Below are 72,089 nucleotides of genomic sequence, written 5' to 3' on the forward strand. Positions count from 1 at the left end.
GACACAATACTCCAGGTGTGGCCTTACCATAGATTTGTACAACGGCATTATAATATTAGGTGTTTTGTTTTCAATACGTTTTCTAATGATCCCAAGCATAGAATTTACTGCTGCCGCACATTGGGTCGACACTTTCATTGACTTGTCCACCACCACCCCAAGATCTCTCTCCTGATCTGTCACAGACAGTTCAGAACCCATTAGCCTATATGTGAAGTTTTGATTTTTTGCCCCAATGTGCATGACTTTACACTTACTTACATTGAAATGCATCTGCCATATTGCTGCCCATTCTGCCAGTTTGGAGAGATCCTTCTGGAGCTCCTCACAATCACTTCTGGTCTTCACCACTCCGAAAAGTTTGGTGTCGTCTGCAAACTTAGCCACCACACCGCTGAACCCTGTCTCCAGGTCATTTATGAAGAGGTTGAAGAGCACCGGTCCCAGGACAGATCCTTGGGGCACACCGCTTTTCATTTCTCTCCATTGTGAAAATTGCCCATTGACACCCACTCTCTGTTTCAAGGTCTTCAACCAGGTCTCAATCCAGGAGAGGACCTGCCCTCTAATTCCCTGATTGTAGAGTTTTTTCAGCAGCCTTTGGTGAGGGACCGTGTCAAACGCCTTCTGAAAGTCCAGATATATAATGTCCATGGGTTGTCCCGCATCCACATGCCTGTTGACCTTTTCAAAGAATTCTAAAAGGTTTGTGAAGCAAGACTTACCCTTACAGAAGACATGCTGATTCTCCCTCAGCAAGGCCTGTTCATCTATGTGTTTTGAGATTCTATCTTTGATGAGGTATTCCACCATCTTACCCAGTATAGATGTTAGGCTGACCGGCCTATAGTTTCCTGGGTCCCCCCTCTTTCCCTTTTTAACGATCGGCATGACATTTGCTATCCTCCAATCTTCTGGCAATGTGGCTGTTTTGAGGGACAAGTTGCATATTTTAGTCAAGAGATCAGCAACTTCATTCTTCAATTCCTTAATAACTCTAGGGTGGATGCCATCAGGGGCCGGTGACTTATTGATCTTTAATTTCTCAATGAGGTCTGAAACATCTTCTCTTTTAACCTCTATCTGACTTAACTCCTTGGTTAGGAGGGGCCGTTCAGGCAGCGATATCTGCCCGAGGTCTTCTGCCGTGAAGACAGATGCAAAGAACTCATTTAATTTTTCTGCCATCTCTAAGTCTCCTTTTATTTCCCCTTTCCCTCCCTTACCATCCAGAGGGCCAACCACTTCTCTGGCGGGTTTCCTGCTTCTAACATATTTGAAGAAAATTTTATTATTCCCCTTAATGCAGCTGGCCATGTGTTCCTTATAGTCCGTCTGGGCCTCCTGTATCACCTTCTTACATTTCTTTGCCACAGTTTATGTTCCTTTTTATTCTCCTCATTAGGGCAAGACTTCCATTTATGGAAGGAAGCTTCCTTGACCTTTATGGCCTCTCTAACTTGGCTGGTTAGCCATGTGGGCACCCTCCTGGACTTAGTCGAGCCCTTCTTCCTTTGTGGGATACAGTTCCGCTGAGCCTCTATTACTGTTGATTTGAGCAACCTCCATGCTTTCTGTATAGACTGGACTCTTTTTACCTTCCCTTTCAACCTCCTTCTAAGCAGCCTCCTCATTTGAGGGAAGTCCGCTCGTCGGAAGTCAAGGGTTTTTGAGAGAGATTTGCCCGGCATTCTTCCCCCAATGTGCATGTCGAAACGGATCGCAGCATGATCACTGTTTCCCCAATGGCTCAGTAACATTGACATCACTAACCAGGTCCTGAGTACTGCACAATATTAAATCCAGAGTCACCTGTCCTCTGGTGGGCTCCATGACTAGCTGCTCTAAGGCACAGTCATTTAGCATGTCAAGGAATTTGGTCTCCTTTTCAAGGAATTTCTGTTCTCCTGACCAGAACACAAATTGACCCAGTCAATATGAGGATAATTGAAGTCCCCCATGATTACAACCCTGTCCCTCCTTGTCACCTCCCTGATCTGTTTCCTCATTTCAAGGTCCCCTTCCAGTTTTTGGTCTGCAGGACGATAGTACGCCCCCAGTATTACATCACTCCTCAGGCCTGGTAATTTAACCCATAGAGATTCTATGGAGTCGGACCCACCTTCAATCTCTACTTTGCTGGATTCTATCCCTTCCTTAACATAAATGGCCACCCCACCTCCAACACACCCCTCCCTGTCCCTCCTGTAGAGTTTATAGCCTGGGATTGCGGTATTCCACTGATTCTCCGCATTCCACCAGGTTTCCGTTATGCCCACTATGTCAATATTTTCCCTTGTCACCAGACATTTCAGTTCTCCCATCTTTGCTTGGAGACTTCAGGAATTTGCATAAAAGCATTTGTACATGGAATGCCCCAGGATGGACTGCTTATTCGCTCCTTTGTCTCCACATCCTCTCATTGTGCCAAACCGTCTATCACATCCCATCATGCTACTATTCCCAATTTCTTCTCCTACTCTGCCTTTGTCTTGTTGTTCTCTAATCTCCCCATCCTCGTCCCATAGGGATGAGGAGTCCCGAACCCGATGCCCCTCGGCTCCTGTCAGCCTTCCCCCAGGGATCAGTTTAAAAGCTGCTCTGCCACCTTTTGAATGTTATGCGCCAGCAGTCTGGTTCCATTCTGGTTCATGGAAGCCCGTCCCTCTTGTACAGGCCCCGCTTGTCCCAAAACATTCCCCAGTGTCTAAGGAATCTAACCCCCCCCCCACACACCACTGTCTCATCCACGCATTGAGACCCCTGATCTCCGCCTGCCTAGCTGGCCCTGCACATGGAACAGGTAGCACTTAAGAGAACGCTTTTTTGTGTCCAAGTCATCCAAGTCCAGACTACCCCTCCCAGGTGCCACCTTCCTGCAAAGGTAGAATGACTAATCTCAGATCCCACAGTTTCTGCTTTGTTTATTTTCCAGGGCACAGGCCAGCTGTATTACTGGTACATGGTTTCGTGGCTGAGGGTAGGTCCTGGATTGCAAATCTTCCCAACAACAGTCTGGCATTCTTCCTAGCAGATGCTGGCTATGATGTCTGGATTCTTAATTGCAGGGGGACCACCTGGTCTAGAAGACACAAGTATCTGTCTGTTGATCAGGAAGAATTCTGGAATTTCAGGTAAGCTTAGAAAACAGTTCACATATTAGGAAGATGGGAAACAAATCTTGGTGAAAGGGCATCTTTGCCTTCTACCCCTTTGCAGTTTTATTCCATTAGTACAGTAAATGCTGACTCAAATTCTTGCACTGAGCTTATGGTAAACATAGAGACTCATTTTGTACAGTGAACTTTAAGTCAAAAACTTTTCAGAGTTCCCTATAAATAAATATAAATGATTCAAGAAGATCATCTTTGCTGTTTACAAAAACAAACAAAATGGCGAGTGCGTTAACACCATTGCTTGCTTTCCTGTTGTGAATTCTGAGTCATTGTTGTTATTATCAGTACTTAGAGAGAAACCCATTCCTGCATTGTAGCCAGAATTAACAATTCAAAATCCTGGTTGAAAAATCAAATCAAACAATATGACTTTAAATTCATATGAGTTTAAATTCATATGACTTTAAATTCTTTAAATTTCTTGCTTTGGATTTTTAATTTTCATAAGAACATAAGAACAGCCCCACTGGATCAGGCCATAGGCCCATCTAGTCCAGCTTCCTGTATCTCACAGTGGCCCACCAAATGCCCCAGGGAGCACACCAGATAACAACAGACATGCATCCTGGTGCCCTCCCTTGCATCTGGCATTCTGACATAGCCCATTTCTAAAATCAGGAGTTGGCACATACACATCATGGCTTGTAACCTGTAATGGATTTTTCCTCCTGAAACTTGTCCAATTCCCTTTTAAAGGCATGCAGGTCAGTTTGGGCTGAGCAAGCACAGGCCTCCCTGCACTGGCTTCGAGTGTCGCAAACATTCTGTAAGGCTTGGTCAGGCTGCATCCTGACCCTGAGCCAAGTAAATGTGCCCTGGATGGCACGGGAGGTGAATGGAGGCAGGGAAGGGACATTTTGAGGCAGGTGGAGAGCAGATAGGGGGTGGATTGGGCCCAGAAGGGGGGGGATCGGCAGCTGTGACCTCCAGTCACATCCTAAACTGCATAGGATGCAGACATGAGGTTTGGCTGTGCTAGTATAGTTTAGCATTGAGCTACCCGTAAATGCACTAAAGCAGTGTGTCCCAAACTTTTTAGCACTGAAATCCACTCTTGGAAATGACATTTTAATTTGGGGGTATTAAGTTGACCTTGTACCACAGGTTAGGATTCCAGCTAACAATTTTCTTCTGCAAACTGGGCAAGGATGCATGCAAAGTTTTTTTCTTTTCTAAAAATTTTTTGCAACCCACCAAAAATAGACTTGTGACCCACTGGCGGGTCCCAGCTCACATTTTGGGAAGCACTGCAGTAAAGATAGAGTGCTTGTTTCAGTTCTCCTTCCACAGGACAATAAATCTGCCACCTTGCCCTGTAAGTGAAAACATTATCAAGCCCTGTTCCAAGTATTCTTATACCAGTGCTACTCAAAGTGGTGGTCCACAAGCCATTAACTACCAGTTTGTTGCAAATGTCCAAGAAAGAAAGACACAATAGTAATAATAAGTCACAGATATAAGGTGAAAAAGGTGTCAGTCTCTTGCACATAAAGAAAAAAAATTGCTGGTCCCCCACATCAGATAGTTTGAGAAGTGCTGCCCTATACTATGGTATTTGTGTGTTGTTGGGAAACATCTTAACTCTATTTTTTAATGTTTGTATTGTAGTTTTCATGAATTGGGGATATATGATGTTCCAGCAACAATAAACTTTATCCTGCAGAAAATTAAGCAGAATACGTTATACCTCGTGGCCCACTCCCAGGGTGCTGCAGCAGGTAAGTTGAGAGTAATAGAATGAAATATGCTTCCCTCTTAATTCCTTTCTGAATTCTCAGTGTCCTGGCCATAGGGCAGAATAGATCTTTAAAAAAAAAATCAGGTTCATAGAACCAGTACTATTCAGGGGAGGCACAGCGCAATGTTTTGCAGGTGCCTCAACACATTTTGTAAACAGCCCCTCCCCCTCAGGTGGTAAGAGCAAAGCCTGCATAGACTACTGCATAGACCAAGTCACAAGTGAACCAAGAAAGGAAGATGCAGGGCTCGGTTACACCCAGGAAACCTTGATCAAGTGTGATCCATCTCCTCCCTTTGCTCTGGAGCAGGGGAGGAAAGCCCACTGTGAAATCACTGGCCCATCTCACCCCAGCACTGTCTGTTCTAGTGGCTGTCTGCTGGTATTCTTTTTGCATCTTTTTAGATTGTGAGCCCTTTTGGGACAGGGAGCCAATTAGTTATTTGATTTTTCTCTGTAAACCGCTTTGTGAACTTTTAGTTGAAAAGCGGTATATAAATACTGTTAATAATCATCATCATCATCATCATCATCATCACTGGGAGAACTTCTCCCCATGATGAGCATTTAACACTGGAAGCAAGAGCCAGGGCTTCAAGGGGAGCATAACAGGATGGGCAGAACATGCTTTCCCCCACATGTTCTTTCTATACACTTTGATAAATTCTGACCTTCACACATTGATCTTTCTTAATAGGTCTGCATTAAGAAGAAAAGAAAGATAAGCAGTCATTTTAGGGAAGACACATGAAGTCCCTGTTCACAGGAAAGCCCTGTGAGCTTTTATTTATCTTAGTTTCTATTTAACTTTAGCTATCATGTGCAATGTGACCTGGCCTAGACTTTTATCCCCTTCAAGATGTGGGAAATCTTCTAACTCTTCTTGCTTTTTGATTCATGGCCACCTGATAATCTTAGGCTGCAATTCTGTACAAAAATATTATTTTCTAGGAGTGAGTCCAATTGAAAACAATTCAATTTACATTTGAGTAGACCTGCCTAGGATTGCAGTCAGACTGCTGATTCATATGTTATCCATTATGTGGTATCAGTGTATCATGGACATAAGAGACAGTTCACTGGTAATGATTTGGTCAGAGATTTTTTTTAAACTAAGATATTAAACCACGGGATTCCAAAGTATGGCCCATGGGCCACCAGTGACCCTCTGGCCCCCAGAGACCCCCCAGCCACAGCAACCCACTGGCCTGCAGGAGACCTTGCAGGTGAAAAACTCTTGCCTGTCTGACCTCTTCTTCAGGGTAGTCCGAGAACCCTCTGCCTTGTCATCACTTCTTTTGCTCATCAGCGAGAACACAAACACTGCCACATGCCTCTCCTCCTTCCCTCACCAGGCCCACCACACGTCCACAGGAAGCTTGCCTCAGGCAAGATCTGAGGCTACCCTTTCAGAACCTGCATGTGTTCATTTTAAACCTGTGTTTAAACCTGTGTTTATTTTAAAAGCTCACCTTGCTGATTGGCTTACAAATTGCACATCAAAGATTCAGAGGTGGGAGGGGGATTAGAAATGGGATCTTGCCCAGTCCTCCTGGCTGCTATAGCTCCTTGTGGAGCTGAAAATAGTCTTCCTCCCCCCACCTCCAGCACAGTGAGTGCTGCCTTCTGATGCTCTCTCTCCCTCTCTCTTTGCTTTGCAGGTCAATAGGGTGCTTGTTTTACAAATGTCTCTAAAAAATCACCTTTGATTCCTGCAGTTTAGCACTGTAATAAGGCTCCTCAATGCCCCCTCCCTGACTGCCAAGGGAGGAAACTGTTCCCACATTTAACTCTTTCTTAAGACAACAGCTCATTTCACTGCCTCAAACTGCCCATGGTGTTGGGTTGCCAGTCTCAGAAACATTTGGCCCCTCAGAATTGAGTTGGGCAGTTTTCATTTAACTCTCCTTGTACCTGTTCACCAGTTTATTCATTCTCAGGGATCAGGCCCTCTGGGGTTTTATGCTGCAGGACAAGCAGAAACCTCTGGTGACACATGTTGGGAAAGAAGGTGCAGTGGTAAAAAACAAATTGCCGTTGCTCCTTGTCTGTGAAGTCACTGTTAAGTGCATAAATCCTATGCTGACCAAAGAATCAGTAGGTCTTGGGAACTGCAGAGATTCAATTCTTATTATTAGTAAAAAGTTTTATATAGCACTGTTGAACAACAACATTTACAGAGAGTCCTATGCAGAAAAAATAAATAAAAAGGTGGTTCCCTGTTGGTCAGAGCTCAGTCTTATGTCGAGGCATATGAGCAGTCTTCCCATTAAAACACACACACACACACACACACACACACACACACACACACACACAAAAACTGAATACACAGGAAGAAGAGACCCGGAAAGATGGATCAGACTGCACAATCAACAGGACAGTAATCTCATTATGGGGATTTATTTTCAGGTGTCCAAAACCTGGATACAGTACAGGTGAGAGGTGTTAACACATGCAAACCAATGCAAGTGCTCCCCTCCTATGTGAAGTCCTACAGGTTGTCCAATTGAGGTTTCTGAATTTTGTTCTCTTTTACAGGCCTCGTTGCCTTTTCAGTCATGCCGCAGCTGGCTCAAAAGGTCAAACTCTTCATCAGCTTTGCTCCTGCCTACACATTGGTGGATACTAGAGGCTTTTTCGGATTTCTGCTGTCACTTCCTGAAGCAGTTAGAAGAGTCAGTATTTCTCATGTAAACTTCATTGTACAAACTCATCATTCCAATATTTCTTTTCTGACATTAGTAGTGAATAATTGCTGCTGTCATCCAATCTTTTTTTCACATCATTTCACCAGTACAGTCCTGCATGCACAGTTATGCACCTGCTGATGTCCTTGGACACACAGCAGTGGCATGACTAGGGTTTGCATCACCTGGTGCAGGTGGCCAGCATGTCACCCCCCATTATGGACCTCCTCCCAGAAAATGGGTGGGGCAATGCCCCAGACAGTAGGTGTGGTGATGCACCGTTGTCCCACACCGGCTGATTTTTTTGGCTATAACTTTTGATAGAAGCAAGATATTTCAACAGCGTTTGTTTCATTGATTTCTTCATGAATCACACATTGAATGATATATAACAAAATGGTATTATTAAAAAATAATTGGCCAGTGTGGGTGTCACACCCCCATGCACGTTACCCGGTACTACCCGCACCCTCTTCACCACCTAATGACTCTACTGACACACAGGGCAGTTCAGAGGCTTTGTAAGGTAGATCAGGCCCTGCCAATCACTTATACCAGCTTTATGTTATGAGAGGCCTTAAATGAGACACTTTCAGTCAAGCAAGAAAGGTGTCTCAGGGACACCTTGGCTTCACCTTTCCTAACAAGCAGGCTTTAATCTAAGGCGAAAAAGTCCTTGGAAAGAACCTTAACATTTCCTTGTGATTCAGGGCTACTGGTTAGATTGGTTTCTAAAGATTCTGCATGTTTAATTCCCAGGTTATATTCGGGAAGAAAGAATTCTGTTTACTCAGTAACCGCATTAAATACATTGACACCAAACTGTGCAGCTATCCAGGGATAGACCGAATTTGTCTCCAAGTCATCTTCACAATAACAGGAGTTAATGAGAACAACTTAAATGTGGTAGGTGGGCTCTATGTTCTTATTGATGCATGTTGCTTAACAACCAGAAACATTGTTGTTACCAGTGGTGCTTTTTAAAGATGAGTAAGAATTGCACAAAGGGGAAAAATAACTTATGTGCAGGGATCCTGCAGGTGGCAAGACTAAGGAGAGCAGTGCGACTTGAAGCCACTCTGCACAGCTCAGAAACAGGGGTTGGGATCCAGCATAAGAGTGAGGTCCCAGCCCTGACTCCTGCTCCCTACCCGCCACTGGCGTACCTAGAGGGGGGCAAATGGGGCAACTGCCCTGAGCGCCGACCCCCCAGGGTGGCTGCCACAAGCCTCCCCTGCCGCTGCCTGCCCGCCTGCCCACCCGCTTTTTTCTTTAAAGGGAAAGAAGCTGGCAGCTCTGCCGGTTTCTGTCCCTTTAAGAAAAGCCTCCTCTCGACAGAGGAGGGGCACCCAAGAGCGCTCCTGAAGAGGCAGCAAGAAGCTGCATCTCCGGCAGTGACTCAGCGCCGAACTGGGCCACCCCCCCACCTGTCACGCTGATGCTCTGGCCCTGGTGCCCGCCCTCTCACTGCCTCCAGAGAGGCCTCCGGAGGCGAGAGGGCGACCTAGAGAATCAGCGCTGATGCTCTGGCCCAGGTGCCCCGTCCTCTCGCTTCCTCAGAGAGGCCTCAGGAAGCGAGAGGGTGGCCTAGAGCACCTCTGCCCTCTCGCTTCCTTGGAGAGGTCTCTGCAGGTGAGAGGACAGCCTGTGGGCTTCCCAGGCCCTGATGGAGGTTTCCACTCTGCTTGTAAGCTGCGCGGAGGTCTCCTTTGGAGCGGTCTGGGGCTGCTGGAAGCAGCATCCCAGACAGGTGGGCTTCCAGCAGCTCCAAATCACTCCAACGAAGAACTTACAAGTGGCGCGAAGGCTCCGTTGGGGCCTCAGCTGCCTCCTTCATTCCCCCTTTTTTCCAAAGGGGGAACGGAGGATGTAGCTGCACGGAAGTAATTGCAGTGACGATGACGTCACTGCAATTCCTTCCAGGTCATGGGTGGGGGGGGCGGAAAAGGGGTGGGGGAGCAAGGGGTGTGGGGGGCAGAAAACTGGGGGTTGCCACGGGCATCAGGACCCAGGTACGCCACTACTACCCACCCACCCCCTGAACTGCCTTCCGCCCATCCTCCCCCCACCCCAGAATACCTCCCTTCCGCCTCCTCCCTGCCACCCCAGTGCCTTGTGTTGGCTGAGTTCAGCTGACACAAAGCTTGCCCTGCAAGCCACCATGGATACTGGACGCAGCCTCTATGTGCCAGAGCACCTCTCTGCGCTGGTGTGGTTTGCTCTAGAGGTGGCACAAAAGTGCTTTACAGCATGTTTGCAACCCTCCTAGGCTGGTACAAGGGACTTGCACTAGTCTAAGCCCTAGTTACATCAGTTTGCTGTTAACACCTAGTTTGCCAGCTAACACTTAGTTTGCTGTTAGGCAGCAGCCTTAATCCAAAGAGCAAAATAAGTGAGGAAATAACTTATGCAGGGTGGATATTCTTTACATCTCCTTTTGCATTTTTCCCCTCAGAGTCGAGCAGATGTATATGCTGGAATATTTCCTGATTTTTCTTCTGTGAAGACACAAACACATTGGGCCCAGGTAGGATTTCTGAACGTATTCTCAATAGTTACAGTACAAAAGTCAATACAGTTCAATGACCTCCTGCAGATGCAAAATCTGTGGATGGTCACATCAATGAAAAAAAGGGAAAAATAGTGTTCCTTACCTGTGGCTAATGACCCCATGTGCAGATCTCTGCAAAACACGCCTGCTACAGCATCATGTGGCAGTTTCTGGCAGTCCCAGAAGCCACTTGTAGGTTTTGCCGAGGTCTGCAGTCCCCTTCCTTGGCCCGGCCACATTCCAGAATGCATCACAGAATCATTTCCAAAACTGTGCTTCACAACACACAGTTTGAGAAGTGCTTCTGCAATGCATTTGGCAGTGTGCCAGGGCCGAGGGAGGGGAGTCATGGGCTCAGCACAACCCAGAAGGGCTTCCATCCCTGCAGCCATCTGCAGATGGTCAAATCTGTGAATGCCAAGATAAGGAGGGCCCACTGACTGAATGTTCCATTTGCTGTATTTGTGTCAGTATTTGGCTGACAAGATTTGTTTGAATCTGTTCAACTCAAACACTCAAATATCAAGTGTCATCTTAAGTAGTTTTTGAATGCTTTTGTAAGAGCTCCATTATTCCAACCATAAGGATAACAAATGTTTTAGTACAAAACCTTCATTTTACAAATTCCTGAATTTTGAATGGCCACCAGCTAGTTCCTATATATGCAAATTCTTCCTGCAACTCATGTACCATTATTGAGCTCTTCTTCCAGACTCCAATTTTTCACAGAGCTCGCACTCATTTTATACGAGGGATTCTGGTTATTCAGTTTTACAGATATGTAAGTTGGATGTGACCAGCCATACTTTAAAGTTATTATTTTGACATTTCAGCTGATTTTAAACAGAATTTCCTGTTCCTCTTTCTAGATATTCAGATCAAATCAATTTAAGTATTTTGACTATGGATCCAAGAACAAAGATTTTTATAACATGGTAAGGAAAAAGAGGCAATATTTTGGAAGCGAGTACTGTAATTTAAGGTGGTCTTTAAGAGGTTTCAGGGCTCAATCCTATCCAACTTTTCAGCACCGATGCAGCCACAATGCAGCCCCAAGGTAAGGGAACAAACGTTCCCATGCCTTGATGAGGCCTGTGTGACTGCTTCCTCACCACAGGATGCAGTGTGTGCCCCATTGGCATGGCTGCACTGGAACTGGAAAATTGGATAGGATTGGACCCTCAGTCAAATATGGGTGGCGATGGATGCTGGCCACGTTGGGCACTGACCTTTGCTGCCCCACTGATAATCTCTACTGCACACTTCTGTGCCGCTCCCATGATGGCTTCCATCCATCCCAATTCTTTTCAAACAGGGGATCTTAGAATGAATAACAAACCAATGCATGGGAGAAAAATCCCCATTCATTAACAAAGAAACTAAAAGAGGACACAAAAGTGTTCACTCAAAAGGACACAGTGTTCACTCAAAAGGACACAGTGTTTTTGTGTTCACTCAAAAGGACACAGTTTTCTTATAAAAGAATACATATAGAATTATTGCATACAAAGAAATCCTGTCTTAAGGTGGTAGTTGCCAGTAATGCAGTATGGAGCATCTGAAGAAATAAGGAAAAAAGGCCACTTTAAGGGGAAGATTTTTAGGAGCCTCTGCTCTTCCACCCCAACTGCTAGAGAAAGGGAGAGAGGAAAAGGGGAAAGAGTGGAAAGTACAGGCATGCCCCCTTATACGTGGAGGTTCTGTTCTGGAACCCCCCATGGATAGCTGAAACCACAGACATGGGCAAACGTCCATTCCCACAGTCAGGGGGCCAATCCCCTGGACACGAGGCTTCTGAGCCCTGCAGAGGTGGAGAACATTCACTCCCTGGCCTCTGCTGGGCTCAGACTGAGTCCTTTAGGTAAAATAACATAACTTCCGGTTCCATGGAGAAACTGCAAGTGGCATTTTAAATACCTTATAAAGCATTAAGAGGCCCAGGTGTACATACACTGTGGGGGCCTGGACCCAATCCTCAGATAATTGAATCTGCAGATGTATGTAGGATCTGTGGATTTGGGGGCTCTGTAACTGGTTTCTGCAGGAACTTAGCCTGCGGTTCAGAAAGGCAGTATCCTGGTGTCCAGTCTGAGTGTGTGAGTTCTGGTTGAAATAGTTCATCATTGCAGGCTGGCATCCACATAGGCTGGCACATAAAGTGGGTCAAAATACACTATTCAAGAATACTATTCAAGCTTTTAAACAGACGCTGGGGGAAAGCCGATAGGAGCTGGGGGGCATCTGGTTCAGGACTCCTCATTCCTATAGAATGAGGACAGGGTGATTAGAGAACAACAAGGTAGTGATAAAATAGGAAGTGGAAGCATAAGGGGATGTGATAGCCTGTCCAGCAGAATGAGAGCCTGCAGGGGTAAAGTAGCAGATAAGCAGCCCATCTTGGGGGATTCCATATACAAGTGCATTTATGTAAATGTCTGAAGTCTCCAGGCAAGGGAGAACTGGAATGTTCGGTAGCTAGGGAAAATATTGATAGAGTGGGCATAACAAAAACTTGGTAGAACAAGGAGAATCAGTGGGATACCCCAGTCTCAGGCTATAAACTTCCTGATAGACCTCTGGAATAGAAAGGACATGTATGTTGGGTATTTAATGAATACCTTTTCACAGCCAGATATTACAAATCCAGGCGTATTGTTGTGTTTGCAACGTAAGAGCTGATATGGAATTGATCATTGAAACCTGTTTTCATATTTCTGATGTGTTTTTGTCAACAGACCACACCTCCATTTTATAAAATAGAAAACATGAAGGTGCCAACAGCTGTGTGGTATGGAGGAAAAGACATTCTTGCACAGAAAAAGGATACTGAACTGTTGCTCCCTCGCATCCCTCATTTAGTTTTTCAAAAATATGTTCCCTATTGGGAACATTTAGAATGTGTCTGGGGTCTTGATGCTCCAGAGCTAATATATCCTGATATGCTTTTTCTGATGCAGCAGTATAAATAAGATCTCATGTCATATTGAGATATGTGGCATATATTGTATAAAAAAAATCTGATAGATGTTGTATCTTTAGAGCTTGTTTTTCTGAATTCTTTCTTATACCATTTACATTGTTACTATTGTTACTACTTTTAGCTCACAAACTAATCTTCCTTTAGCTGGTTGCACTGGCACTATTGGTGGGGATATTTATTTGATTTCTATACCGCTTTTCTAAAAATCCAATTGTTTGTACCACAAACATAAACACATAGGAATAGAACATCAGAATTAAATATTAAAATAGAAACCATAAAAAACCATTAAAACAATTTTCAAAATAATAATAAAAGAGTAGATTAAAATGTCAATTAGTGTACAGCAGCATAAAAGGGGATCTCTAAGGAGTGCCTCCCTCCCCAAAGGCTAGGCACAACAAATGGATCTTCAAACCCTGCCGGAAAACATATACCAAAGAGGTTACCCTCAGATCTTTTGGTAGCTGGTTCCAGAGGTGTGGTGCCACAACTGAGAAGACCCTATACCTCACCGCAATCTGCCTGGCTTCAGATAGAGGAGGTATCCTAAGAAGGGCCCTCTGTGGTGACCACAGAGGGCATACAGGAATATGGGGGAAGGCAAACCTGAGGTATCCCGGTCCTATGCCACACAGGGCTTTAACAGTCATCACCAAAATCTTGAATTGGGCTTAGAAAGGAATGGGCAGCCAGTGTAGCTACTGAAGCAAAAGCCCAGCAGATTCCTCACGCTGAGCCCCAGTGACTAAATGAGATTCCTCGTTCTGCACTAACTGCAACTTCCAAAGTGTTTTTAGGGATAACACCACATAGAGTGTATTAGGGTACTCTAACCAAGATGTCACTAGGGCATGGACCACTGTCACCAGTTCTGACTGATACAGGTACAGCTAGTACCAGCAACTGTTACCCTGCAGATGCCCGATCTTGTCTGATCTCGGAAGCTAAGCCGGGTAAGGCCTGGTTAGTACTTGGATGGGAGACCGCCTGGGAATACCAGGTGCTGTAGGCTTATACCATAGTCTTTCGAGACTGAAGGTTACCAACCATATGCACCAGCCGAAGCTGGGCAAAAGCCCCCCTGACCACATATGCCACCTAAGCATCCAGGGACAGCTGCATGTCCCTGGAACAGCTGCTTAGCTGCCTTCCAAGTCAGGAGGACTTCCAGGGTTGAGAACTTGAGTCAGTGACTTGAACTCGAGTTGTGAAAATGTGTGATTTGGGGTGACTTGTTGACGCATGAGTCACGTGTGTGGAAGACTGAAAATGACTCAAGTCTGGGCAGTCTGGTATTTTTATTGGCTGAAGGAGAGCAGAGGAGGAGCCCAATTGATTTATTGGTGTCACCCAACTCCAAATAACTTCTCCCAGTGGCTTCATGTAGATGTTAAACAACATGGGGGGCAAGAATGATCCCTGAGGAACCCTGCAAGTCAGTGGCCAGGGAGCCGAACAGGTGTCCCCCAGTCTCACCATTTGGGTCCAATATGTCAGGAAGGAGTGGAACCACTGCAAAACAGTGCCTCCAAGCCCCAACCCTATCAGCCAGTCCAGCAGGACACCATGATCAATCATGTCGAAGGTTGCTGAGAGGACTGACAGGGAGGCATTTCTCCTGCCTAGTCCCCAGCGCAGGTCATTAACCAAAGCGACCGAGGCCATCTCCGTCCTGTGGCCTGGCCTGAAACAAGACTATTAGAGGTCCAGATAATCCACCTCCTCCAGATTTCCCTGGGGCTGTCATGCCAGCACCCTTAAGTACACTTAACTAAGCTTAACTATGATTAACTACACCACCCATGCTTAACTATGAGGTAGTTTAGCACTGCAAAAGGACCTCACCCTTCTGAGAGACACATAATCTAGGCATTGCATGGGTGGGCTTTGGGTCTACCTAGTAGCTTGCTTTTGTTATTCTTCAAATGATACTAAGGATGTGATCTTAAGGGTGCTCCAGGTGTTTCCCATGGATTTCAAATGTGTATTTTCAGTCTGAGTGATGCATGGATACTGACATAGCCTATGTTGCATCCCATAAACTGGTTGGGGACCAGGTTAACCAGGAGAGATAAGTAAAAGAAACAGCTCTTCTTCTGCTCCCTGATTTCTTATGAGCCTACTCAGATTTGGTCAGCTATTTCACTGGCATATCTGAACTGCTGCAGGGATATGTCAGGCCCAGGATGGGGGCTCCAGAACTCACAGGTGCCACTGCTACTTAGAGCCACCTCATCTAGCACCTGCCTGATCCTCACCCAAATCTGCCCTGATCCACCTCCTCCAACCTACTTTCATCATGAGCCAGTCTGAGGCCCTGCCAATGATGATGAGGAGCTTACTTGCTGTCGCATCTTTGGCAATGATATACTAGAGAGAGATATCATAGAGATCTCGCAGATGCCACTGCAACCAAGATTCACCCCCTCCTACACATTCCCCAGACTGATCTTTTCACAAAACGGCCACAATCCACCTCTGCTCCCAAACTACCTTCATTCACAAGCCAGTCTGAGGCCTCCCAATGGATCATTTTTCCACAAACCATGACAGCAGCTTGAGTTTCTGGCTGGCAGATCATAAGCTTCACCTGAGACATCAAAAGAGTACGAATGGACCGTTAAGCATTCATCTAATCTTGCCATTAAAATCACTTGGACGCATCAGAGTCCAAGTGTTGGTGCATCAGAGCAATTTATATAAAGAAAGAAAATTGGGTTATTTATGGTATGGGAAAATTAAAGCAAATGCAGAATTCAAGAATCACAAAAGACAAGCACTTTGGAAAATATGGAATAAATATAAAATCAGATTCTATACAAAAATATTGCTATGGATTTCTCCGCACAAGGCTTTGAATTGGTTATTTTATAGAAATTTATTGAACTTTCTACAAGGAGAATGTAAAATAAAGACAAGAGGTATTAGAGGATGGCTATATTGTCAATGGTGTTATATTCACAGTTACTGAAGAGATTTAAAGAGACAAAAGAGCAGAAGATTTTGATCAAAGTGAATCGTTATTGGAGATACGTTTGTAGAAAGAAGAAGGCCATGACATTGCTAAAATGTAAAAAATGTTGTTGAAATATGAGACAGAAGATGAACAGGTTAAAGAATGTATGATTCAATGGGCCAAAAATGTGGGGCAATATATATAATGGAACAATGGAAAAAATGATGGTCTAAAAGAATGAAATTTACGTTGAATATGAATTTTAAAAGATACTTGTACAAAGTGATGTACAGGTGGTATATGACGCCATCGAGATTAGTGTTCTTTGCTGCCTCTTCTTCTGGTTGTATCCCCTTAATAAATATTGCATTTCTGCCTATTTCTGAGACGACACTCCTAAATGCTCATTTGGAGTGTGCCATGAGACAACAGCCCAAGATCCTTTCATACATGCACGGTTGGATATGTATATTTGTGCACTTCTATACAGGTCCAGCCTATTTATACACGGATTTTTTATACACGGATTTGACTCAACATGAATGGCCCCTGCAAATGAGAAAGAATGTGCTGATCCCTGGAGAAGGGGAAAAATGCATCCCTTTAAAATCAGTTTTAAAAACTGAACAGTCCTTTAACAACAGCCTCCTTTTGAGAGAGAGAGAGAGAGAGAGAGAGAGAGAGAGAGAGAGCAGCAGGCTAACAATCCATCAATCCTTCTCTCTCCTTCATGAAAGAAAGGTGATCATTTTGCATTGGTGAAGGGACCTGCTGAGTGAAGTGCTGATGGATTGTCTTCTTAATGACTCTCATCTTAGAGTCAAAAGGTCAGCAAGGCTATTTTTCAATCACTGGAGCAAAGAAACTTTGTTTTTGAAATTGATTTGCTATGGTGCATTTTTTTTATCCACGTGAGTGCTTCGAAGGGAACCCATGCAAATAATTAGTCTCAACCTGTATATCACTGAGTAAGTGGGGTAACAGATTAAGGGCCCAACGCTATCCGCCACCAACCCAGACTTTGCGGCTCCACTGACAAAGCAGATGCTGCAGGCTATGGGGGTGTGTGTGTGACAAGACAGCTCAGGAAATGTAAGTACATTTTTGAGGTGTAATGTGAGAGTATACATGCGTGATGAAGAGGTGTCAACGTATGCCATACCCCAAGTGCCTCTCAGACAATATAAATGCCCCTAATGCCACAAAATGTTACAACAAAGACAGAACTGGTGAGGAGTAACTGGGTGGGGAATAGAAATATTTTTTTTTAAATGTATGGCAAGATATTTCATTAACACTTGTCGTCTTATCTTCTCAGATATATGAAATATTTACCTTCCACATTGCAGCTCAATCCCCTCCCCATTTTGGCCTCTCCTTTGGTTAAGTAGTGCTGTCATCCACAGCAGACCTGAATCCAGTGGAGCACACTGAGATCCTGTGTATCATTTCCCCCTTGACCTGTGTTGTTGGAGGTTAAGAGCCCAATCCTGAGCTTCACACGCCAGCTTCCCACTGGTGCACGTTGTCGCAAACGTGCCATAAGGCACGTTTGCGAGGCTTACTGCTGGGCCAGCTCCCATGCTAGCCCAGTACTGGCTGATGCTGGGCTAGTGTTGGGTGGGTGCCCATCCTTCGCTGCTTGGCGGTCACACAGGCTGCCGAGCCAAGGTACAGTGGGCAGAGAGGGGTTGAGAAGGAGGCATAATGGGGGACGGGAGGCAGGCAGGGAGGAGTCATGACGGGGAGACGGGAGGCAGGGAGAGGGTGGGTGGGAGGTGTGCCGGGGGGAGGGAGGGAGGCAGGGAGCTCTGCTCCACCAGATCCTGCGCTTTTGTGTGGGGCTCAGCACCCTACAAGAACACCTTTTCCTTACTGCCAACCTTTTGGTCAGTGGTAACTTGAATAGCCCCATTGTGGGGCTACTTCCCTTACCCAAGAGAAGGGGACAATAGTCCCCTTCTCCCGAGGTGCCGCCCACGGTAGCCCGAACCGCGCAGGATCCAGTGGCAGCTGTTTTTGGTGCCGCCGAAGCTGCACGCCCCAGGCAACTCAAGATTGGGCTGTAAGAGGCCTACAGGGAGTCCAGTAAAAAAAAAAAAAAACCACCACAGGGATCACACAGTTGATCCCTGGCCTGCATTATGCTTACAGGACAGGACTACACATTTCTCAAGACATGCTTCCACTCTTGGCAATTGCTGTTGATATTTCTAGCTTCACCGACAGTCAATAGCTGGTTTGCGGTAAGAAAGAACTAATATAAGAAAATACATGGAGGCTCTGTATACACGGATCCCATATCCATGGATTCAGTTAAGCCATGTGTACACCTGTGGGCCGGACAAAAATGGATTAACTGTGGATACAGGTAGGCCCTCCTGCACTCCCCACGCCCTCTGGAAGTGAGGGGAGCTGTGCTTCCCCAGCCCTCATAAAGCCTCATAAAGGCAAAAAACATCACTTCCAGTTTTGCTGAAAAACCCGAAGTGATGTTTTTCATACATAATAGTCATTCTGAGGCCCGCAGAAGCCATGGATGGATAAATGTAGCCTCTGCAGGGCTCAGAAGATTCTCTGGAGATGAGGGGAATGCAGCTTCCCTGGCATCCAGAGGGTGGAGGTGTCTCCCGTATCCCAGGATGCAGGTATCCACAGCCAATTCTGGAATGGAACCTCCGCAGATATGGGGGCATGCCTGTAATCTAACTGAAAAGTATTATGTTGAACTGAAGAAATAAATCTGTAGCCCTTATCCTGTCAGCATACTGTATGCCAGAGATCAACTAAACCTAATTCTGAACATGTTCTGTATGGAGATACAGTTTGATCTAAATTAGAATCCAATTTTCCAATAGAATCCAATATCATTAAAATTTTCACCAATCAACGAACAGGCACACAACACCTTTACCAGTTAACCAGTTAACCAATTTTTAAAATCAGAATTGTGTTCTAGCAATGGTGATAAGAGGTGGGTTCCCCCCCCCAAAAAAAAACTGTTCCCACCAATTCTTCTTAATTTTTTTTCTGTGTGAAGTGAAGAGATGAAAGTAGTTTTCAGCATTTTTGCAGCATGTCAGGATCATCCACTTTTATGTATCAGGAGGGCAACAATCACTGTTTTAGGAAAATGGAGGCACTGGAACTGTTTTCAGGGTCTTCCACCCCCAATGTAATTAAAAATGAAACTTGGGCACACTATTTATAGTAAGGGATGAGACTTTGGAATGCACTTGGTTTGCAGCTTGTCAGATCAGATAAATACCATTCATTCAGCCATATTCAGTTATATTTCTTCACATTTCATAATTTCTTCACATAAACTCACAGTGCAATCCTATCCTGCGCTGCAACAGGCAGGCCAGCACAAGACAGAGGCCCAAAGTGGCTCAGCCAGAGGCAAGGGGAAACTCTTCCCCTTAACCCTGGGTAAGCCACTGCAGCCCCAATGGGTCTCCTCAGACTTGCACCACCTCTGGAGGTGGCATAAGTACAAGGAGAGCAGAGCGGCTTGCAGCCACTCTGCGCTGCTTGGGGAACAGGATTGGGATCCAGCATAACAGCCAGGTCTCAGCCCCGCCTCCTGCTCCCCACCCGCCCGCCCAGGGACCACCCTCCACCTGCCCTCCCCCCGCCCCGGAATGCCTCTGACTCACCTCCTCCTTGTCTACCCCAGACCCTTTCATTGGCTAAGCTCAGCCAATGCAACCCCCCTGCCAGAGTTGGTGCAGAGGCTGAATTCAGCCTCCATGGGCCAGCGTGAGTCCCTACACCAGCCCAGCCAACTTTTCAGGAGGCACAAATATGCCTTACGGCACATTTGTGATCCTTCTGGGCCGGCGCAAGGGACTTGCAGCAGCCCAAGGCCCACTCAGGATTGCACCCTGTGTCTCAGAGTTTCAGGGGTTGCCTTTTCTGTAGCCTCAGTGAGAAGTTATTTATCTCCTTGAGTGTGATGTAAAGACCATTGCTAAATCCCTGAGCTATTGAGAGTCTGCAAATCACCTACTGTTGTTGTTAATGCATCCAGATCAGTGCAAAAGAAATAGGTGTGTGTGTCCCCCAACAGGACACTCCTTAATCCGGGAGCCCCACACTGGGGCTTTCCTCTGCAAGAACCTGTGATAGTTAATCTGGGCACTCAGTAAAACCTGGCTTTATTTATTTTAGAGATGTTCCTGGGTGAAGTCAAGTCAGTTTCTGACTACGATTTAGGGAAGAATATGTCAGAACCCTGAACAGGATTGCAAAAAACAAGCAAACAAACAAACAAAAACCTGTTCCCACTAGTGTTGTGCATTTGCTGCTGTTTCAGGTATATGGAAAAACCTCAAATTTTTTCTGCAGCCATTTACCTCATTTGAGAACTTCTTTGAAAAGTTTCATTAGCAGTGTTGCACAAACGCATCTGCAGTTGGAAGTGGGTTTTAATCAAGACAGTGATGAAATGTGTGTCCCTTGAACTCAATTAGTTACATCTGTAAGATAGGCATCTCTTACCCAATTCATACACAAGGAACTCTTATTGGCTGCCATTAAATGCATTGCTTACAAGATTATCTCAGCTTTATAACTTTCAACTAATCAAGAACTTTTTAATATTTCAATGTTTCTCAAACTGTGGGTCAGGACCCACTAGGTGGGTTGCGAGCCAATTTCAGGTGGGTCCCATTCATTTCAATATTTTATTTTTAATATATTAGACTTGATGCTACCATGGGATGTGACGGCATTTGGGGAAATGTCACAGATCTGTACTAACAGGCTACAATGAAGATGCTTTTAACAATGACAGTAAATGGAACTTACTCCTGGGTAAGTGTGGGTAGGATTGCAGCCTAGGATTGTTAAAAATTGTCCTGCTTGATGATGTCACTTCCAGTCATGACATCACTTCTGGTGAGTCCTGACAGATTCTCATGCTAAAAAGTGAGTCCCAGTGCTAAAAAACCACTGTAATATTTGCTAGGATCTTAAAGACCCATTACATTCCATAAAATCAAACATTTTACACAAAAAATAGACTAATGTGTTGTCTTTCCCATTCCCATATTAAAAATAAACTGTTGGAAATCATATGGAGAACTTTACTCCTATCTGTATTACAAGCCAAAAGAAATTTTAAATATATCTAAATAGTGTAGACTACTATACCAATAAAGAAAAGAAACTGAGAAAAAAGAAAAAAAAATCTGCTCACCCCACTGTGAAAATATGTATAACCTAATCTAGGGGCCAATCCTATCCAATTTCCCAGCCCTGGCGCAACTACAATGCAGCCCCATGGTAAGGGAACAAATGTTCCCATACTTTAAGGAGGACTCTGTGACTGTTGCCCACGACAAGATGCAATGCATGCCCCATTAGCACAGTTGCAGCGGCACTGGAAAACTGGATAGGATTGGGCCCCCAGTTAATACATTAGGAAAAAGTGGGGGGGAATTCAACATTTAAAAAAAAAGAGAGAAAGCCTTCTCATGTTCCAGGTAAAGTGGTCACATACTTCCTCAGAAGTCGTCTTGTAGAAGTCATAAAAGAGAAAGAAAAACTGCTCACTGTGGCAATTGAAAAGAAAAATAGTTAATCTAACAATAAAAATAACAATAATACAGGTATTTATATACCACTTTTCTTGGTCGTCAGATTTCTCCTCAGACTTTATTCAAGGTGGTTTACAAAGGCAGGCTGTTCTAAATCCCTGTAGGGATTTTTACAATTGAAGAAAGGTTCTATCTTTCAAGAACCACAACATTTCAGATGGATCTTTCTGATCTGGTATCACATTCTGGCCTCCAGTTCCTCCCATGCAAGCTGACAAGCAGCTCCTTCATCTCTCACATGGAGGGCAGCCAAGATGCTTCTTTGCTCACACCAAAGAGCAGGTGGAATAACTCGGCTCATCAGCTGCTTCAAGGTCTCACCATTCACTGTGCCGGTGGCCTCAAACTGGCGACCTGCGGATGTTATCTTCAGGCAAACGGAGGCCCTACCCTCTAGACCAGACCTCCTGCCCTCTAGACCAGACCTCCTGCCCTCCTTAATCTACATTTAAAGTTCCACGTTTAGATTCCAAGTGAATTGGCTGTAAGCCCAGAACAGTAAAAAAAAAAAAAAAAAGGTTAGCCTCAAACAGAAACAAAATGCTCATTATCTCTTCTATAAACTGTTGCAAGATAGTATACAGAAAATGCTTATTCAAAGACTTCCATTCATGTTCTAATGTCATAAGAACATAACATAAGAACATAAGAACAGCCCCACTGGATCAGGCCATAGGCCCATCTAGTCCAGCTTCCTGTATCTCACAGCGGCCCACCAAATGCCCCAGGGAGCACACCAGATAACAAGAGACCTCATCCTGGTGCTCTCCCCTACATCTCCCCTACGTCATTCTCATTACTGATACATAATTAACCAGTCACCATAATTAACACCGTTTAAAAAGTCAAAGACATTTCTTCCATTGTTGCTGGGCTATGGGACTTTTTAATTACTCCTTGCACATGGATGCAAACAATGGCAGGAACACTTACATAAATTCAAGCTTTTTGAGAGTTGACCTGCTTTCGTAAACTGGAAAGGTTGCATTGCAATTTCTTTGCAGTAATTTGAAAAAATAATGATGCGAGACTTATCAGGCCCTCCATACAACTCCTGCTTCTGTCTTGCCAGCTGTAAAAGATGATTTCTAATACTTGCGCTTTAAAAACGTGTGGTCAAAATCTAAATGAAGAAGCTCCAAGTTGAATGTGCATTGAGAAGATTTATGAGAAACAGAATATGCTTGATAACTGAAAATCAGATGGGATTTGTAAGTTGTCATGTTAAATTCTACCATGAAATCAAGCAACTTTCCCTGCTTTATATGCATTATCTCAACTTCTGGTAGGAATCCACAGGTCACAAGAATGAGCTGCATGTTCCATCTGAGAGACTGTAGTGGATAAAACATTTTGAGAGACCATCATAGTATCCTCCTGATTGTTTACTCCAGGGGTGTCAAACATAATGCCCGGGGGCCAGATGCGGCCCACAGAAGCTTTTTATCCGGTCCTCAGGCTCTCAGATGCTAAGCCATGCTGAGGTGTTATTGCTGAAAGGGCAGCCCACTTTGAGAGAGCTTAGAATTGAGCTCTCCCATATCTTGAATATGATCAAGATATGTATATTTTCTCTTCTGTCATTTGCAGCTAATGAGTTTAAGCGAGAAAAAGTGCTTATTTTTGGTCATGAACTGTTTAATGACATCACTTCCTGCCTAATGACATCGCTTTCGGCCCTCAGCAGGCATTATGAATGCTATTCGGCCCTCTGTATGAAATGAGTTTGACACCCCTGGTTTACTCAGTCCTGTAAACCTGCTATCTTATCATCCATCTCTGAAACATTAGATGTCAGAATGTTAACAGTTTCATAACTATTGAATTAATCCTTCAAAAGGCTTCCCGTTTGCAAAAACTTTCAACAGTTGCTCAGACTGCTGCCAAAATTGTAGGGATTGTGATCTGAAAGCTGTTAACAAAGCAAGGAGTTTATCCAAATCTCGAGAGGGAAAATTAAACAGCAGTAGGAGAAGGGGGAGCAGGCTTGTCCTTTTTAGTTGCTTAAAAACAAGCCAAAGACAAATCAACATGAAAGAGCAAGCTAATTAGAGTCAAAAACAAAACAAAGCCAGTATGCCCATTAATCAGATGAAAGAAAGTCTAAATCTGAGCATATGACAGGAAAAGGCAAAGACAGCACTGAAACAGCTTCAACTATGCTTGGAGTGACCAACCTTACAACTCCAGATCTCCTGGACCTTTAACAATAGTGTGGAGCAGGGAATTACAGCAAGTGTAATTTATCATCTCACAAGACAAGCTGCACCTGCTGAAATTCCCTCTTCTACACAATTGTTTAAGGTCCAGGAGCCCTAAAGTTGAAAGGTTGGGCACCCCTGCACTATGCCATTCTCGTAACAAGAACCTACAGTAGTTTTAAATTTTATTTTAAAACATCTATTTCTTGCCTTATCTCCAAAGACTCAAGGAAGATTACAAAAGTCCTGGACAGCTAATTTTATCTGAATTCATCCAACAACATCAGAGCCTGACACTAACTTGGCCCCACTTTGCCTCATCATTGTATCAACAAACACTTCAGGCAGGGTGACTAGATACAATGGAGGAGAGAGTGCCTGTACCTTTAACCACTATATAGAAGAGGGAATTTTGGCAGGTGCAGCTTTTAAAACCCTTCCATGTTGAACTGCACCTGCCAAAATTCCCTCTTCTATTCAGTGGTTAAAGGTACAGGCACTCTGCCCTCCATTGCAACTGGTTACCCTGACCTCTGGCCCATGTAATGACCTCAGTTTCAGAAGAAGCAGCAACATGCTAATCGTAATAACTAGTTATCTTTTAGATATATATCCTGCCTCCCATATTCCTCTCCCATCAGGAAGGTGTCAAGATAGCTGTAGTATTACTGGTTCATAACTAAGAGGTCTAATGTTCTTTGATTATGATTTGATAATTTAAAAAGTCTAATCTCATTTTTGCATATTTATATGCTGTAAACTAAATGCACTTTATGCGTTAAAGATTATTCTACTGAAGACTTTTCGCAGCATCAGAGATCCAAACTCTACTGGAGAAGAGAGGCAAGGTAAGAAAGAAGACTTTTCTGTGATTCATCTCTTAATTTAAATAGGTGATATTTTGTTTTCTTTTGGAATACTTTTTTAACAGCTTGTATTTTATGTAGTCCCATTTACAAGGAGCTTACTAGTATATAATAAAGTATATTTCAGTAAGAGACACAGCACAATCCTATTCCCTTAGAAGTGAGTTCCATTGATTTCAATGAGACCTGCCCCCAGGGAAACATCTAAGATTGCAGTCTAAGACATGGTTACTTTCATGGATTAAACAAAGTTTCACAATTAAGTGCTCACTTTCTTTTGAAGTTGGTAGGATTAAGTCAGTATTTAGCAAAGTGAAATGAAAACTTTGTTTAATTGTCTTTAGACTGCACTTATGAGAACAAATTTGCCAGACAGCATGTTAACAGGTTTTCATTTGGTGGCTTTTTCCACCAGTACAGCAATATTTATTCAAGGGGTCATCCCTACTTTTTTTGCTTAAATGATCTTGAATGCCAAAAGAAGAAGGTGAATGGGGACACTATTCAAGTTATCAGGGATGTGTGAGAAAACCTGAGCTTGCTTCATCTTCTAGATCTAGAATATCTCTTTTAACATAATTAACCAACAATTCAGAACTGCAGGGACAAGTCTGAAAACCTTTATTGGCATTAAAATAAACAGTCAGCGACACAAAACATTAAAACAAAGCCAGCGAATGACTGTATACCAAGAAAAAAACACAACAGGAAAATAAGAAAACAGGCAGAGAATGAAAAAACTATATAAATCAGGAGAGGAATTTTAACTTAGAAACAGCGGAAAGATAATCTGCTACAACATTAGTGATAGCCACAGAACTTAATAGGACAAATAGAGGATCAGCAGAAGGACCAGAAAAAGAAGATAAGATAGGGATCAGGAGGGTATCTCGAAGGGAATAGTGAGCTGGACAGCGAAACAGTATATGAACCACTGTGTCTGGTTCTAGAGAGCAAAAAGGGCATAGTCTGTAATCATATGGGATCTTGGAGAATCTGCCAGAGTGAGAAGTGATTCTCCCTCTTGCTGAGGGAGAATCAGCATGGCTTCTGTAAGGGTAAGACTTACCTCACAAACCTTATAGAATTCTTTGAAAAGGTCAACAGGCATGTGGATGTGGGAGAACCCGTAGACATTATATATCTGGACTTTCAGAAGGCGTTCGACATGGTCCCGCACCAAAGGCTACTGAAAAAACTCCACAGTCAGGGAATTAGAGGACAGGTCCTCTCATGGATTGAGAACTGTTTGGAGGCCAGGAAGCAGAGAGTCAATGGGCAATTTTCACAATGGAGAGAGGTGAAAAGCGGTGTGCCCCAAGGATCTGTCCTGGGACCGGTGCTTTTCAACCTCTTCATAAATGACCTGGAGACAGGGGTGAGCAGTGAGGTTGCAAAGTTTGCAGACGACACCAAATTTTTCCGAGTGGTGAAGACCAGAAGTGATTGTGAGGAGCTCCAGAAGGATCTCTCCAGACTGGCAAAATGGGCAACAAAATGGCAGATGCGCTTCAATGTCAGTAAGTGTAAGGTCATGCACATTGGGGCAAAAAAATCAAAACTTTAGATAGGCTGATGGGTTCTGAGCTGTCTGAGACAGATCAGGAGAGAGATCTTGGGGTGGTGGTGGACAGGTCAATGAAAGTGTCGACCCAATGTGCAGCGGCAGTGAAGAAGGCCAATTCTATGCTTGGGATCATTAGGAAAGGTATTGAGAACAAAATGGCTAATATTATAATGCAGTTGTACAAATCTATGGTAAGGCCACACCTGGAGTTTTGTGTCCAGTTCTGGTCGCCGCATCTCAAAAAAGATAGTGGAAATGGAAAAAGTGCAAAAGAGAGCGACTAAGATGATTACGGGGCTGGGGCACCTTCCTTATGAGGAAAGGTTATGGTGTTTGGGCCTCTTCAGCCTAGAAAAGAGACGCCTGAGGGGGGACATGATTGAGACATACAAAATTATGCAGGGGATGGACAGAGTGGATAGGGAGATGCTCTTTACACTCTCACATAACACCAGAACCAGGGGACATCCACTCAAATTGAGTGTTGGGAGAGTTAGAACAGACAAAAGAAAATATTTCTTTACTCAGTGTGTGGTTGGTCTGTGGAACTCCTTGCCGCAGGATGTGGTGACGGCATCTGGCCTGGACGCCTTTAAAAGGGGATTGGACAAGTTTCTGGAGGAAAAATCCATTATGGGTTACAAGCCATGGTGTGCATCTGCAACCTCCTGATTTTAGAAATGGGCTATGTCAGAAGAGCAGATGCAAGGGAAGGCACCAGGATGCAGGTTTCTTGTTATCTGGTATGTTCCCTGGGGCATTTGGTGGGCCGCTGTGAGATACAGGAAGCTGGACTAGATGGGCCTATGGCCTGATCCAGTGGGGCTGTTCTTATGTTCTTAGTCGACGGCTGAAGGAAAAATGTTAAATCTCGCTAACATAAACGCTCTCCTCTTTATGGGATCAGTCAACATACTAAAATAATTAAGAAAACGACCACGTGAAGGGAGAAGATCAAAGAACTGAGGGGAACAGGTAGGGTTAAGATTAGAAAAAAGTTGAATAGATTTGAGTTCCCAAAGTTTGGCTTTAATAATTGAATGGGCCCTATGGAGATTGATGTCGGCGAGGTGTTCGGGGGACAAACCCAGTGATGAAAGCTTGAGATCAATAAGATGGAACCACTTAGAAAGATATGAATCCTTTAGTAGGTCTTCCAAAAGGGACTCAGTGGATGTTTAAGTGTAATCGAAGCCAAAATTTAAAAGTAAGGGACCACGCAATAGTGGAAGGGAGGTGGATCCCTAACTCAAGCACAAGGGTGGATAATCTGATTAGACTGTAACTAGGCAGCACAAGATCAGGATCCCATTGTCCTCTAGGCACCAACTTTCAGGTCCTTCCTGAAAATGGGAAGGACCATTGTCAATGACATTTGCTATGTTAGGAATGTACCAATCAATAAAATGTGATTACATAGACACAAGACACATGACCCTGCGAATATGAAGTATTTCCTGTTTGACCATAGCTTGTTGATCAAACCAGAAGCAGGTCGAAGAGCTGCTGAAAGCATGCTCCCAGATGTGCACAGCCACAAAAGGAAAGAACTCCAAAAAGGTGAGGTCAGTCATCAAACCCTGAGACAATCAATCAATGGGCCAGCATGCTGAACATCAGTGCCCTCTAAAGTAGATTCCAGAACCAATGCCCCCAGCTGCCTCAGAGTGGACAGGCTTCAAGGAGACTTTTGGCCTTTCAAAACACAACCCATTAAAATTTTGTAAGAAGGACAGCCAAGTCCTCCTTCCTAATTTGGAAAACTCAAATATGATGGTATGATAGGGCTTTGAAACACCAGTCATAGCATCACATGTAGTACAGGAAAGCATGCCCAGGCACAAGGAAACTGCAGGCCAAATTCACGTGTCCTGCCAACTCCTGTAGTTTCAAAAGACTAATCCTGTGTGCTGACAGGCAGTATTGAACATGTGCCATCACATATCAGGGTGATGAGGCAGAGGCGCCGACAGCACCCGCTGCATCTTGCAGGGGAGTTTCAGCATCTGACGGCCTTTTTTGGTACCGAGGGAAATTTTGTTCTCTTACCCTGGGATAAACACCTGCCAGGCTGGTGGGTCTATTAAAACCTGTGCCAGCTGTATTACGAGTTCAAGTATGCATGGACTTGTGAAAGCAGATCAAAGGGAGTTTGAATTTGACAGATGCCACTGCCACAAAACCTTCCCCCTTTCTAGTTCCTGATCTTCCCTCCTCCTCAGTCCATTCCTCCCACATCCACCCACTCCCCCTTTCCTGCACAATCCTACCTGGGGTAGTAGACGTCCTCAGTCCACTGATGCATGGAGTTGGTGGCTTACCATTTCCAGCAACAGCCAGCCTGCTTGCTCCAGCGTGTCATGCTTTGTGACTGCCAGAATGCTTGTTTAGGTGATGCTAGGTGCCATTAGGATTGGGCCATGAATTTCTCAAATGTAGCTTGCTTGCAGGTGGGCAAGCTATCAAAAAGATCTGTGTCTCTCCCAGACAGCACCTCCTGGTTGATCTTGTGCCTCACCACCTCTTCCATACCTTGTAGAGAGCACAAGTTGGAGGATGTAGCATGAACCTTAGGAAAAAGATTAGGGATCCTGAATTTCTAAAGCAACTCTAATCACAAATACTTGGCAGTCTCTTTATAGGGATACATAGGCAGAATTCTAAACAATACAGTGAGTTTAATTGCAGCTGTCTCAATGGAGCTCCCCCCTGGCCACTTGGCCCTGGTCTCTGACTTTCAAAGTATGCTTGGGTGTCACTGAGCATACACCCTACTGCAGGAATGGATGTACTGGCATGGCTGAGTCATGGCTTGAGTCAACAAACTCAAAAGGGTTGAGCTGTCTGGATGCAGTTGCCCCATTGGTCAGATGATCCAAGGGATTGTACAATCAAATGGCCACTATCAGATCAATCTGATCAATCCCAGGTAGGGCTGTGCAGGCAGCAAGATCTGCATCCACACAGCTTTTGCTGTGGCTGCAGCCAGTTGAGGGTGGGGTCCTAAGCATCAGTAACTCTCACTCCATCAGTCAGCCCTGCTGTGGTCAGGGTCCTTCCATCTTGGAACAGAGTGATCAAAGCTCAGGCCTCACAGACCAGAGAGAAACTAAGACAAAGGATGTGCCAAACAGGTGACTCTTATACTGGCTTGAGCTCAGCAGCTAATCAGAAATCAGAACAAGTTGAACTTTCTAGAGACAGACATGCACTCAAGCTACTCACTCATGGTGGATCTCACTCAAGGATCACTCACTGCATCAAGATAGAACATGCTGCATTGTTCAGTCCTGAATCCTGTCTCCCTCAAATTCAGACCTTTCTTTGATTCTCAAAACAGATATTTTCATAGGCAAAACACTATATCCTTTTGAAATTACTGACATGATCTTTTACAGGTTTACAATGTGGCTGTTTATGGTGGTAGCATGCTTGATCCAACAGTCTGCAAATACAGAGGAGTCGATAAGAAAAAGACACCTGAATCCTCAAGGATTTATGAATATTGTAAGTTACTTCTTCAGATGCATTTTGAAATAGTAAATTGTGCTATCATGGTGGAATCTCATGATTTTCATTCAATTTTACAAATGTTTCTCAGGAGTATCTTCAACCCTGCTTAACCCAGGTTATTCCTGGCATGTTATTCAGAAAGTGTTTGACTCAAGTCTTCCTTCCTTCTACATTCTAGAATCTACTTACAGAGCTTGAACATGTGTGTAGAACCATAGAAGGGCACTTATCAATCAATCAATCAACAGTATTTATATACTGCTTTTCAACTAAAGTTCACAAAGCGGTTTACAGAGAAAAATCAAATAACTAAATGGCTCCCTGTCCCAAAAGGGCTCACAATCTAAAAGATGCAAATGAATACCAGCAGACAGCCACTAGAACAGACACTGCTGGGGTGAGGTGGGCCTGTTACTCTCCCCCTGCTAAAAAAGGAGCACCCACTTGAAAAAGTGCCTTTTACCCAATTGGTAGGGGAACTTAGCTGGCTAGGTCATACATTTTGTTTCTCATGACCATCTATTCCTGTGCAGTGGTTCACCATAATGATGAACTAGGCAGTACACCTTTCACTACAATTGGCCATTTTTCCTTTGGTTGTTTATTGTGATCTGGACAAGACCAGCATCTCCTAACAGGGCAATGGCCATTCTCAGCAATCAGATGGTGATTGTAGTTCAACAAGTGAACATAGCCTCCTTCAGGTGGCTGTAAATGTAAAGTGAGCCTTCGACTTGGCTTTTTCTTTGGAAATAACTTCAGTTCATTCCAACCCAACCCAGATACTTGATCTGAAGCTTAGGGGAGCATTGGAATTGAGGTAAAGATCTTGAGATTTCAAACTAGGCTCATGGCTAATGGGGGGGACGGACGGGGACCAGACAACTCAGGAGATGTTAGTAAAAGAAATATGTTTACTTACCTCTTCATAGACTACCTGGTCTCTAATGGGCCTCCTTGGACATATGCTAACTCTTTTGCTGGTTAAACGCTGATTCCTGGAGGCAGGTCCAAACTGGGAAGAAGGTTAGGATCTCAGTTTGTGCAGATACTGCCAAGATTGTCCTCATCCCACACTCGACCACTCTCCAGCCGGCTCCATACCTTGTTCTGCCAATGATCTTCCATTGATTTTTGCCCACCTCCAGTTTTCCAGCAGTGATGGGGGACAGAAGAGGTCCAGCAGGTCACTTTAACCCACCAGCAGCCACCAATTATTTGTCCTGGTGGCATGGCTTTCTCATGTTAAGCCCAGGACTTATGTTGATTTTACCCCTGCTAATTGGTTAAGAGGCACTTTTTCAAGTGGGTGCTCCTTTTTTTAGCAGGGGGAGAGTAACTGGCCCACCTCACCCCAGCACTGTCTGCTGGTATTCATTTGCATTTTTTTAGATTGTGAGCCCTTGGGACAGGGAGCCATTTAGTTATTTGACTTTTCTCTGTAAACCGCTTTGTGAACTTTTAGTTGAAAAGCGGTATATAAATACTGTTAATAATAATAGTTAATAATCAAGAACAGTGGTTCCCAAAGTGCCCCTTAGGAAGAGGGAACCATGTAAGTATTTATTGGGGTGGGGGATTGCAGCAACATGATTGCCAGGATCATGCTGCTGCTAGGGGTGGAGGTTCTTTTTTACTTACCTGCAGCCAGCACTGGAGTCCTTGGAGGTCTGGGAGGGTCTGGGGAGTACTCCACAGGGCTCACCATGGCCCTGTAATTGGGGGGAAAAGAAAAAAGGCACTTTTGGTTTTGTGATTAATCCAGAAGTGCCCATTTTTTTTTCTTTTTTCCCCAATTACAGAGGCTTGGGGAACCCTGCAGAGGGCTCCCCAGACCTCCCCTCCAAGATCTTCCAGGAATCCAGAGCTGGCTGAAAGTAAATACAAAAATGAACAAACAAACAACCTTCCTATCCCAGGGAGCAGCACCATCCTGGGGATTGGTGCCTCCCCCCCCCTCCCTTAAAGGGAAAAGCAACCCACCAGCTTGGGAACCACTGATCAAGAGAACTGTCAGCGTCAGGCCCTGTTTAGACTGCAAGACATTTTATTTATGTTAACTGTGCCCCCCAAAAATCCTATTTTTGTAGAGTAGTGTTTCTCAACCAGTGGTACAGGTACCTCTGGTGGTACTTGTAACATCTGCTGTCCAGCAATAAGACCAGTGATCCAATGCAACAAACAGTGGTAGAAGGCTTGGCTTGGCACGTAGACCTACAAAGCATGCATTTCCAGTGCTCAGAAAAGCCCTCCCACCAGCCTGAGCCTCTTACTAGTGTTTGTCACACCATATCTGGCCTCCCAACTCAGAAGTAACTGGTGATGATGTCATCATGAGTTACTTTCTGTGGTCCTTCCAATAGGTTGACCATGCGAAGTGGTATGGAAGGGGACAAAGGTTGAGAAACGCTGTTGTAGAGCATTTATGCTCCATTCAGATACCAACTGCAGCTTAGCAGGGAGAACGCATGAGGAAACTTAATAGTGCTAGACAGTTCTGATAGATCACATATTATTTCATGTCACTTATTTCTTAATGAGAACTTTGGGCTAGTCAAGTTACTTAGCAGTACTCCAAGGTACTTTTAGAGTTACCATCATTTTTTTCCTTGCAGAGTGAAATTATTGACTATTGGGGATACCCCAGTGAAGAGTATCAAATCCTGACAGCTGATGGTTATTATCTACAGGCAAACAGAATTCCTTTTGGAGTGCACAGTCCTGGAAAGACAGGTATTTTGTAATGAAATGCAACTGCTTTGTACAACTATTTCAGGGTACTATTCATATGTTCAGCATACAGTTATTTCCCAGTGAGGCAAGAACCAACTGCAAGAGTCACTTCTCTTCAGTCTGCAGGCATTTTGTCTGTGTGTGTGTGTGTGCGCGCGCGCGTGTGTTTGTTTCAGTTTTGTTCAGTTTTGTCTGAATGAGAGGATGGGGAGGGGAGTGACTGGTTGAAGTATCTTCATACAAGAGAATTGTGAAAAAAAAAATGCAATCTTATGAACCACTGCCAGTTCTCCTTCTCCCCCTGTGGTTCTGTTAATGGGGCAGCTAGGCATATAATTCATATTCATGCAAATGAAAAACCCAATCAGAATCATCAGAGTAACTGCAGGACAGTTGCTTCCCTCTGTAGGATTTCACACCAGTGCAGCTTGTGAATGACTACCAGGATCACATGAGCATCTCTGAATCTTAGCAGTGTTTGTACTAGCAATTATGTTTGTTTTTCATGGAGTTGTCAATGTTATGAAGTAGACCAAAGTTAGATGATGTTTGTATTGTCTGTTCATCTGCTGGGCCTCCTAGTTCCCCAGGGGCTCCACTGGGTACAGTGGCACCAAAATGGCTACTGCTGCATCCAGCGACACCATGAGCCCTGCAAGGGCTTCTCAAGTCTGCACCTGCTATTTTGCAAGACTCCACCAGTCCAACCCCCTCCCTCCCCCGCTCCTCTCCCCACCTTTCTCTCCTCACACTCCATTCCACCAAATCTCCACCTCCTCCCCACCCCAATGCAGCGCAGGATGCAGCACATTGTATTGGCAGGGGGGATTTAATTAGAATTGTGCTGCCCAATATGTCCAGGTCCAGACTACCCCTCCCTGGTGCCATCTTCTTGCAAAGGCAGAGCGACTAACCTCAGATTCCACAGTTTTCTCTGTGTTTCTTTTCCAGGGCACAGGCCAGCTGTATTACTGGTACATGGTTTCGCGGCTGAGGGTAGGTCCTGGATTGCAAATCTCCCCAACAACAGTCTGGCATTCTTCCTAGCAGATGCTGGCTATGATGTCTGGATTCTTAATTGCAGGGGGACCACATGGTCTAGAAGACACAAGTATCTGTCCGTTGATCAGGAAGAATTCTGGAATTTCAGGTAAGTTCAGAAAGCAATTCACAGTTTAGGAAGATGGGAAACAATTCTTGGTGAAAGGGCATCTTTGCCTTCTATTTTATTTCATTAGTTCAGTAACTGCTGACTCAAATCCTTACACTGAGGTTATGGTAAACATAGAGACTCATTTGGTGTTTACAAAAAACAAACAAAATGGTGAATGTGTTAACACAATAATTGATTGCCTTCCTGTTGTGAATTCTGAGTCATTGTTGTTATTATCAGTACTTACGAGAGAAACCCATTCCTGCATTGTAGCCAGAATTAACAATTCAAAATCCTGGTTGAAAAATCAAATCAGACAATATGACTTTAAATTCATGGAGGTAGTTTCTTGCTTTGGATATTTAACTTTCGAAGTTACCATAGTTTCAGTCCATGAAGACTGGGAAAGAGTCTTAAGGGAGCAAGTGCTCATTGACTGCAGTTCTTCCATTCAGCCAGTGGCGTGCAGTCAGAGTAGGAAGAGCCTCAACTAACCCAGCAAGTAAAGAGGAAAAAGAAAAAGGACCCAAAAAGTTTTTTTTAAAAAGCCTTTTGCCTTTCCAAAGCTGCTCCATTCTGCTCCAGCTCAGTCTGTTTAGTAGTGCTGTTGTTCGGTAGTGCTCAGACCCAGATAAATATGCCTAGGGTTGCACTATAAATCAGTTTTTTCACATAATATATATATTATACTTTTTCTAGATAAAAATCCTTTTTTGATCATGACAACCTTAATTCCTCATAATATTGATAGAAAGGTATTTTAATATCAAACTTCTTTGTAATCAGTCCATCTCTGTTTCTCATGGTTGATATCTTTTTCTGTTTTATCTCAAGTTAGTTCTGCAGTTCATATAACCCTGTAGTGGAAGAAGGGGGGTGAACTTAAAATGTTGTGTTTGCATTGAAAAAGACAAGGCATTTGATACAGATAAAGTGAAAACACCTTTCCTTAGCCCATGGGCAATATATGGTATTTGTGGAGAAAAACAATTCTAATTCTGCAATTCTAACCTCACTTTCCTGGGAGTAAGTTCCATTGAACACAATAGGACTTGCTTCTGAGTAGACCTGCTTAGGATTGTGCCCTAAATCAAGTAGATGGCAGAAGACCCATTTTTTTAAAGGTATAAATGCTTCACACCACAATCCTAAGATTGTATTGAGCTGGCACAAGCCTCCCTGCACTGACTCCGAGTGTCGCAAACATGCTGTAAGGTTTGACCAGGCTTGATCCTCCCTGCGCTGGCCAGCACAGGTAAATGTGTGCCGGGTGGCACGGGGGGGGGGGCGGGTTTAAATGGGGTTAAAGGGGCATTTTGAGGCTGGTGGAGGGAGGAAAGGGAGTGGATTGGCACAGGAGGGGGTGGGATTGGTAGCTGTGATCTCCAGCAACCTCATAAGCAGGATAGGATGCAGCCATGAGGCCTGGATATGTCAGCATAGCTTAGAATTTGGCTACCCATAAATGCTCTAAGGGCCCCTATCCTATCCAATTTTTCAGCACTGGTGCAGCTGCAATGTAGCCCCATGGTAAGGGAAAAAATGTTCCCATACCTTGAGGAGGCCTCTGTGACTGCCTCCCCACCACAGGATACACGCACACCCCATTGGCATGGCTGCACCAGCACTGAAAAATTAGGCCCTAAAGCAGTGCTTTCCAAACTTTTTACCACCGAGACCCACTTTTGAAAATGATAATCTATCACAATGCACTAGTCCAAAAAGAAGAGACCTACAAAGAAATATTTGTATTTATTATTAAACAACGTCCTGTACTCCCAATTTGAATTTATATTTAGTATGTGCATTTAGACATTTGCTCAACTCCTCCCTAGAAATGGAGTTCTAGGACTGTTGCCCCAAAACTCTGCAGTCATTCCAGGTACTCAGAAGGCTGAACTGGAGAGCAGGCTGTGTAGTTAGGGACTTCCAGGCCAGACAAAAGGCTGAAACTGGTTTCACACATGATCTATGTGGCATGCCAGTTACTAGAGAAAATCAGATAATGTGACATTTTAATTTGGGGATATGAAGATGACCTCATGCCACAGGTTTGCATTGCATCTAACAATTTTCTTCTGTAAATTGGGCAACAATGCTTGCAGCTTTTTTTAATGTTTTGAAAACTTTTTCTGATTCACCAACTTAGCTTGCAATCCACTTGCAGTGGTTCTTACACATTTAGCACTGGGACCCACTTCTTAGAATGAGAATCTGTCAGGACCCACTAGAATTTATGTCATGACTGGAATGACATCATCAAGCAGGAAAATTTTTAACAATCCTAGGCTGCAATCCTACCCACATTTACCCAGGAGTAAGTCCCATTAACTATCATTGTTAAAAATACAGGTCTATAACATCTCCCTAAATACAGTCACATACCATGGTAGCATCAAGTATAATCTATTAAAAATAAAATATTGGAATGAATGGGGACCCACCTGAAATTGGCTTGCGATTCACCTACTGGGTTCCAACCCACAGTTTGGGAAACACTGCACTGGTGGGTCCCAACCAGTGGGAAACACTGCACTAAAGATAGAGTGCTTGTTTCTGTTCTCTTTCCGCAGGACAATAAACTTACCACCTTGCCTTGTAAGTGGAAACATTATCAAGCCCTGTTCCAAGTATTCTTATACCAGTGCTACTCAAAGTGGTGGTCCCCAAGCCATCAGCTATCAGTTTGCTGCAAATTTCCAGGAAAGAAAGACACATTAGTAATAATAGGGCACAGATATATTACTGGTCCCTGGAACTTCAGGAAGCAAAAATGTTGCCAGTCTCTTGCACATTAAGAAAAAATGGCTGGCCCCCCACATCAGATAGTTTGACAATCACTGCCTTATACTGCCCTATTTGTTTGCATTGCCCTATGTGTGTGTTTTTGGGAAACATCTTAACTCCTTTTTTTAATGTTTGTACTGCAGTTTTCATGAAATGGGGATATATGACGTTCCAGCAACAATAAACTTTATCCTGCAGAAAACAAAGCAGGATGCATTATACTACATGGCCCACTCCCAGGGTTCTGCAGCAGGTAAGTTGAGAGGACTAGAATGAAAAGGACTTTCTTCTTAAGTTCTTTTTGAATTCTCAGTTTCCTGGCCATAGGGCACAACACATCTTAGGAAAATATCAGGTTCATATAACCAGTAGAGTTCCAGGGCACCTCACTATGTTTTGCAGGTGCCTCAACGCACTGTGTAAACAGCCACTCCCCCTCTCCTTTGGTGCCATTCAGGGTGGTGAGAGCAAAGCCCATAATGCAGTGGTATTCAAACTTTTCCAGCCTCTCTTGACCCCCGTGGCTGTTGGCCATGACTCCGGCTGGAAGTGACATCATTAAACAGGAAGTGGCCAGAAATATTAACTATATTAAATATAATATTAAATATTATATATTAACTATATTAATATTAATTAGATTAATCATATAATTAGTTAAATGCAGATCTTAAAAATATATTATTAATATACAGCAATATACATGCTCTATAAATGATCTGCTGCTGATCACTGTTGGAGACAGGATGCTGGAGTAGGTAAATTTTGTCTGGTCCAGGAGGACTCATTTTTTTAAACTTTGTAAGCATACCAATAGAATTGTTTTATCAAATGAACTTTGTGAACAACCAGTCTGACCAACATTACACACACACACACCCCTGTGGACCCCAATCCAACTAGTCATTTCTCCCATTCTCCTTGGATAGGATCGAACCCTTTATTAATTTAATGAAATTAAATTTTTCCAGCAGCTGGTGGGGAAAACAAAAATAGACCATGAAAATAGATCAGAGCTAATAAGGGTTTGGTTAGGAAGCTGATTTGTCTCCTATACTAGGAGATGCACAGCTCAAGCCTATGCATGTCTACCCATTAGAGTCAATGGGGCTTACTCCCAGGAAAGTGTGGATAGGATTGGGCTGGCAATCACTTCATCAATGGCTGATAAGTATTCCCTTCAAATAGCAAGATTCATCACTTTAAAAATACAGCCTTTCCTCTTCAGCCAAACAACAAGATAAATAAATCACTTTAAAAACAGTACCCTTTTTCTGCTCCTGGACAAGTAAAGTGTGTGCTTGTCTCTCTCCACCCCCCCCCCCCTTTGCCAACTGCATAGAAACAACTTTAAGACTCCTGCTGACTGGTAAAATAGGAAGCGTTTTATTTTGGGAGGGGGAGGAAAGCGGGAAGGTTTGGAGATCGAAAGGGGGGAGTGGAAGAGGGAGGGGGTTGAAAAGAGAGATTTCACTTTGATGAGAAGCGATCCCAGGCTGGGAACTAGGAACCAACCAGACAAGGATCAGCGAGGGTTAAGGACTGCAAGCTGAGCATGCTTCGTACTTGCCAGATGGGGGTTGGAGTCGAAGAACTTTGGAAACAACATGCAGCTAACACAGAAAGCGGCAGCCTCGGAGTGGAGGGAGAAGAGGGCGGGGTGGCAGCAGCCACTCTCACGGTCACTCTCGAAGGGAGCAGCTGAGCAACTCCCATTTCTTCTGCTTTAAAAAAAAGTGCAGAAGACCTGCAGAAGACAGGCTCATATTCTGCCCAGGAGTGTCGCACCTCCCCTTTGAGTTCCTGGCGCCTCCCTAAAGAGCTGCGCCTCACAGTTTGAATAACACTGCCGTAATGGGAAGACTACTGCATAGAATATGAAACAAGAAAGGAAAGTGCAGGGCTCAGTTACACCCACAGCACCTTAGTCAAGTGTGATCCACCTCCTTCCCTGGCTCTGGAGCAGAACAGGGAAGCCCAGGGTGAAATCACTGGGAGAATCTCTCCCCATGATGAGCATTTAACACTGGAACCAAGAGCCAGGGCTTCAAGCAGAACACAACAGGATGAGGCAGAACAAGTCTTCCCCCACATGTTCTTTTGACACACTTTGAGGAATTTTGACCTTCACACATTGATGATGGTCTGTATTGAGAAGAAAAGATAAGCAGTTATTTTAGGGAAGACACATGAACTTCCTGTTCACAGGAAAGCCCTGTGCGCTTTTATTTATCTTTGTGGTGCTTTGCTTCATCAGATCCTGAGCCCCATGTTGGGCCATGCCGCCCAATATGGGCATCTCAGATTCTGCGCCAGCTCCAGAGCTGACACAGAATCAAGTAACCCCTTTGCATGGCCCCTTACCCAGAGGAAGGGGACAAAGTTCCCTTTCCCTAAGGAGCCACCATGGGCTGCCTGGTTGCGCACAGAATAGCGCTGGGCTAGCACGGGTGGTAGCCCGGCAGTGAGGCTCACAAACGTTTGCAACCGTTGCAGTGGCACAAAGCCGCAGCGCTGAGCCCAGGATTGGGCTCTTAATGGGCTCAATTGTCCAGGGTTTCTCCAACCACTAAGAAATACAGCCCAAGAAATAAAACATACACTTGAATGGACCCCCATTCCCCCACCCCACAAGCACAACTCTGGTTGTGTTTGGTCAACTGGGCCAGAGGCTTTCAGGGGATCAGAGGCTGGCCGTGGGCCGTATAAAGGCTCTCAGCGGGCTGCATCTAGCCCCGGACCGGGTTTGGAGACCCCTGCATTACAGTTAAAAGGTGTTAATACATGCAAACCAATGAAAGTGCACCGCTCCTATGTGAAGTCCTGCAGCAGTGATTTTCAACCTTTTTTGTCTTATGGCACACTGACAAGGTATTAAGAGAGTTAAGGCACACCATTAGTTTTTGGACAATTGACAAGGCACACCATGCTGTTGGTGGGGGCTCCCATCCCCCAATGACCCTACTAATAAATGACCCTCCCCCAAACTCCTGCGACATACCTGCAGACCATTCATGGCACACCGGTGTGCCACGGCACAGTGGTTGAAAATGGCTGTCCTACAGGTTGTCCAGTTGTGGTTTCTGAATTTTGTTCTCTTTTACAGGCCTCGTTGCATTTTCAGTCATGCCGCAGCTGGCTCAAAAGGTCAAACTCTTCATCAGCTTTGCTCCTGCCTACACCTTGGTGGATACTAGAGGCTTTTTTGGACGGCTGCTATCACTTCCTAAAGTTCTAAAAACAGTCAGTATTTCTCATGTAAATGTTGTCATTGTACAAAATAATCATTCCATTATTTCTTTTCTGACAGTAGTAGTGGACAATTGTTGCTGACATCCAATCTTTTTTCACATCATTTCACCAGTACTATGTCCTGTATGCACAGTTAATGCACCTGATGACATCCCTGAACACACAGCTGTGGCAGGAAACCTTGGCTTTGCCATTCCAGATAAGCAGGCTTTAATCTAAGGCAGAAAAATCCTTGAACAGAACCTTAACAATTCCTTGTGATTTATGGTTATGTTGCAAGGTGTTGCAAGGTTCAAAGCAAGACTCAGTCATCAAGGGTGATCGTCTGCAAGCTTTTATTTCATTGCCAGCAATAGGCATCTCAAGGGACTCCTGTCCAAAGCATTGAGAGCCTGTGTCAATCTTAACCAGACCCTTTATAACATTTTGCGTCCTTTGTTTGAAGATTTTGAACTTCCCATTGGCTGACCTTTGACAGCTATGATGACATTTGACATCATAGATGGGGCTAACTCTTAATAGGCTGTAGATAGCCTTAGAGACATTTGATTGGTGAGCTTCAAGTTACAGGTTCCAAATAAGGCAAAATTATACATTTAAACATATGGAGTACAGAGTTTTCAAGAACCAGTAGAGTGCACTGTAACCTTATTTTATTCAGAACTGGCCTTTTTAGCAAGTCTTTAGACCTATTTCTTGGCATACATCTTCTTTCCTGATTTAGGATGGCCTTGGTTGAGCCATCCGCCTTATCTTCTCCTGTTCTCAGCAAAACACTGTGGGGCTTTCTGCCAACCTTTGTTAAGCAAGGTCCTTTGAACTTGCTTTTACTCTATGCCTTAATTCTATTTGTGACCTGTTACTTTGAGTACATTTAAGGGATCTATAGTGAAATACCTTTCATAAAAAACAAGCCAAACTTTCACTGTATATAGGATTTCTCTTAAGAAATCCATTTCTCATTTACCTTTAAACAAATTACATGTTTTCTATGTCAGCTGCAGCTCAAACAGAGGCTTTCTCAAGAATGTTTTTGCTTATCTCTATTAAATGTATTCTTTTCTAAACTGTCTCTGCAGGTTTTGTATCTCGCTAGCTAAAAAACCCTATTTCAGCCTGCCAACTAAAGCTTTCCTTCCTACAATGTTGCAAATATGTGTGTTTTCCCCGCTTGTAACATCTTTGGCTTAGCGGCATACTGCTGCCAAAAAAGAGTTTTATCTTTGAGATGCAACTTTTCCAAATTCCAAAGTCTGTGAACCTAGCAAAACAGCCTTCTAAGCTGTTTCTCTGTGAGACTGACAATGATTTTTTTTAACTGGAAATGGCTTTCACCATTCCATGTGTTTCTATGATTTAATTAAACATTTTAATAAAATCAGACAGTTAAAACTTACTTCTAATGCTACCATCTCTCTCTCTATATGTTGGTTACTCTTTAAGGATAATAACTATTTAAAGCTTTGAAGAATAACTGACAGACATGCAAACATGGTGATATTTTTGACACTTCTGTGAGACTTCTATGTTCTGAAATAATTCTTCCAGTGTTTTAATATAAGGCTTCTAGCTAAGACAATAACACTGTTCTTTGCCCTAAAAAGCATGAAAGAATAATAATTTAAACTGTAAATGCTAAGATGGGTATTCTTCTGCCAAATAATGCCCATCTGCTCATTGTTATCTGTTTTAGTTTGCCATTCAAACAGAGAGCCTCAAAGGCAGGAGTATCCTCCTATCTGCTCCCACCTCCCCCTTACTTTCAAAGGGAATAAGCCTATTTTAAAATATGTGTTGTTCCTCTAAAGTTTTTATCTCTTGTTATGCTGCCAGGAGCAACCTTGACGTTCTGCCAATTCTAAGCAGAGCTGCCAATTCAGCAGAGCAGCCTGTTTTCAATTTCCAAGCTTTTTCCCTGAAAGATAATGGGGTGGCTTTTAAGCTTTGTAAGCATTTGCCCTATTAAGCATTTGCCCTAATGGCATATTACCCTTCATTCTGTATTACCCTATATCAGTTAGACTGGTTTCTAAAGATTCTGCATGTTTAATTCCCAGGCTATATGGGGAAATAAAGAATTCCGTTTACTCACTAATCACATTAAAGACATGAATGTCAACCTGTGCAGCTATCCAGGCTTAGACCGATGTTGTCTCCAAGTCATCTTTACCATAACAGGATTGAATGAGAACAACTTAAATGTGGTAGGTGGACTTATTTATGCATATTGCTTAACAACCAGAAACATTGCTGTTACCAGTGGTGCTTCTTAAAAATGAATAAAAATTGCACACAGGGGAAAATTAACTTGTGTGCAGGGATCTTGGGGACAGGATCAGGGATGGAAAGTGCAACACAACATGAAAGTGGGGAAGTTACAAAACAAGGAAGAGAGACTCAGAACTAAAACACTACCTAGCTAAGTTTTCCCACTCATTCAATGCTAGCTCATCTGATTGCACTTATTGCTAACCTCTCACTCGTGGCTGGATTCTTCCTTGATCTGGAATCCTTGGTAGATAGAGATTTGTTTAATGGAGGCCTGATGCTGATCTCAGGCTTCCCCTAAGACAGGTCAGCAATAGAATGAATTTGCACATACACAAGCACACTCTCTTATGCACAGAAAGGAGGAAAGTCACAAGCCTAAGGTGTCATCAATTTGATTGCACATGAGATAGATGAGGAAAGATACAGTGGAATTGTAGATCTGTAATGAGGCTCAGCCAGTGACCAAGGTTGCCATTCTATACCTGCTGAGTTTGAGTGTGATGCTTTGGAAGAGTCATAGGGCAAGGGAGCCAAGACCAGGTGAACCTTTTGAGTCAAGTGCAGTGATAAAGACAGGAAGAGAGCTAAGAATCAAGTCTCAAACACTTAGGCAGAAGCATTAATCCAAGGAGCAAAATAAGTGAGGAAAGACTGTAGATACTTGCCTATAAGTCAATCTCACAGAAAAGTTGAGGGCTGGTTTTGAACCAAAAATCATGGAGTGTTCAAGGATCCTTGGATAAGTCGGGGGTTAAACTTATGGAGGTATCCGACTATCATTTTGCCTTATTTTGCCTGAGGTCAGATCCTGAAAAATAACCTACCTGTAATTGTTACCTAAGAACAGTTCAGTCTCTAATTTATTAAAAATATAGTAAAAGATTATAAGATACACTTTTATTCTTTAACTTTTTAAATTCTGTTCTGCACAACCTTTTTATAAACAATATCAGAGTAAGTGCACTGTGAACAACTTACCAGTAGAACAGTGGTTCCCAGCCTGGGGTGGATGTACCCCCAGGGGCATTTGACAGGACTTTAAGGAGCACTTGAAAAAGAAATGAGTAATGGCAGAAAAAGGCAAGTAGTGCTCCAGAACGCCTTGCAGGGCCAGCAAGGCAGGAAGGGAGGTAGCTAGTTGGCTGTGAAAGCCGCACCAATAGGTAGTTTTTGGTCATGTATGAATCAGGGCGCAATCCTATCCTATGCTGGAACAGGCAAGTCAAGAGGCTTGGGCTGTATCCAGTGCAGGATAGGTGCCCAAAGTGGCTCATCCAGAAGTAAGGGGAAACTTTTCCTCTTACCTCCGGATAAGCCAACCTTGTACCTATGGGTCTCTTTGGACTTGCGCCACTTCCTGAGGTGGCACAAGTCCAAGGAGAGCAGAGCGGCTTGAAGCCACTCATAATTCCCTGGAATGGGGGTTGGGATCCGGCATAACTGCTGGGTCCCAGCCCTCGCTTCCCCCCGCCTGCCCTGGGGCCACCCGCCCTCCCCCTGTAACGCCTCCCTCCTGCCTCCACCCTGCCTCCTCACCAGCCGCTCTCCCCACCCGCCCTCCCCCCGTAATGCTCCCTCCTGCCTTCTCCTCATCCACCCCAGAGTCCCAGGCCTGGGACTTTGTTTCAAATGGAATCAAGGATTACATCTGGTGTTTTAAAAAAAGACCTCTACCAACATTTGCAAAATGGAATGAGCCTGTATCAGGGTCTGTTCAAGGGAATGAGGCTTGCTTGATTTCAGTAGAAGCCTTGCTTTTTTTCTCAGGAGGAGAATAAAATGTTAACTTTGGCTGGAGCTTGCCAGGGAGGTTACCATTGAGCCCTCTAATTATCTCTGTATTGCTTCTCTGGTGTGGTGACTTGCTTGAAAAGCCTTGACCCCTGAGTGACCTCGCAGATAAGGCAAGATGATGATCTAGGCTTGATTTATTGGCAGAAATTTCTCGCCTTATAGATGAGTATCTACAGTATCTTTTTTAGAGTGGACATTCTTGACATCTCCCTTTTATTTATTTTTTCTCTCAGAGTCATGCAGATGTGTATGCTGGAATCTTTCCTGATTTTAGTTCTGTGAAGGCATTAATACATGGGACCCAGGTAGGATTTTCTGAATATATTCTCAACAGTTAAAATCCAAAAGTCAGTACAGTTCCAGGACACCCCCTATCCCCACAGATGCCAAAATCCTTGGATTGTCACCTCCATTTAAAAAACCAGAAAAATAGTATTCCTTACGTTTGGCTCACTGCCCCGTGTGCAGAACTCTGCAAACTATGCTTGCTGCAGCACCACAAGGTAGTTTCTGGCACTCCTAGAAGCCACATACTGGTCATACTGAGGTCTGCAACACCCTCCCTTGACCTTGGCACATTCCAGAATGCATCAAGGAATCATTTACCCATGTACCCCCCAAAGAGCACATGAGATGATGTAGGAGCCATCTGCCTCCTACAGACCCTAAATGGGCATCATTACCTGGCTCAAGACATCAACCAGTCTTGAACTGGGTTTATCCTATCACTGCCAGCCCCAAAAGGTCGAGGCAGCTGGTGTGCACAAACCTGTACATGCAAAGCCATGAGTTGGCCCTTGTCAAGAACGAGCCAAGGTAGCAGCTGGCCAGCCTCTTAACCCGTACAAGCGTTGTAAGGGCAGTCCTGGCTTACCCCTTGACCTTGCTTACCTCAGGACGTATGCCAAGTCCGTTCCTGACTGCCCTGCCAACATGTCACTTGCCACACAAGGGGGGTAGCACTTGACTCCTATGCCCTACTGAACACCCAACTGGCTTCAGAGACCCTGCTGCAGGTCAGACAGAAAAATGTCAGCTCCTGCCTGCAACAGATGAATGCTGTCTGAACAAAACAAGACCAGGAATGGAACAATGCCAGGGTAGGGGATTCAGATTCCCCCCCCCCCCACTGCAGAACACCACCCACCTCAGGAATGCGCAGGTTTGTGCCATGAAACATAAACCAAATGGGGGTTAACAGCTTTACACCAGACCCTGTGGGTATGCATAGATTATATGATAACAATCCATGGTAACCAACTGCAAATTAGGGCTGAGTCCCTAGAGACATGAAGCCTCAAGGACATCAAAGCCCTCTGGCATAGGTCATTTTCACCCAGATGGGTGAGGATTACCTGAGGGGGCGGAGTGGTGCCCATAAATTTCCACAAATGAGGGACAGGAAATGACCAACAGTGACCTGAAACAAGAAGGAATAGTAACTGCCGTATTCAATTACAAACTTAACTGGGGAGGCAACAAGCCGCACCCTAACTCACCCACAGGCAAGACAAACAACACTGCAAACCAGGGACAAAGGGTCCCCAACAAGGCAGAAGTCCAAGAACAAAGGCCAGCAACCTGCAGGCCAAAAACGGCACCCAGCACACAAACACCACAACAATCAGAGCACGGCAATCATCACATTAGGCACCTGCACCCACAGCAGGCCTCTGGGCCTAAAACTTCTGTATGTAATACTTATACGCTGCCAACCTCCATTGCCCAATCTGCTGAGTAGCTGCTGGAGACAAACCCAGTGCTGCTGTCAGTGAGGCTGCACCAATCTGAAAAGAATGAAGACCAAAATCCCTAGGGGAAAGACGCAGGGACATCAAAGTGCGGTTAAATAGCGCCCAAAATTGAAATAGTGTCAATGAAAGGCCACCCTTGTGGCAGAATAAGGGGCCTAACACCCGAGGTCTATTTAAAATATAGACCAAAGACAGGACGGGCATAATGCCAGCCCCACAACCCAGCCAAAGTGAATCTTCTGCCCCCTCACACACTGATCAGTCTTGGATTTGTGGAGCATAAAAACTGCTACATCAGAAAACAAGTTCACATCTCCAAATGGAAAAGACCTACTTGAGGCATCAGCCTGGGAAGCATAAAAGAGCTGCCCCAGCTGAAAGGTGCCAAAGAACATGACAAACCCTAAACAGCCTGACCTCAAATAAGGAGGCACATAGAGAATTAAAGGCAATACACATCCTGTAGAGGGCAGCAGGAGAAATGAACCAATTAGAATATCCTCCAAAAGAATATTCTTTTAAATTTAAAATTACTCAGGAATTTGAGCCACATGCACAAATCATCGTGCACGGAAACCAAGATCCAACCCTGCAGTGCGGGAGGGACTGGCCACTCAATGCACCACAAAGATGACGTAAGAAGGTGCATCCAGGGGCTATGACCCTGCAGGCGAAATTAAGGTGCCCAATAAGCACCTGAAATTCATGAAGAGTCAATTTAGGTGGTTCAGTATACTTTAGCAGGCTGTTTCCATGTCAGGTCCTATGCCCAGAAAGGTAAGGTGGGGAGCAGGAGCCTCCGTCTTTGTGTGTGCTAGTGAAACTCCTGCTCTACAAACACAGCAGTGAAAACTCAAAGGAGAAAATAACATTCCTGGGACCCAACCCTGCCCATAAAAAGAAAATCATCTAAGTAATGAGCAATGGTGGATAAACCCGACCTGCCCAATCTGTCCAATTGGACTGCCAAATCCAGAAAGGTGCTGAATGTTTCAAAAGTGAAACATAAAATGGAGCATCCCAATGAAAAGGCCTTGTCAAAATAATAGGAGCCCTCAAATGGAAAACCCAGGAAACAAAAGTCTTCAGGATGCACAGGCAGAAGCCTGTAAGCAGATTCAGTATTGGCCAACAGAGCTCTATACCCATGCAAGATGGCTACGGCCTCATCTAAGGAGGTATAACAAGATGGCTATGGCTTCATCTAAGGAGGACTAACCAAACACAAATGTGCTGGGATGCCATCATTTACTGAGGAATTCCTGGGGTAAGACAAGTAGTGAATCAAACGATATTCACCAGATGTCTTCTTTGGAATGACCCCAGCAGGCAGATGCGAAGGTTGGGAAGAGGGAGCGCAGAGAAAGGTCCTGCAAACCTTCCAGCCCCAATCTCTTTAGCCAATTTACGCTGCACTACTTCCCCACAACTGAGCGAAGATTGTTTGCCCAGGATGGGCCAGAGGAGCCACAGAGAAAATCCTCAAGCCAAACTGAAATCCTTCTGCAATGTATTTTGCTGCCTCTACATTGGGGTAGCATTTTAGAAGCTCCTATAAAGAAGGGAGCTTAATTGGGGTGCGTGCCCTTATCTTGAGAGGAGGGGGGAGGGCTCCTCCCCCTTTTTCCAGCTCTAAATTGACCCTTGGTACCCATCCTCACTCCTGCCATTCAGGGGTAGGCTGAAATAGCGTGGCGTCTGGACAAAAGGCACAGAAGTGCAAATAGCCACAGGCTTGCCTGCTGCATTTACCTCCAAAATTTAACTCCTAACAGATGCAGTGGGCTTGAACCCACAAAGTTGCACCTGCTCCCCAATGCCCATGGGCCATGGAATTATGAGGAATAATATGCCTGCTGTCAACCCAGTTGACAATAACTGCCATGGAAAGAGCCACAATTTGATTCCATAATTCCCATTGGGGAATTCTCCAATCTAATGTGGAGTCATGTGGTTCCCTAAGACAAAAATGGTCATTCTAGGCCACCCTCACAGGGGCCGCATAATCCTGGGATGCCCTATGAATAAGGTCCAATAATTTTACCAGGGCCACTGCTTTTGTGGGTTGCAATTATATGACAACCATCATGTAAATACGATACCCACACAACCAATTTGACCTGTTTTATCTACCCTCCTCTTACAGAGTCACCTGGTCCTTAACAGGCTTGCCCACATTAGGAATAGGCTCTGGCTCCATTTGTAGAAAGCTGAACATGTCCACATATTCCTCTTTCCAGATTTTCTCTTTGACTAAAAGGGCTAAATGGCCTCCTAAAAGAAGAGCTATGTCCCCATAGAACCTGCATGGTCTCTCACCAGAGCTATCCAGCACAGAAAAAGGCCTCACATAGGGGCTGTACCCCAAACTGGGTAACAACCCATAAAGGTGGCTTGACCCAAAGGAGGCCCCCAATAGACCAAGCTGTGAAGGCCTGCTCACCAAGCTGTTGCCCCAAGCCCAGACCCAAAAAAGATTGTGGAAGGTTCTATCCAACTTCTTCAGTGGGAGAAGCATTCAGTATTGGGGCGAGGACACCTACCCCCTGATTGGGAAAGGCACTCTGTATTGGGGTAGGCCCCCCCATCCCAGGTCATCCCAGGTCAACAAATCAACCCACAAAGAGAGGAAAACCTTGAGATTCGAAGACCCCAGATTCCCCCCACACCTGAGCCAAATCCAGTGGAGTCAAGCCAGGCACTTTCGAATCCAGAATAGAAGGGATGCCACAGGAGGGGGGCTAACCTCTTCCAGAGCCACCAGCCTGAAAGTAAAAGAAGGAGCAGCCTTAGATGACTTAACCATCTTAATTGCCTTTCCCTTTGTGGCCTGACCTCTGCACAACCTCGGGAGACCCCAAATCTTCACTGCCATCCCCTCAACCAGCCAGTCCAGCAGCACTCCTCCAATCCTCACCCTCATCTGAGGAGAAAAATGATAAACCGGGGGGGGGGGTGTTGGTTAGATGCTTTCCCTCCTGACTTGCTCTGAGCTTTCCCTCCAGACTTGTCAGGTCTCTTAGGCATGGTGCTTCTAAGGTTCCCCCTTCTACTAATTTATTTTATATCTCCTTTTCTGTAATGGACTCAGCGAACTCACCAAGGCTGAGAGAAAATAACTGTCCTTAAAACAAGAAGGGGGAGTAGAGGCCCCCAACAAATAACCCCACAACAAAGGATGAGTACTACCTAAGATTCCAAAATGGCATGCAATGCAGCCCCTCAAAATGGTGGCTCCACCCTGCACTCAAAATGGTGCCCAAAGGCAAGATGAAGGAGAGGGGGGACCAAGATGACCCATGAGGTAACTGTGCTGCCTGAACCATCCCCAGAATGCTACTTTCCTGGCTTGCTGTAAAGGATATTCCACAGATTGCAAGCCTCTCAGAAGATTGTGCTGTTCCATGTGCAGCGCTCTGCTTTTTCTGACACTGGCTTGCAATGACCCCCACCGCAGCAGGCGAGGACAAACTTACACCACCCGTGAAGAAGCCCAGAGGGTCCCATGATGGAGCAGGGAAGAACATAACTTTCCTGCTCAAACCATGTGCCGGACTGAGGTTGGTTGGGTAATTTGTCTGCCCAAACCCTGGCATGCCCCACCTCCACATGACATGGAGGCCAATGGGCTGCTTAGAATTTCCTGCCTCTGCCCCCAAGTGTGAGGAGCTGGGCAAAAGGCATCAGGACTCACTCAGGAGTGCCAACAAAGCGAGTCACGGCCTCAGCATGACCCAGAGTCATCAAAGAGGGTCATGGGCTCTGGCATGACCGGAAGTGGCTTCTGGAAGCACTAGATGCATTTTAGAAGCATTTTCCAAACACACAGGACCAAGGGAAGGGGGCTATGGGTCTTGGCATAACCCAGAAGAGGCTTGCGGCTTTGCAGCCATTTGCAAATGGTCAAATCCACAAATGTCGAGACAACAGATAAGGAGAGCCCACTGTATCTGACTGAATGTTCAGTTTCTGCTGTATGTGTCAATAACTCATTTGGCTGACAAGATTGTTTTAAACTGTTCCAATTAGTTTCAAAACTCAAATATCTCAGTTGTCATCTTTACTAATTTTTAAATGTTTTTGTGAGAGCTCTGTTATTCCAAACAGATGGATAACACATTTTATAGTAGAAAATCTTCATTCTACAAATTTCTGAATTTTGAATGGCCACCAACTACTCTTCCTGTATATGTGAATCCTTCCTGCATCTCCTGAACCATTATAGAGCTCTTCATCTAGAAGAAGCATTACTTTGATGCAAGCTGGGAGGAGACATGACAGGAGCACACCAGCTCTTTACTCCGCAGGCTGCATCAACTCAGGAGGGGCTCGTGATCAGGGACAGCCAGGCACACTGCAGGGGACTTGGCATGGCAACAGTGTGGTGAGCTTAGGACCAGCCAGAGGGGGCAATGGAAGAGATCAGGAATAGTCAAGAGGACTCCCTCAGTGCTTGTGAAACGTGAAGGATTGTGTTCAGAGTTTGACAACTCAAATATAAAATTTCTCAAACTGTACTAATAACAACAAAACCATCTGTAACGTCCTGTCTCTGTTTCAACTGAAAATGTCCACAGCTTACATAGATTTGAATGATGAGATGAACTGTACCCTTTTTTTTTTTTTACCTTCAGCGCTATCTAGGAGAGTAAGGTCCTTGGGTCCAGGGCACTCTGGGTTCTGCGAGAGGAGGAGCCAGAGACTACCAACAAAGGACTTTGTTCTTTGGCCACTCCACTCTTCTCAGTCCCCAGGCAGTGCTGAAAGAAAAGCATCACAAATAGCTTCTGATTTACCTTGCCAGTTGACCGAGAACATGCAAGGAGGATGGTTCATCTGTTCCTCTCTCAGCACCCAAGAGACACTGGGAAAAAAGCATCCAAACCACTCCAATGGCAGCAATGTGCACGTGTGTGGAAGCACATGTGTGTCAGGGAGCACCATGCAAGGGGGGAGGGGGACCACAGGCTTTGTTTGAGGATCTCCCCAAACCAGGTGCTAAAACGGAAAACAGGATTAATGTGTTCTAAACACTCCATTCAGTTCAAACTGTAGCCACTGCATTTATATGTACTTGTGTGTGTGTGTGTGTGTGTGTGTGTGTGTGTGTGTGTGTGTGTGAGCTACGCATGTATGCTTATGAATTCACTGTGTTCAATGGGACTTACTTTCAGATACGTATTTATAGGACTGCAACATATGTTAACCATTTTTGAAATGACTTTTTAGAGATTTCAATATTTTTGCAAAGCTCTCACACATTTTATACAAGGGATTCTGATATTCAGTTTTCTAGATACAGGTGCAGCCTTGTTATAAACAGATTTTTTATACACGGATTTGACTCAACATGAATGGCCAGTGCAAATGAGAAGGAATATGCTGATCCCTGGAGAAGGGGAAAAATGCATCTCTTTAAAATCACAGTTTTTAAAAACTGCTGTTTTACTGTTGCAGAGAGACAGTCATGCAAGCAACCATTCCATTCTTCAGCTGAGCCAGGCAAAGGCAAGGGGTCCTTTGCATTTCTAATTGCTGATTGCCTCTCTGCAACAGTAAGAAAAGCTGTTTTTAAACCACAATTGTAAAGGGATGCACTTTTTAATTTTTTAAAAACTGCTTTTATTTAACACATTTTATGGTATCAACAGGAAGTTCCAGAATCAAACCCCTGTGAATGTCAAGTCCTGACCGTATTAGGAACAATGGAGGGGCAAGAAACCTGGAAGTTGGTATTTAAATCTATTTTTCCACTGTTTTTTTATCCACTGATTTTTTTTAGCCACTAGGAGGTTCTGGAAAGGAGCCCCAGCAGAAAACAAGACAGGACCTGCACTTAATTTGGATATGACCAGCATAACTTCAAAGTTACTATTTTGACAATTCAGCTGATTTTAATCTGGGTATTTCCTGTTCCTAATTCTAGATATTCAGATCAAATCAATTCAAGTATTTTGACTATGGATCCAAGAACAAGGAATTTTATAACATGGTAAGGAAAAAGAGGCAATATTTTGGAAGTATTTGGTCAGGTTTTTAAGAGGACTCAGTCAAATATGGACAGTGAGGAAGTCTGGTCAAGTTGGGCAGTGGATGAGGGCCTTTGCTGTCCCACTGACAATCCCCACGGCACACTTATGTGCCATTCCAAAGATAGCTTCCATCCACCTTTTCTTTTCAAACAGGGGATCTTAGACTTTAAAACAAACCAGCACATGGCAGAAAATCCCCATTCCTTAAGAAGAGACTGAGAGAGATTACGTCACTCAAAAGAGCACAGTTTTCTTATTAAACAATACATACAGAACTAACGCATACAAAGAAATCCTGTCCTATGGTAGTGGTTACTTGTAATGCAGAGTGGAGCATATGAAGAAGTCAGGAAAAAAGGGTCACTTCAAGGGAAAGGATTTTGAGGAGCCCCTGCTCTTTCACCTTTACTGCTAACTGCTAGAGACAGGGAGAAAGGAAAAGGGGGAAGAGTGCAAAGAGGGAAAATAAAGGGTTTGTCCATGAACTTAGTCTGTGGCTAAGAAAGGCTATATCTTGGTATCCCGTTTGAGTGTACAAGTCCTGGTTGAAACAGACAGGCTGGCATCCAGATATACTGGCATATAAAGTGGGTGCTTGTGTTACTTGGCAGTAACATCTATACTGATATTTTATTTATTTATTTATTTTTAAATCATTTTTTATTGGAGAAATAAAATATTTTTTATGTGCTTCCCCCCTAAAGATGAACTTACTTCTGAGTAGACATGCATAGGATTGGGCTGTCAATCTCCACATCCCCTTCCCCCTAGCTACTTTGTCTACACATGGGGAAAAATACTGTACAGGTGCACTTGTAGCGTGTAGTATGTAGTGTGGCACTACTTCAAGGAGAGGAAGCAGTGAATGGATTCCGAAAAATGGCTTACATGAGTTCCATGTAGTAAAATTACTCTAAGCAACTGTGGGAGTAAGAACAAAAAAGGAATTCTTACATGAGAGGGATCCTTAGGTGCACATAGAAGCAGCTACGTTTGCAAACAAGCAATTAAATATGGTTTAATTCAGGTATCAGAATACTCTGTGTCTTTGGGAAGGTGCTTGGCATGCAATTGTATGTTCTCTGCTGCTCTGAGCAGCTGCTGTGCATTGCTGGAGAGGAGCTGCAGGCTGGCGGAGGGCATGCTTGTGGGGAAAGGATGAGGAGGATCTCTGGCAAGGCTGGACAGCACATTGTACACACGTAGAATCCCTTTTCACCTGCCCTTAGCATGTGAAAACGGGTGCAGATATATATCTCTGCCAGGATTAAGAGCCCAATCCTAGGTATGTCTACTTTGAAGTAAGTCTTGTTCTAGTCAATGGAGCTTACTCCCAGGAAAGTGCCTAGGATTGCAGCCTAAGACCCCAATCCTGTGCCTGTCTCCTCAGAATTCAGTCCCATTAGAGTCAATAGGGCTTCCTCCCAGGAAAGTGTGGAGAGGACTGCAGCCTCAGAGCCAAAGCCTATGGCTGTCTCCTCAGAAGTCAGTCCCATTAGAGGCAGTGGGGCTTCCTTCCTCCCAGGAAAGTGTGAAAAGAACTGCAGCCTCAGAGCCAAAGCCTATGGCTGTCTACTCAGTCCCACTAGAGGCAGTGGGGCTCATTCCCAGGAAGGTGTGGAGAGGACTGCAGCCTCAGAGCCCCTCCTCTGCCTAACTCCTCAGAAGTCAGTCCCACTAGAGGCAGTGGGGCTTCCTCCCAGGAAAGTGTGGAGAGGACTGCAGCCTCAGAGCCCTTCCTCTGCCTCAGGCTGCAAGGCTATGACACTTTCCTGGGAGTAAGCCCCATTGAACACAATGGAACTTACTTCTGAGTAGACATGCATAGGCTTGGGCTCTCAGGCTGCAAGGCTATGCACCCTTTCCCAGGAGCAAGCCCCATTGAGCACAATGAGACTTACTTCTGAGTAGACACGCCTAGGTTCCTGCTGCAGATTGGCATGGGGGCTGCACCAGCCAGCTTCCTTCCCCTCCTCTTCCGCCAAGCCAGTACCTGGGCATTCTGTGGGTGCCACAGCCTGTCACCCTGGCTGGCTGGCTGGCTGTCTGGCTGTCTGTCCTCCTCCTTGGCGTCAGCGCGTGTCCCCCGTGCCCTCCACCAGCTTGGAAGCTGCGCGGGGAAACAGACCGCAGGGAGAGGGGAGGCGGGCTGGACTCAGGCAAGAGCTTGGGGATGGGGGCAGGAGGGGATCGTTGTGCGGTCAGGCAGGGGCCAGGCACCCGCCCACCCTGCACCCCTCAGAACCCACCCAGCAAATGCCTCTGTTTTGCTCCCCCCCGGAATGCCTCCAAAGGGGAGGGGCCCCTGCAGAAAGGTGCCAGAACTCCGCCCCCCCACGTTCCATTAGAAAAAAAGCCCTGGTTCTAGCAATTGTGGAAGAAAGGTATCCCATTGCTTGCCATGGGAGCCCCACCAGAAAGTTCATAATCTTAAAATTTTAAGAGGCAAAAGGAAGACACCAGCAAGGAACCTCTGCAAAAGATGCTACACGGAGATAAATAAGGACAGTTGCCCCCCACCCTCACTAAATATAAAAGAACTAATGCTTAAAATTTGCCCTTTGCCCAGTTAGTAAGAGTACTGTCTTCTCCTTGAAACTGTTATATGACAGAAAACTCTGCTTGCAGATTTCTCATAACTAAAATAGAATTACAGTCCTTATTATCTGCTAGGGCTAGGTTCCTGGAAAACCTAGTGGATATCTAATCAGCGTATAATTAATCATTGAGTCTATGGAGAAAATGGGGTTACGTTCCAGGAACTGGTGTACAAATGCAGGGGCCGTGGAGGCCCCCGCCCCCAGGTGACAAAAGGCTGCCCCTTGTCCCTCAATAGGGTGGTGGCATGGTGGGGACCCCTGCTGCAGCCGCCCATGGGTTCCGATCTGCAATGCTACTGCTGCACTGCACTCCCAGTTGGTGGCAGCTCTACCTGCCCTCTTCCTGCTCCTCTTCCTGGCTGAGCCTCCCACAACAGGAAGGGACTGGAGGAGACAGGTGAAGCCAGCCCAGAGGGTTAGGTGCAACAAGCCCCAAAGGACCCTGCACGGCCTCGCCACGCGTCTCCTCTCTCTCTCTCTCTCTCTCTCTCTGAGTTTCTCCCATCTCTAGAAACTCAGGATTATTTGGGTTATTGATTAAGTATCAAAAAGTTTCCCATCAAATGAAAGGCATAACTTCCTACTTGCTATTTAAATATTAAATAAACTTGCTATTTAAATATTAAATAAACTAAATAATCAAAGCAAGGAGCAGGCTTAAGGATCAGGATATATTTTAGGACTGCAAAATGAAAAGAAAAAAAAAATGATGATGGCCAGTGATGGCAGGTGTATAGCTGGGTTCAAAAAAGAGATAGGTATGTGTTTTAGTGCACAATAGTCCAACAGGAGATCTACTTTTAAAGCGATCTCTCTCTGTCTCCCCCCCCCCCCGGTTTTTTCTCTTCCTCTCCTTTTTGTGCAATTTAAAATAATTTGATTATTTCTGTGGAAAATATTTTTCTCCTTTCCCTTTTTTCTTGTGATCGCTCAGATCTTTGTTCCTTGTTCACTGACTTTGGAAGAAGACTCCTTAAATATACAGAAAAGAAGATGCTAACAGATTTGTAATTTAGAGACATTGCTGCTATTTATAGATGGATGGGGGCGATTGTACACTTAGCTACAGCCAGCACCAGCATCCCGAGTGGTCCAAAGAGCCTGAGGACCCCTCCACAGGACTCCCCAAGCCTCAAAATGTCTGAAAATAGTTTTTTTTTTAAAAGTCCACTTTCGATTTTCATTTCAGAACCAGAAGTGGGTGATAATAATAATAATACTAATAATTTTTTACTATTTTCAGACATTTGGAGGCTTTGGGAGCCCTGTAGAGTAAGAACGATATGAAATTGATCAGTGAAATATGTTTTCATATTTCTGATTTGTTTTTGTCAACAGACCACACCTCCATTTTATAAAATAGAAGACATGAATGTGCCAACAGCTGTGTGGTATGGTGGAAATGACATTCTAACACCCAAAAAGGATATTGAACTGTTGCTCCCTCGCATCCCTCATTTAGTTTTTCAAAAGTATGTTCCCTATTGGGAACATTTAGAATGTATCTGGGGTCTTGATGCTCCAGAGCTAATATATCCTGATATGCTTTTTCTGATGCAGCAGTATAAATAAGATCTCATGTCATATTGAGATATATGGCATATATTGTATAAAAAAAAATCTGATAGATGTTGTATCTTTAGAGCTTGTTTTTCTGAATCCTTTCTTAAAGTATTTACATTTTTACTAGCTGTAGCTCAGCAACTAATCTACTGGTTGCACTGGCACTATTGGTGGGGATATAAGGTAGTTACAGCTAAAGGAGCTCTTCTTTCAGAGAGACTCATATTTCAGGCATTGCCCATACCCAGGGCTTTGGGTCTACCTTGTATCTTGCCTTTGTTGTTCTTCAAAAGATACTAAGGATGTGATCTTAAAGAGGCTTCAGGTGTTTCCCATGGATTTCAAATGTGTATTTTCCTTTTTATTTTGTGTTAGGAATCAAGTTTTCTAAAAGCCCATTTAATTTAACATGTGTGAATATGATGAAAGAGATTTACCATGCAAATGTGCAAAAGTTTGAGATTAATTTCTTAATGGGTCACTAGAATTCTTGGCTGTTGAGACAATTAAACATAACATAAACAAAATGGTCAGAATCCATCACAGTTCTGTACTTTAAACTGTTCTGCTCCTCTACTGCTCTCTGATCTCCTATGAACCTACTCAGACCCACATCAACTACCGCAGACACTCGCCTATAAGTCGATCACACAGATAAGTCCAGGGCAGGTCTTGAGCCAATAACCATGGAATTTTCTATGACCCTCGGATGAGTCGGGGGTTAAACTTAGGGGGGTGTCTGACTATAGTTTTGTCTGATTTTACCCGAGGCCAGATCCTGAAAAATAACATACCACTAATTGTTACCTAAGAACTGTAGTCTCTAATTTATTAAAAACATAGTAAAAGATCATAAGATACATTTTTATTCTTTTTCAATTCTGGTCCATCACCTTTTTATAAACACTATTAGAGTAAGTGCACTGTAAACAACATACCAGTAAAACAGTGGTTCCCAGCCTGGTATTCATGTACTCCCAGAGACACTCAACAGGACCATAAGGGGTACTTGAAAAAGAATGGAATAATGGCAGAAAAAGGCAGGTCATGCTCCAGAATGCCTTGCAAGGACCAGCAAGGCAGGAAGGTAGGTAGGTAGTTGACTGTGAAAGCCCCACCAATAGCTAGTTTTTGGTTATCAATTCATGTATGAACTAGTGATTGAAAACCAGTACAGTAAAAAAAGCTGAAACATAATATGGAAAGTGATCAATACCCAGAATTTCTCAGCACTTGCACTACTGGTGCAAAACAGTGCAAAGGCAGAGTCTTCTGTTCTCCAAACAGATGAAAAGAGAAAATATGTGATGAATACATGAAGTTAGGTTTTCATAGAGAGGAGATGAGGGCTTGTATTATTACAAACATTTTGCTAATACGGAGGGTACAATTTATGAAAATGGGCTGCCAAGGGATATGCAAGTGAAAAAGGTTGGCAACCACTGCAGGAGATCCATGAATCAAATCCACCTTTAAGGTGTCTGGTGTGTTAAGCCAGATGCTCTACATACAACATACAATCCATAACACATAACTGAGAGTGTGCAATCCAATTCACAGCAGAGAGATGCAGCTGCATATATTTGCAACCCTTTTTACTCAGAAGTAGACCCACTGCTTTCCATGGGTGTTATTCTTAAATAACGGTGCACTATTTAATTGTAGCCTGGGACTTGGTTTCAAATGGAAAGAAGGATCCCATCCTGGTGTTGAAAAAAACAGACCTGCTTTGCAAGCATTTGCAAAAGGGAAAGAAGGAAGGAGAATAAAAGGTTAACTTTGGCTGGAATTTCCCAGTTGCTGTAGAAACCAATGATCTGCCTGCTGCTTGAGAAAAAGAAAGGAAACTTTTCAGAGTTGAAAGGCTCTGCCCTCTGATTGACCCGGAGATAAGGTGAAGTGAAAATTTGAGCTTGATTACTTGGCAAAAATTTTATGTACTATAGGCAAGTATCTACAGTATTTCACTGGCATAGATCTGAACTGCTGCTTCAGAGTAGTGTGTGGCTGACTGCCCAGGGTAGTGGCTCCAAATCTCACAGATGCTACTGCTACTAAGATCCACCCCATCCCACACCTGCCCCTGATCTTCACCAAAATCTGCCCTGATCTGCCTCCACCCCCAACCTACCTTCATCGCCAGCCAGTCTGAGGTTCCCCAATGGTGATGAGGGGCTTACCGGCTACTGCAGCTTTGGCAGTGATATATTAGAGATAGATATATCACTAGAGATCTCACAGATGCCACTGCTGCCAAGATCCGCCCCAACCCACACCTTTCCCAGCCTTATTATTATTATTATTATTATTATTATTATTATTATTATTATTATTATTATTATTATTATTAATAATAATAATAATAATAATAATAATAATAATAATAATAATTTATACCCCACCTTTTTGCCCAACAGGCACACAAGGCGGCTTACAATTTAAAAGTGCAACATAAAAAAAATTAAAAACAATTTACAATAATTAAAAAATCTAAAAACAAACAAACCCCGTGGATTTTCATATAAAAAGCAAGAAGCAAGAACGCCAGCCAGCCTGTCAACAATTAAAAGCTTTTTGAAATAAAAAGGTCTTCAGTGCACGCTGAAACGTTAGCAATGAGGGAGCAGTTCTAAGGGGAGGGTATTCCACAGTTCGGGGGCCACCACCGAGAAGGCCCTCTTCCTGGCCGCCCCCCCTCTCACATCACTTAGTGGCGGCACAGTCAAAAGGGCCCCCCCCAGATGATCTAAGAGCATGGGCAGGATTGTAGGGAAGGAGGCGGTCCCTCAAATACCCCGGACCCGAGCCGTAAAGGGCTTTAAAAGTCAAAACTAGCACCTTGAATTGGGCCCGGAACAGAACTGGGCCCAATCACCTAAGTCTGACCCAATTTGCCTCCATCCTCAGTTTACCTTAGGCCCCATAGCAGTGCCAGTGGGATATGTACTGCATCCTGCAGTTGGGTGGCACTCATGGAGGCCTCCTCAAAGTAATGGAATGTTTGTTACTTCGGAACTGGGCAGGAGGTCTGGTCTAGAGGGTAGAGCCTCCATTTGCCTGAAGATAACATCCGAAGGTCGCCAGTTCGAGGCACCGTGCAACCTTGAAGCAGCTGACAAGCTGAGCCAAGTTATTCCATCTGCACTGAGCATGGGAGGATGGAGGCCAGAATGTGAAACCAGATCAAGAAAGTAACACCTGAATGTTGTGGTTCTTGTAAGATAGAACATTCTTTCAAATTGTTAAAATCCCTATGGGGATTTAATAAGCCTGCCTATGTAAACCGCCTTGAATAAAATCTTGAATAAAGACCGAGAAAGGCGGTATATAAATACCTGTATTATTATTATTATTATTATTATTATTATTATTATTTAACTGCATTACCCTTATGTTGGCACCGGAAAGTAGGTTAGGATTGTACCCATAATTGCTAGCCAGTCTGAAGGCCCTCAGTGGGGGTGAAGGTTTACCTGCTGCCACACCTTTGGTAGTGTTCCACAAACCATGACAACAGCTTGAGTTACAGCTGGCTGATTACAAGCTTCACCTGAGAAATCACAAAAATAGTATTGGGCTGTCAGGCATTCATCTAATTTTAATGATAAGACTAGATGAATGCTTGACAGCCCAATACTATCTCTTAGACTTAAAAGTGTTGGAGCATCAGAACCACTGATATAAGGAAAGTAAACTGTGCAAATGTAATTGATTAGCCCATTTTTGCCCAGCCTCTGTACACATTTGATCCTTGTGTATGTGCAATGTTGGGCAGAAATGGTTTAAATGAAATGTTCAAACTGAATATCACCCACCTTTAAAGAAAAAATGATAAAGTGCATGTTTGCACACAACCCAGCACCACCCATAGGCAACATAGTACTGTAGTTTCCACACACTCCAGAGAACTCAGATTAGCCTTACACCGTGTTCTAGGCCAGAGATGTCAAACCCATTTCATACAGATCACTGCAGTTAGCATTCATGGTGCCTGCTGAGGGCCAGAAGTGATGCCATTAAGCAGAAAGTGACATTAAGCAGATGATGGCAGAAATAAATGCTTTACTCTTGCATACAAAACTCATTACCTGCAAATGGCAGAAGAGAAAATGTGCCAATTCTGTTCACATTTTCAAGATATGAGAAAGTCCAGTTGTAAAGCTGGGAGACCCCAATTATAACCGGGGGGGGGGGCAGATAAATGGGTTCCAGGTGACACCTGCAACCTGCCTTAAAGCCCCCCTTTTTAAGCAGATACAGCCAAATCTGTAGATCAGTGTGTCTCAAATTGTGGATCAAGACCCACTAGGTGGGTCACGACCCAATATCAGGTGGGTCCCCATTCATTTCAATATTTTATTTTTAGTATATTAGACTTGATGCTACCATGACACATGACTGCATTTGTGGAAATGTTCCCGTACAGATCTGTACTTTTAACAAGCTACGATGTATATTCTTTTAACAATGATAGTAAATGGGACTTACTCCTGCTAAGTGTGGGTAGGATTTCAGCCTAGGATTGTTAAAAATATTCCTGCTTGATGATGTCACTTCCGGTCATGACATCACTTCCGGTGGTTCCTGACAGATTCTCATTCTAAAAGGTGGGTCCCGGTGCTAAATGTTTGAGAACCACTGCTGTAGAAGCTATCAGGAGGCATAATCTCAGTACAATAAAGAAGGGAGGGGGAAAGGCAGGGAGAGCATGAACTTTAGGGGAAAAGCTTGTAACTAACTGCTTTTGCTGAAAATTGATAAATTGCCTAGCTAACTGACCACAGGTCTGACAGTTGCTGATTGTGAACTTTGAAGGACCCTGTAAATAGCATTCTCAGACTGGTTATGACATGAGAAGGACCCAAGTCCCTTGTCCCCAGGAAGTAGGGAGGGGGTGAGGGAATGTGGAGGACAGAGAAGCAGGGAGGGGGTAAGGGAATGAGGAGGACAGAGTGGAAAAGTATCCAAGTCTTCCTCTTTTTGTGAACGCTTTGAGCTGTGGCTGAAATGTATAAAAATGTCACACCCCACCAAAGGGGTGCTTCTGGATTTGAGCTGTGTCTCCCAGAAGCCACACAAGCGCACTTTGCTGAAATAAAGAAACTTCAAAGCCTTCTACCCTTCAGTGTCTTGCTTGTTTGGCCTCAGCAGTACTAGACGGACCAATCCTTGTCTACCAACTGGTGCTACCAGCGCAGGGTAGTGGTACGACACAGGGGCTACCTTCGGCCCATGGGCCTTATGTTTGACATGCCTGTTTTATTGATGGTCAGATTGATTACATGTTCATTCCTTTTTGCCCATTCTTCTGTTTGTATCCCCTTAAAAAATAAACTTGCATTTCTGCCAATATTTGACTGTCTCATCATTCCCAATTGCCTGTCTGGAGTGTGCCATGAGGCAACAGCCCAAATAACTTCCTTCCTTCCATCCACCCGCACCCACTGGGGAGGTCCACCACTGTTGGCATGACAAGTACTGCCACCTGATTTCAACTTGGAAATCTGCCTTGGGTCCACCGCTTCTGCTCTAAAACCCCCCCTTAAAAAAAAAATCCTTACCATGCTCTTCACACACTGTCATCAAATCCAGAAGTGTAGGACTTCTGGTTTGTTTGTTTTTTACAGGGACTCCTTTGTTCTTTCTTCAACAGCATTAGAAAAGCACAGTAAGGCAGAAATTGATCTGCTTCTTGCTTGAGTGAGTGGAATGAAGTTAATTGTGACCTTACATCAGTGGTGGGTTGGAGGAGAGATGCAGTGGTGGCAGGAGGAAAAGGCCCCCTGAATTCACCACACATTTGGATCTCTATCTGCAGCTTATGCAACCCCATCAGCTGACTTCATGGACAGGCTGGCTCCATATCTTTCCAGTATTTAGGTATGCTTTGTTGCTTACATTTCCTCCAAGGAAAGAAAATTAGGAAATGGTGCAAAATAAGGATGGGTGTTATTCTGAATTCAGCTTGGGCCTAATGCAATAGTTTCCAAACTTTTTAACACTGGAACTAATTTTTTAAAACAACCCTCTGTTGAGACCCACCTAGCTTTATGACACTAGAAAAAAAAAAGTTTCACTTTGCCCAGCCACTCAAGTCTCTGTTTTTATCCTTTTTACTATGGTGGGGGGTTGGGAGAGATCACCTTCTATATCATTTGTTGAGCGCCATGTTGATCAGATCAGGATCATTCTCATGGCCTTGCATTCCCCTTCGCCTGGCCTTGAATAAGAGCCAAAGCATATTTGCCTACTCATAAGTAATCCTGCATAACCAATTGGCCTAATCTTATGGCTGGCTAATCGGGTGGTGGATCGAAATCTTACCATCTGATTGGCCCTCTAGTTTAGTGTTTCAACAGCACCAATGGTTGTGCATCTGGGTGGAGCTAAGGGGTATAAAGCCAGGGGTGTTTGCCTTGTCTTTTCATTGCCAGGTTCTGTCCTGAAGATGAAATGTTATCTCTATGCCTGCCTTTATTTGTATGAACCCACTATTTAACATTTTGGTGCCCTCCTTTTCTTTTTTAGCTGCCTGGGGGTTTTATTTGTGTAATCTTCTGCTTTCCCTGGGTGCTGTTTCTTCCTCAAGGGCTTGAGGGACAATTCAGTCCTTTTGTTTCAGTTATTTTGCTCATAGTTTTACCGCTTTCTGGGGGATGGATAGTGGGTTTGCTGGTATCTCTGTCTCTCTGTGCCAGTGTCAGGAACTTTTACTGGGGTTTAATTTTATAGAACCTCGTGGCTTCAATGCTTTTTTGGCCCCACCATGGATAATTTGGGTAGTTGTACTCCGCCCCCTTTTCTGCAGCACAAACATTCCTAAGTGTGGTGTCAAAGGTGAATCACCCACTCTTTGCTTTAAATATATGTGCAATTAACAGGCAATTAGAACAGGCTACCTACTTCTCCCCCACCCCTTCTTTTTCTTTGTGCTGTACTCTAAGTCAATACCTCAGTATCAGTAATACCTGTGTTGCTCAGTGGGGAATCTTCCATTCTTGGTGAGTGCTTTCCCTTAGATGGCTTTGTCCCAATGTCAGGGTTTTCAGTACTGGAAAGTGATGAGGAATCTGTTGAAACCTGGACATATGTATGCTATGTTCCAGAGTCCTGAATTCTTAGCCTTTTGGGTTCTGATTTAAACAGAGTTAAATAATAAGATCCTGAAATTTAAGTATGCGTAATTGAATGCATGAAGCAAGGCTCCCAGGTGAGTGAATTGCTTTGGTCCTTTGGGCAGGTGGCCATGTTAGGTGACTGCCCATGGGCCTCAGGAAGTTAAACAGTGACGTTCCTATCTGCCCAAGGATGGGTGACCAGTTCAAAATTTGAACCATTTATAATGAAACAGGAGAAAACTGGGTGACTTTGGGGCTGTTGTTATCTCTCAGGTTAGACTAAGGGTGCAATCCTAACTTGCACAGGAACAGGCAAACCAGGAGGCTTGGGCTGTATCCAGTGCAGGATTGTGGCCAGAAGCGGCTTAGCCAGAGGCAAGGGGAAACTCTTCCCCTTACCCCTGGGCAAGAGCTGCTGGCGTGTATGGGTCTCCTTGGACTTGCGCCACCTCCTGAGGTGGCACAAGTCAGAGGAGAGCAGAGCAGCTTGAAGCCGTTCCATTCTCCCCGGGAATGGGGGTTGGGATCCAGCATAACTGCAGGATCCCAGCCCTGCCTGCTGCTCCCTGCCCGCCCCCAGGGCCCCCCATCGCCCGCCCTCCTCCTCCTCCCTGCAGTTTGGTTCGTAAATCAATTGAGCAGGTTTACTCTCATGAGTCAGTGAAAGTGAGTGCTTACATAAGGAGTTTGCATACAGCTTTTTTTGTTCCGTGTGGCAGCAAGGAGCACTTAACTGCAATGAAATAATGGTATAATGCAGTTCCTTTAAGAGTCCCACTATAGTCTCATTTTGAGAAAAAATCGTGCTTACCATGCGAGAGGTTAGGAGAGAATGTTGAGATTGCTGCAATAATAGTTGAGAATGCTGCAACAATAAATTCTCCAGGTCATGCCATTTATCAGCTCCATATGGGGATGCAGGAGGATGCAGCTCATTTCTATCAGAGTTGTTTGAAGCAAAGGGCAGCATCGGAGAAACTGCTTGGGGGGGAAATAAAGAACTCGGTAATGCAGCTTCTGGGAGCTGAGGCAAGGAGAAAAATGTCTCCAATCTAGTTTGTTTAAGGTGGGGAGTTGAGTCAGATTCTGCATCCCCTGGAGAAAAGGTTCTTTTTTTCCCCCCATTAAATTAGGAGGCAAAAGGTAAAATTTCAATGGAAAAGGTTACTCACAGGTCAGAAAATATGGAGGAGTTAGTCATCCAGCTGAGTCTGCTAAGCTCTTGATAATGAACTCCGAAGGAGTCTAGTAGCAGGCAAAGTAAACACCACAAGATTTATGAACCCTCAAACAGTCCGTTTGTAGAAAACAAGGTCCAAAAACGACACAGGAGATAAAAAAAAAAGGAATTTGGATGACGGAGCTTCAGCGTCCTTGGCATGGAATGTCCCATCGGATAATATATAGATATGAAATGGTCATATAATTTGGCCTCATTTGTGAGTAGGTACTCACATAGAATCTTACATGAGGAGGTACTAACTTTCAGTCTTATTAAATTTATGAAATAATTGCATATGGGAACTCACTGTTACAATGAAGTGAAAGGTTGCTGCTCACCTACTCAGGCAGGAATGAGGATTAAAGTGAACTCTCTGGATAAATAACGACCATAGCCATGTTGTTAGCTTTAAAGGTGCTGCAGCTTGGAATTTGACTCATTAATTCCCAGCAGATGTATTCCAGCAGAAAATTTTAACATCTGACTCCTAGTGGCCAATGTATTTTCTGCTTATTGCTAATTTTAACCAATACAATAATGCAGGGCTTTTCAAACTGGGGTGTCGTGACGCCCCAGCCTGTGAGCCTTGGCCTCTGCCCCCTTAAGGGGCAGGGGCAGCCTGGAGGCAGGGAGGAGGCAGTGGCACGATCCCCAGGATTGCGCCGCCTGGGGGGCTGCAGGGGCTTGGGTGCACTTACCCAAGCTTCCTGCAGCCTCCCCAGGCTACGGGGAGCCCGGTGTGACCTGCAGCAGGGCTCCCTGCAGCAGTGAAAGTAAATGTGCTGCCTCCTCCCGCCCACGCAAGTACTTAGTGGCTCTCAAACTCTCCCAGAGAGTTTGAGAACCACTGCAATAATGGTTTGTCTGTCGATGGTTATGCCAAGGATCGTCCCTAATATGTATCCGCATGTTTATTTAATTTCAAAGGGTGGTTTTTAAATTAGCCTGACTTGGTACCTGGCTGTGCCAAGCCTATGCATGTTTGGCATCTATGAAGGTTATGCTGGGCATTTGGGCAGTGAGTTTAATCTTGGGATCGCCGCCTTCTTCATGGCAGCTATGCCATATTGGTATAGTGGGTGTATATAGATATGGGTGGGTGTATCCCCTGGTATGGAGGACATATTGTCCCTCTTTCTGATCCCTCCCCCACCCCCACACCCCAATGACTAGTGTCTTTGTTAGTGATTTCCTGAATCTGAAGCTGCTGCTTTTGAATGCCTGTTCGGTGAGTAATAAAACCCACATCATCTGGTACTGAATTCTGGATGAGGAAACCAACTTGGCGTATACTATAGAGACCTGGTTGAATGTGGTGGAAGGAATAGGTTTCTCCCAGTTTTCCCAGTAGGTTTCACCAGTTTTCCAAATGTTGCAGCAGCCACTATCACAGGGATGGGGAGGGGGAGTTGCAATGGTCTATCGTGAATCCATCTCCCTTGCCAGGTGCCCTGTTCAGCGGTTTGCTAGGTTCAAATGACTGCATGTCATGTTGAAAGGGCTGGACAGGATTGGAATTCTTTTGGTGTACCGCCCACCTAGCTGCCCAACAGTCTCCCTGCCTGAGTTGACAGGGTTGACCTCAGCAATAACATTGGAGTCCATCCATCTGTCCCCCACCCATTAGTGCTATTCATCCCAAGGCCCCTGAGGTTGGTGTGGCTCAGGACTTCATGGCTGCCATGACAACCATAGACCTGTCCCAGAAGATCTTGGCCCCAACACACAAAGTGGGACATGTTCTACACCTGGTGTTCACAGCTGAACAAGGGGGTAGCAAGGAGATCTGGATGTGGAGGAGATCAAGATCACTCTGTTGTCATGGACAGATCACTTCCTGGTAAGGTTTAGGCTTATTGCAGTTTCTTAGCTCCACAGAGGCAGGAGAGTACAAGGTATGGTCCGTCCCCAGAGGCAAATGGCTCCTGAAGGTTTTCTGAAGGCTCTAGGGCAGCGCTTCTCAAACTTTTTGGGAGCTTTACTTCCAGAGTATGTCTTTGCAGGAGAGGGGGAAGGCAGCGACATAATCCCCAGATCGTGTCGCTAAGGGGTGGCAAGGGGGTGCTTTTACTTACTGTGTGTTCGGGCAAGCAGCAGGAGGTGCAGGGAGCCCCACACAGACCACTGCAGGGCTCCCCAAGGCTTGGAAGTTTCAGGAATAACAAGGGCAAGCCACCTCCTGGCTGTGTTTGCAAACCAGAAATGGCTTGCTATTTCTGAAGATTCCAAGCCTCGGGGAACCCTGCAGAGCTCTTTGTAGGGCTCCCCACACCTTCTGCTGCTTGCCCTAACTCACAGTAAGTAAAAGCACCCCCCTTGCCCCCTCTTAGCAACACGATCCTGGAAATTGCATTGTTGCCTCCCCCCTTCCCCTACTCCTTAAAGGAACAGGGGAAGCATTACAGGAACTGGTGGGTCACAATGCACTAGTCTGAGAACCACTGCTCTAAGGGATTTTCCAGCTGCCAAGTTTGGTCACTTGTCTGAAGCCCTGGTTGACATCTGGAATGGGGAAATGGCTAGGGTAGTGGATGAGATTGCTCCTGTGTGACCTCTGCCATGTCGCAGACTCAGAGCAGCTCCTTGGTTTTGTTGAAGCAAACTGGGTAGACATCTTGAGCAACAGTTGTGGAAAAGGTGCTGAGTCCAACTGAACATGGAATAGAGCTGATTGTACAGTGTATTCTGTGGTGGTGACAGCAGCAAAGCAAACTTTCTTCTCTGCTACTATTGCATCTGCAGAGAACCATCCAGTGAAACTATACCATGTTATGTAAGGCCTACTCCATTAGGCCCCTCCAATAGACTAGAAAGAAAACCCAATCACCTGCTGTGAAATGTTTGCAAAACACTTTGCAGATAAAATCACTTGCATTCATCAAAACTTGGATGCCACAGGAACAATTTCTGATGAGGTCTGCTTGGCCTGTTTTGTGGGATTCTTTTCAGCTTGTACAGCCTGAGGGCGTGGACAGACTCCTTTGGAGTGTGAGGCCATCCATCTGCCTGCTTGAACCCTGTCCAGCTTGGCTCATTAGATCTGCACAGGAGGGGCTGGCTGAGTAGACTGGGAGAGTGGTTAATGCCTGTTTGATGAAGGCGGTGCAACCACTGGCCTTGAAGTGGACAGTGGTTTAACCCCTTCTGAATAAAGTCAAGCAATCTGAAAAAGCCAGATAGTTACTGGCCAGTCACTAGCCTTCCATTTTGGGACAAGGTTTATTGAGCAGGTGGTGGCGCCTCAGCTCCAGAGGGTTATGGATGAAGTAGATTATTGGTATTCCTTCCAATTTGCTTTCACAGCCCCACTTACCTCACCACCGCCTAGCAGTTTGGGCGACTGCTAAGCAATGGAACACTGGCGCTGGGCTGGTGCTAAGGGCTCACAAAAGTGCTTTACAGCACATTTGCAACAGTGAGCCAGCACACACCGTTTCAGATTTGGATCAAAGTTAGCACTGAAACAGCTTCAACTACGAAGCTGAATTTATTTTAAAACCCCTACTTTCTGTCTTACCTCCAAAGACTCAAGACAGATAACAGAAGTTTAAAAAATAAAATAAAATAAAAGGGAAGACAGACAACAAGCAGTGGTTGGAAGGAAATTTTCACCAAAGAAACTGCCAGAGTGCTAATGGTTGGTTGGCAACCTTCAGTCTCAAAAGACTATGGTATAAGCCTACAGCACCCAGTATTTCCAAGCAGTCTCCCATCCAAGTACTAACCAGGCCTGACCCTGCTTAGCTTCCAAGATCAGACAAGATCAGGAATGTGCAGCGTAACAGTTGCATTTTATCTGAACTCATTGAACAGTACCAACAACATCAAAGCTCAGCACTCGTTTGCCTCAACATTGTGTCAACAAACACAAGCACTGTGTAATGATCTCAGTTTCGGAAGGAGCAGCATTGTGCTCAATATTGATTATAATAATCATAGTGATCTTTTATTAATATGTATGTCCTGCCCTTTCCCCTTCAATCAGGGAGGATACAAAAATAGCTGCATAATTGCATAATATGCTTTAATTATTATTTAGTAATTGAAAGGGTCTAACATCATTGGTGCATATTTATATGCTGCAAAACTAAATGCACTTTAATAGTAACACGTTATTCTACTGAAGACTTTTCACAGCATCAGAGATCCAAACTCTACTGGCGAAGAGAGGCAAGGTAAGAAAGAAGGCTTTTCCGTGATTAGTCTTTTAATTTAAATAGGTGATGTTTAGCTTTCTTTTGGAATACTTCCTTAACAGCTTGTATTTTATGTGGTCTCCTTTACAAAGAGTTTACTAATAATGAATATAATAAAGTATATTTTCGTAAGAGTTACAGCACAACTCTATGCATGTCTTAATCTCAGTGGGGCCTACTACCAAGGAAACACATAAGATTGTAGTCTAAGATAGTGTTCTTCAACCTGGGAGTTGTTAACCCAATGCGGTCATTTGGATGGTTGTGGCAACCTTTCGAAGCCTGTGCAAGACAGGGCTTGGCTCCAATCCAATAATGGTCCTACTTTATCAAAACTGAGTTCTTGATACAATTCTGCACAGCTTCTTCTCACTATCTTGCCCTGTAGCTCCTAAGCCAGCCCTAAGGCTGCTCAGGTGGCTGCCTTACAAGATTGTTGTGAAGACACAAGAGCTAGGGTGAAACGGGACAGGTGGGGTGAGCGATGAGCAGTGATGGAGGCAAGGCATGGATGGATTGAGTCCTGTGACAGAGGTGGGATCTGCAGTGGGTCCCCAGTCTCATACTTTTAAAATTTATTTTCTGAGATTATGGCACAAAAAAAGATTGAAGACCACCTGGATTAAACAAGTTACTTTCTTGGATTAAACAAGGTTTGAGATCACAATTAAATGCTTAGTTTCTTTTGAAATTGGTAGGATTAAATAATTATTTAGCAAGGTGAAATGAAAACCTTGCTTAATTATCTTTAGGCTGCACTTACGAGAACTAATTTGTCAGAGGGCATGTTAACTGGTTTTCATTTGGTAGCCTATTCCACCAGGATGGCAATATGACCAAGGGGTCATCTGAGCCTTTTGTACTTGAATGGTCTTGAATGCCAAAAGAAGAAGATGAATGGAGATTCAAAGTATCAAGATTGTGTGGGGAGATCCTGGATCTGCTTCAGCTTCCAGAATACCTCTTTTAACATCATTAATCAATACAAAACAATGCAGAATTGCAAGGAATTAGGTGGTCTTAGGACATCATTGGGATGTCCTTAGAATGATATGATTTAAGTCACAGGATGGCCAACCCGCAGCACGTGTGCCACTTAGTGGCATGCGGGGTCAGTGGTAAACCCCCAAGATGGCAGCAGTAGGGTGGCTATCCCTAGATGCCAGTGGGAGAACCAGGAGGCTGTGATGCTAAGCAGCCTCTTTTGAGACCCGGCTATGGCACAGACTGAAGAGCTCATTGCTGAGACGCTCAGGAGCAATCTCAGTGGCTCCTCAGGAACAAGCTTTTCAGTCTGCACCACAAGGTTAAGCAGTCCCTTCCAAGTCCAGGTGCTGATGCAAACTGAAGTGCTTGTTGCCAAGGTGCAACAGGAAGGAGACCTTCCGTGCTAGTGCTTCATCAATGAGCTTTTCAGTCAGTGCCAGCACAGGGCTGGGAATGGGGCACATTGCATCACTGCGGGCCCTTTTGATCCCAAAAGCTGATGCTGACTGAAGAGCTGGTTGCCAAGCACTTGGGGTGCAGTGCGGTGGACCCCAGGCTTCTGTTGCAGAAGATGCTGGGACATGCTAGAAAGAAGCCAAAACGACTTTGCAAATCCCAGCCAGAAGCCAGTAGAGGAGGCAGCCTCGTGGCGTGCAGCAACTTGCTCAGGAGACTGGGAAGCTGCTTCTCAATGATCAGCGCCTGTATACACACAGTTTCCTACAAACAGAACCACTTCATCAACAGCTGTGATCTCCTTACAAATCAGCTAACTCAGAATCACTCCGAGTGAGCAGAATGAGCAGTATTACTTCTTAGCATAAATAAACTGCAAAGATTTGTCAGTGTACCAGTCCCAGGAGTCTAGCTAATAAGATCAAATTTTTGTAAGCAATAAAACCAGTTACAGAAGATGCGCAAAAGTAAACCCAAACAGAAAGAAATTGTAAGAAACAAGTAAATTCAAAAGCCACATTGAAATTTTATTACATTTTCAATTTGAGTTACAAAAATGTGTTGTTCGTTGTTATATACATATACTCTAAGGATGATATAATGATAATAAACCTTATATAACTGAAGATACAGTAATTGTGTTACAGGTTGACCCTCATTATCCACTGGGGTTCTGTTCCAGAACCCTTAGTAGACCCCCCTCCAAAAAAAAAGTGGATTAAAAAAAATGGAAAAATAGACTGAAAGACCTGCATCCAGATTTCTTGCCCCTCCATTGCTCGTAATGGAACAAGGTAGTGCCCTTAGGGTAATCAAGTGGCCATAAACCCATATATGACACCCCTCAGGTCTTTCCAACTCCAGTTACCAATGGCTCTTTAACCATAGAGCTTCCAATTCTGGTAGCCAGGACAAATTTGGGGAACCCTCCCCTGAGCCCTGCTCCAGCCTGAGCCCCCTTGGGTTCGGCTTGAACCTTGGAGCAGGCTCCCAATACTGGGTCTCCAGGGTCCACCCCAGACACACTGGATTGACTCCCACAACCAGGCCCCTCAGCATCACCAGTCCCAATAATCCAGTCAGTTGTAATAGATAGGATTTATTGAATATAGGTTTAAAGAATAGTTATACAGACAGCACTGCATCAGTCAAGGTTTTAGAAATTTAGGATAGAGAACACCAATACAATACAACACTCAGCATGAATAAAACAATAAGGAAATAACTCCTAACTCGAACTATCACTCACCAAAGTCTTAGATTCCCAAAGTCCAGTCTAACCCATCTTGCTGCAGTCAAGTTGGGTCACTCTTGCCAGAATGGTCAAATCTCAGGCCCCCTTAGCCAGAGGCAAAGCTAGAACAAAGAAAAGCTCTTTTCCCTCACCTTTATAGGTCTCCTGACCCATCCACCAATCAGAACTCGGTTCCAGACGAACATTCTAGGGGTGGACGTGCCACAAGCCTTCTTACTCATGGTGGAATCCCCCCTCCCAACCTGAGAAGTTCACAGCTGTACCCTGTTGTTAATCAAGTTGGCCTTGGAGCCCACTTGATGGTTTGGTACGGTATCTGAGGGCCCTGTGAAACAGCCTCCTCCACAGTTCTCCCAGACCTGGTACACACTAATTAGAAGTTGGTTACAGCTGGGGCCTTGTACTTGGGCCTAATAACATGGCTACAAGCAGGAACTTCCCTTGTTCAGATGTTACCTGGTCGTTGATATTCACTTTTCTGTAACACCACAGGGGTTTGATTCTGGGACTCCTTGCTGATAGCATAAAATGTGTTAAATAAAAGCAGTTTAAAAAAATTAAGAAGTGCATCCCTTTACAATTGTGATTTAAAAACAGCTTTTCTTACTGTTGTAGAGAGGCAGTCAGCAATTAGAAATGCAAAGAGCCCCCTGCCTTTGCCTGGCTCAGCTGAAGAAAGAAATGATTGCTTGCATGACTGTCTCTCTACAACAGTAAGAAAAGCAGTTTTTTAAAACTGCGATTTCAAAGGGATGCATTTGTCCCCTTCTACAAGGATAAGCACATTCCTTCTCATTTGCAGTGGCCATTCGTGTTGAGTCAAATCTGTGTATAACAAGGTTGGACCTATATTTAAATCTGATATAGGCCAAATAGTGTTAGGATGGGTTGAGTGGTACACCCAAGATATGAAAGCCTAAAGGGGGCACATGCCATAAAAGGATTGGCCACCACTGATTTAAATGAACAAAATGCTTCTGTATCATTTTTCCTCCCCAATAGCTCCATGTTGGGAATTGTTTATAAAATATGTCATGACCTTCAAATATGTTAAAGGCAGGAGTGGGGAAAC

General features: G+C 44.4%; 2 protein-coding genes and 1 pseudogene across 2 annotated transcripts in view; all 3 read left to right on the forward strand.

Annotated features, from left to right (window-relative positions):
* Positions 1-13,124, forward strand: part of LOC136644957 (lipase member M-like) — a 17,001-nt gene extending 3,877 nt beyond the window's left edge. Inside the window, exons 3-9 of the mRNA XM_066621214.1 lie at positions 2,936-3,134; positions 4,785-4,894; positions 7,456-7,592; positions 8,364-8,510; positions 10,060-10,131; positions 11,025-11,090; positions 12,891-13,124. Of these exons, the coding sequence (XP_066477311.1) occupies positions 2,936-3,134; positions 4,785-4,894; positions 7,456-7,592; positions 8,364-8,510; positions 10,060-10,131; positions 11,025-11,090; positions 12,891-13,124 (965 nt within the window). The remainder of the gene's footprint in view (positions 1-2,935; positions 3,135-4,784; positions 4,895-7,455; positions 7,593-8,363; positions 8,511-10,059; positions 10,132-11,024; positions 11,091-12,890) is intronic.
* Positions 13,125-14,033: 909 nt separating this feature from the next.
* LOC136646126 (5S ribosomal RNA) lies at positions 14,034-14,150 on the forward strand (annotated as a pseudogene).
* Positions 14,151-29,715: 15,565 nt separating this feature from the next.
* LOC136644435 (lipase member M-like) lies at positions 29,716-55,792 on the forward strand. Its single transcript, XM_066620323.1, has 9 exons — positions 29,716-29,838; positions 32,460-32,577; positions 33,529-33,727; positions 36,661-36,770; positions 39,624-39,760; positions 41,827-41,973; positions 44,068-44,139; positions 51,515-51,580; positions 55,559-55,792. Exons 1-9 carry the CDS (start codon positions 29,716-29,718, stop codon positions 55,790-55,792), a joined length of 1,206 nt encoding a protein of 401 aa, XP_066476420.1.
* The last annotated feature ends 16,297 nt before the right edge of the window (positions 55,793-72,089 follow it).

The sequence above is a fragment of the Tiliqua scincoides genome, chromosome 3, assembly GCF_035046505.1.
Source record: "Tiliqua scincoides isolate rTilSci1 chromosome 3, rTilSci1.hap2, whole genome shotgun sequence".
NCBI classification, from domain to species: Eukaryota; Metazoa; Chordata; class Lepidosauria; order Squamata; family Scincidae; genus Tiliqua; species Tiliqua scincoides.

Excerpts from the sequence above, each read along its gene's own strand:
- LOC136644435 (XM_066620323.1), top strand. The coding sequence starts at position 29,716 with ATGATCTTTTACAGGTTTACAATGTGGCTGTTTATGGTGGTAGCATGC. Across the intron at positions 29,839-32,459 it reads CTCAAGGATTTATGAATATT|AGTGAAATTATTGACTATTG; the intron begins GTAAGTTACTTC and ends TTTTCCTTGCAG. Across the intron at positions 39,761-41,826 it reads TTCCTAAAGTTCTAAAAACA|GCTATATGGGGAAATAAAGA; the intron begins GTCAGTATTTCT and ends TTTAATTCCCAG.